The sequence below is a fragment of the Asparagus officinalis genome, chromosome 8 (genome assembly GCF_001876935.1).
Source record: "Asparagus officinalis chromosome 8, Aspof.V1, whole genome shotgun sequence".
Lineage (NCBI taxonomy): Eukaryota > Viridiplantae > Streptophyta > Magnoliopsida > Asparagales > Asparagaceae > Asparagus > Asparagus officinalis.
In genome coordinates, this window is record NC_033801.1 from 56,906,666 (window position 1) to 56,978,754 (window position 72,089).

The following is a 72,089-nucleotide window of genomic DNA, read 5'->3' on the forward strand; positions in this document are numbered from 1 at the left end:
AGTAGTCTATTAATATCAGTACATCAAATTGATGCTGCCTGCACAATCAAGCTTTATGCTTCTAATCTTTCATGATGTTATAGCATAACTAACCCCAGTCTCTGCCGTCAGTACAATACAAATACTCACAGTTCAGTTAAATATCATACACGAACCTTGTTTTATTGAACGAACAAAACGTGCACATCTTAATGAGTAAATAAGAAACGACGTTAAACTACTTAAGACAGGTAACCATTTATGACTCTTCTTTATTCGCATCAAGTATACATGTCTTGGTCAACAGGCTTTTTCTTAAAGATTTAAGGAATCAATAGACTTTCTCAGATTCTGTTTCTAAGTTTAGAACAACAAAACAAAAACAGACATGAACAACACATAACATGAAAAAAAATTCTTAAACACTAGCAAAAGTCCATTAACTTGCAGCAAAGCTAACGTACACATACATAAAAGCCTAAAAGATATGTAGATTAACTAACCACTTATTATAATAATATGCATGCCCAACCTCCTGAGAAAGTGTTATGACAACCTGACAGCCCATAAGTCATCTCGAGGATTCCAAATGATATTATTCTGATAATCAAGTATATTGCCTTTAATAGGATTTCATACCACACATTCTCCATAATTAGTCATAATCATTTGGGTAAATTTCACTAAATCTTTCTGAAGCAGAGTTATTATCCACAGGCTACAACCTACTACAAGGGAAAGAAATTGAAAACAAATTTCCCATTTTCAGTCCATCCACAGACAAGAGATGAGCTCATTACTTCATTGATATGTTTAAGCATCCCACTTATGGATTAAAAAAGAACTAAATTACCACATTTCTAATGGCAAAATTGGAAACTAAATCAAATTAACTAAACTTCTAACCTCGTCCCGCAACAGGTAGCAAGAGAAGAAACCCTAGATTGTACATTTTCCAAGTATGCAGTACGTATGCCCTCTCTGTCACTATCGAAAACCTGGCATATTAAGAACAAGCGTCCCAGGTACTAAGTGTCAGATTATGGGGCAAAAGAATTCAGTTGTACACAGTTAGTTTAGTAAATAAAATGAATAGAAAAGAAAATGTCACTATAAGACTTTTACTGCAAAAGAGAGAGGTCAACTAGAACTAAGCATTATAATAAGCCAAAGACTATCCGTTGCCTGTTTGTGAGAGAAAGCATGACAAATGACATCAAAATGTCTCTAAAATTAGGCATGTGATTGATCTCAGAATCAAATAGTGAATAAATAAAAAAAATGCATATTCAAGATGCTCAATAAATACTAAGCAAATGAATTTCAACCATGAGACCACAACAATACTCAAAGTAGCTCTTGCTGTTAGAGGTAGCATTACCTACATCAGCAAGAGTATATGCATAAGCAATGAGTATCAGTTCTATTTTCGGGATCCCTTGCAACAAGTAAAGAGCATCTTGGATTACCCAGCAGATTCTGCTCAAGACAAAAAAAAAACTCCCAATTAGCTAATAATGTGAATTGTTCCAAAGAGAATGTATAAAAAGAAGAAAGAAGTGAGACTGTACTATATTTCAAATAACATTTGTATTCTTCAACAAGATTAAAACATAAAGAAGACCTCAGATAGTACTATATGTATTACATATTCCCTAAGCAAAATTAAATTAACAACATTTTATGCATAAACTCAATACATCTATATAAACCAATATATCCAGGTTTCATATATTAAATTAACAAAATTTTCATATGCTATATGCATTACATATTCCCTAAGCAAAAGAATCACAATGTATGCAAAGATATCCTGGAAAGTAAATCTGAAGGGGTAATTATTTTGAAAGGCACCCCAATTATGATAAGATTTATTAAAAGGAAGAAATTTTCTCACTATCATAAAAATAAAAAAAATTCCCCCGGTATCTTAGAGAAGTAATTATTTAGAGAGGCACCTTAATTATGATGAGGTTTATGTAAAGAAAGAAAATTTCTCACTATCCTAAATTAACCTTCCCTCCATATCTTATAACTATGTTATTCCATCTACTCAAGCAAAATACTAAACCCGCATAAATACAACCAATTTGCTAATCTTGTTTTTTATATGGTGCAATTATCACTCACCCATCCAACATGCAAGAGAAAGGATTTCTTCAAATATTCTTTAAGAAAAAAGAGTTATTTAAGGAATATCAGCTATGAAAAACCACAAACATCCTGGGAGGCCATACATAACTAACGTAGAGGAGATGACAGTGATGATGGCCCGAATGCCATAGTACTAAGCACCAAATTAGGCAGCTTGTACGGAAACTACAATTGCAACATTATCAATCAAGCTGGAATCTCAAGAACTCACATCACCTTTAAATATTTGCTACGACTGAATGCAAAACTTTTTAGTAGAAAAGCATCATCAACACGAGTACCTGAGAAAACGTGGAGAGCACTCCTCGAACACTCTGATTAAGCAAAGTTCGGACCTCATCAACCAGTGAAAGTCGAGCTGCTGCCGCCTTAAAAAAAACAAATCATGTCAGCAATTCATCCTAAATCAAGCGAATTCATCATCGATTTACTCCAAATTCGCACCTGATGTGCCTGAATCAACTCGAAAGCGTCTGATTTGCCCTTAACCTCGCCTGCAGCAGTCTGCAAACCCTAGATCGAACCCAACGAGGCTAAGTGAAACTAAAATTGGATGATTGAAAGGGCAAACCCCAGGGTTTTACCTGAGAGTTGGCGAGAGGAGCGGAGGAGGAGAAGTTTCATAGGAGAAGACAGAACATGCAGCGGTCTCCTCCCTGAGACAATCACGAGAATGAGAACCCCGGAACTGTATATATCGGTCTTCTCCGTTAGCCGCCCGCATCCCCCGTGCTTGGGCGCGACGTAGCAGACCGTCTCTCTCACGCTAGTCGCGGTGCTGCTCAGCTCTCTGCTAAAGAGACCGTTGCTGAACGGAGCAGAGCTCAGCTCGAAATCAGCTTGGGGGCTCACGGAGCACAGCTCCTGGCTGCGTAGAAGCGAGGTCCTGGCTGAACTCATCATCGGCGGCCCCTTGCGGCGGCTGGCCGCTGGAAGGGGGTCCGTTCTGATTTGAATTTGCCTCGCAAACCCGGAAATCACGATGTTCGCCCTACCTGTTGAGATGATAAACGAGAGGCATATTAGGGAACAGAAAAGTGGGGGCCAAATATGAAGCCGCAAAAAGTAAATTTAATTTTTATTTTCCGTCTAGGAAGCTATTCTAGGCAGGCGGAAATATCCATCTAGAATAGCGAGACCATAAATGAATAAAAAATAGTTTTAAAATCCGTCTAGGATACTATCCTAGACGGAAATTCCGTCTAGGATTGTTCGCGGGAAAAATTGTATCTTTCTTCATTGATTCTATTGCACACTCTTGTAATAGTTTATCGATTACAAAGATCCGGTCTTTCTATAAGATCCGGTTACAACGAAAATCAAATAAAAAGAAATAAAAATTACAACTCTTCTCTTTCTTGTCGAACAAATCACGAGCTCCTGTTTTGCGGTCGCTCGCTTGCGTGGGTTGTTTGCCTGCGCGGGGTTTATCCGTTGACCACCGCGTGATCTAGATCCGGTCGGATCTACGCAGTACGACGGGTATTATTTCACGAAGGAAATAATAGCCGGGGGGGATTAGTTCACCAAGGAAATAATCGCCCAAATCTCGGGATCAAAGACCAAGATTTGATCTGGAGTACGCCTGCGTAGATCTGAGATCCGATCCTCTAGAACTCTTGCCTTTTTTGGCGTTGACGATCGCCGAGCACCAGATCTGGATGAGCGAGTCCTCGAAGTCCTAAAGCTTCAATCTTTTTTAGATCTGAGTCTTCAATCCAGCAGAGCTTCGCCTCTCCAAATTTTCCAACCCCTGAACAAATGAACCTGAAGGCCCCCCTCTCCTATTTATAGCCAAGCGTCACTGTGCCCGTGTGCACGTGTGGCCACCTCATAGATGGCCAGCCACCTTGAGGTGGCTCGGTTTCGGCCGAGCCCCTCTAGGTGCCGTTTTCCGTCTTTCTGTCCGTGATTCGGTTGTTTGGTTGACTTGTTTGGACTCGATTTGTTGACCTGATTTGGCAGTAAATCTGATTCCTGATTTGGCAGTAAATCTACTTCTGAGTTCGAGCCCGAAACTGATCTTGATTCGATCGTGATTGTCCGAGTCCGCCCTTGGTTGGATGACTCGTTGATTCCTCAACCCGTTAGCTAAATTCCACACGCGAGTGGATTTATTCTGTTGTTTGCGTGCGGTTCGTTATCCTCGTAGCCTCGTTAATCCGTTTCGTCGCGTATCACTTGGCTTCGGTGTTGTGGACTAACAGTCGTGTTTGGATACGTTGTCCGATGGTCGGTTTGTCGAATCGGCGTCGTCGAGATGTGTTAAGGGACCTATAGGCAGTTTTATACGCCTACAGATACCCCCTCCAAAGTATTTCAGCCTCGTTCTTTTATAGAAGAGTCTGGAATACTTTGGATATGATTGTCCCATCCTTCGATTGGTTATGACGGGATATTTGGAGTGGCTTCCATTCTTGATTCCTTCAGTCCTCCAAGTTGTTCGGTGCTTTGTCGAAATGTATGTAAGGTTCCGGTGCTGCATTTATTGTCTGACCGTCTGTCGGAATTTTGAATTTGAAGTCGATTCTCGATTTCCTGACTTTTTAGCTCGAGTTGGTTGCTTCAACATAGAACTGGCCATCGATTGATATTTGCGATGCGTTGTCCGGTGTTTGAGCTTCCTGGTAACGTGTTGTCCGGCGTCCAGGCTTCATTATAATGCGTTGTTTGGCGTTTGACGCAGTTTATACTCGTATGTTTGCTGGAGTAGTAAGAAGCAGTTTATACTCGTATACTTTTCGGAGTATTGATTCTTTCATTGCAACGCATTGATTGGCGTTGACCTAGGGTTACGCGTTGACCGGCGTTGACCTTAGGGTTTTGAACGTCGTACGTTGACTTTTTGATCGCAACGCGTTGACTGGCGTTGACCTAAGGTTACGCGTTGACCGGCGCCGACCTTAGGGTTTTGAACGTTGTACGCTGAATGGCGTTGACCTAGGGTTACGCGTTGACCGGCATTGACCCTAGGGTTTCGAATGTCGTAGGATGTTCAAGTCACGAGACCAACTAATGAAGTTGATGCGTCAGTGACTCTCGCATTTATAGGATTTTTGGCAAACCCCCAGCCATCAACGGGTTTGATGAGCCTTTACCGACTACCGTTTGAGTCGGGCTAGCATGCGGATTATTTTAAGTCCGTTCCGCATGTGACGTTATGCTAAAAGAGTTAACTCTTTTAGTGCTACGATATTGAATACGTAGACTTCGTCTTTCTCCTGTGAAAAGACTAAACAGCAACGTGTGTTAGACGTTGACTTTAGGATTTTTGGCTAACCCCCAGCCCTAAACGGATTTGATTAGCCTTTACCGACTACCGTTTGAGCCGGGCTAGCATGTAGATTGTCTAAATCCGTTCCGCATGTAACGTTGTGCTAAGAGAGTGAATTCTCTTAGACTTTGCTGCTACGACTTCGAATACGTAGACTTTGCCATTGTTATGGGAATAGGCTACCCAGCAACGTGTATTAGACGCTGACTTATCCCTACTTAGGCTTCGGGATAAAATGCCCCAGAATCGAACTCTGGTGTCTTTTTCTTCGGAGAGAGACTAAACCAACGACGCATGTTAGGCGTCGGCATATCCTTTCTTAGGATTCGGGATGAAATTCCCCATGCGTGTAAGGCATGGATTTTGGTGTTATTAATAACAACCTGCCACAATGTTGAATATGTAAACGGGTGTTCTATTTAACGGTTAAGAACTAACCGGCAGCGCGAGTTAAGTGCAGACTTATCCTTGCTTAGGTTTCAGGACAGAATACCCCAGAATCGAACTCTGGTGTCTTTTTCTGCGGAAAAGGACTAAATCGGCAGCGCGTGTTAGGCGCAGACTTATCCCTGCTTAGGATTCGGGATAAACTTCCTAGGATGAATCCTAAATTTCTTCTTCAATCGGTGAAAGACTAAACCGGCAACGCGTGTTAGGCGTTGACTTGGTGTGGGAAGGAAGAATTTTATATTTTGTTCCCCAAACAAGGAAGGAAGAATTTTATATTCTATTCCTTGATTCTGGAAAGGAAGAATTTTATATTCTATTTCCAGTGCGAAAAAGAAACTAGAAGTGGGATCTCCACTCCGAGAATCCGGAAGATCTAGATAAGCTTACCTTTTATAGGATTGGTTATCTAGATGAGTTTTTTGTTTATCGAAATGAAATTTCAGCTTTGGTTATAACCATGAGAAGGCTTAACCAAAGAGAAAAATAAGGGAGTTCTTTCGTTTATCGAAAGGAGACTCTAGACTGAAAGTGGACCTCTTGTTCGTGAAAAGAATCAAGAGGGGAAATTGCTGGCGGTTTGGGCCAAAAGGATATTTTTGGTGGACTCACTGTCAATTGAAATTGATCAGTGAGGGATTTTGGTGGTAGGAAACAATTTCGGGTTATCCTCTAGAATATTAAGTGGGATATTCTTCGAGGAACTTCCCGATAAATGGGTTATCCTGAATGTACTAGGGATAGTACTTTTTCAGGAACTTCCCATTTATTGGCATTAATTGCCTGACGCCCTCTATAGAAATGAGGCGATATGCGCCGCTTGAGTAGACTGTGTCTATTACAAACGGACCTTCCCATTTGGGTTCGAATTTACATTTCTTCTTAGAATTGAGGATTATCGGTCGGCGAGCAGCGAGGACCAGATCTCCTTTCTTGAAGCTTCTCTGTCGGACTCTTTTGTTAAAGGCCCTAGATATTCTAGCTTGATAAAACTCAATTTGTTGTTGAGCTTCCAAGCGCTTTTCATCCAACTTTTCAAGTTCTTCGAGACGTTTTTGATGTTGTTCTTCTGTCGTCATCTCAGTTGCGAGAGCGATCCGAAGTGATGGGATTTGAATCTCCAATGGTAGCACGGCTTCACATCCGTATACCAACGAATATGGGGTAGCTCCCGTAGGTGTGCGTATGGTGGTGCGATAAGCCCAGAGCGCCTCACCGAGTTTATCGTCCCAGTCTCGTTTATTGGTCTTCACGAGCTTTGACAGGATTTTAATGATCGTCTTGTTAAACGCCTCAGCTAATCCATTCGCAGCGGGATAATAAGCTGTTGACGAAACATCTTCAATCTTGAATTTGTCACAAAACCTGATGAAGGCGTTGCTTATGAACTGTGGCCCGTTGTCATGAATGATCCGTCTTGGCACGCCGTGTCGGTATATGACATGATGTTTGATGAAATTGATGACGTTGTTCGTCTTCACTTCTTTAAGCGGGATCGCTTCAGCCCACTTTGAAAAGTAATCCGTGATTGCGAGGATAAATCGATCACCTTTGACTGAAGGGGGGAAAATAGGACCAACAATGTCCATGCCCCATGTCTCAAAAGGCCACGACGTGGTTGACGTGTGTAACTGCTCCGGTGGTTGGTGCATATAATTTGCATGTATCTGACAGGCATGACACTCTCGGGCGTATTCGATTGCATCACGAACCATCGTTGGCCAGAAATATCACATTCTCCTGATGCGATCATACAGTTTGGGACCGGGCTGATGCGCACCACATTCTCCTTCGTGTGCTTCTTTAAGAACTTCTTCTGCTTCTTTGTTCGAAAGGCATCGGAGTAACAACCCATCGTACCCTCGACGGTATAATGTATGGGTCTCGGTATTATAGAAGAATCTTGGCGCTCTTCGGCGGATTGATTCTCTTTCTTTTACATCCTCTGGCAAAATACCATATTGGACGTAGTCAATGATAGGAAAACGCCAATCTCGGGACTCAGACCCAATTTGAGTTGAATTCACCTCCTTGGCGTTTACTTTTCCATCATCTTCCTCTTCATTATCCATGTCGTATATGGGTACGCAAAGTTGATGCGTTCTTACTGTGACTAAAAGTTCAGTTTCGGGAGGCTGTGCCAGTGATACCGCTAGTGCTGCCAGTGCATCTGCATAAGCGTTCTGGAGGCGAGGAATGTATTCAATAAAGAATTCTTCAAAAGAATCTGTCATTCTGATGGCCTCCTGGTGGTACGGGATCAGGTCTTGGTTTCTGACTTCATACTCTCCACGGACTTGGTTGACTATCAATTGAGAATCCCCAAAGGCTTCGAGATATTCGACCCCCAGCTCTTTGGCGAAACTGAGTCCAATGAGAAGCGCGTTGTACTCGGCTACGTTATTAGAACAAGGACTAGTCAATGAATAAGCCCGAGGCATCACATGCTTCCCCAGGGAAATAAGGACTACTCCAACTCCGAAGGAGACTGTAGAACATCCCGGGGTGATTACCCTATTAACTGCTCTCGAAGCACCATCGAAATATAATTGCCATACTTGTTGGTGCGACGTAGTGTTAACCTCGTGGGTTTCATCCGGCAAGTCATCATATACTTCGGCTGTATCCGTTGTCGAGTTTGCCGCCAAAAGATCACAAATCGCCTGTCCTTTGATCGACTTCTGCTGTTTGAAGTGCAAATCGTACTGGGACAAGAGAAGGGCCCACTTCGCTAACCGCCAATTCATAGAGGCTGGTTGCGTCATAAATACCCGTACTGGATTAACGTTGGAAATGACGTAAATCGTCTGTCCAACCAAGTAATGCCGCATCTTTTGCATTGCGAATACTAATACGAGGCATTCCTTCTCAATCATAGGATATCGAGACTCGGCGCCTATCAAGGTCCGACTTAGGTAATAGACTGCATGTTCGTGACCATTATCATTGTCTTGTGCTAGCAAAGCACTTATCGAATGGTTCATCGCCTTGAGATAAATCAAGAACGGTCTACCTGATTTTGGTGCAACCAGAACGGACGGATTCGTCAGATATGTTTTGATATCTTCGAATGCTTTTTGGCAGGCGTCGTCCTAGATAAATGACACCCCTTTCTTGTTTAGTTTAGAGAATGGTTGGCACTTCCCAGAAAGATTCGAGATGAACCGTCGGATGTAAGCTAACCGTCCTTGCAATCCTCTGAGCTCTCTTAGATTTCTAGGGGGTTGCAATTCATGTATCGCCTTCACCTTATCGGGATCGATATGTATGCCTTTAGTGGTGACGACAAACCCAAGGAATTTTCCACTGGACATTCCAAGGAAGGATTTAGTGGGATTCATCTTCAATTGATGACTCCGCATGAGATCGAACATCGTCTTCAAGTCCTTGATGTGATCCTCTTTGTTGCGGCTTTTTACAACCAAATCATCAACGTAGCACTCGACCGTTTTCCTGAGGTGTTTTTGGAAAATCTTCGTCATTGCTCGTTGGTATGTGGCGCCTGCATTCTTTAGACCGAAAGGCATCACCGTGTAGCAGAAGACACCGAGGGGCGTTCTGAACGCTGTATGCTTCTCATCCTCCGGGTGCATCTTAATTTGGTTATACCCTGAAAAGCCGTCCATGAAGGACATCCTCTCAAATCCGCACGTATTGTCGATGATGACGTCCGTGATTGGGAGGGGAAAATCGTCTTTCGGACATGCCGCATTCAAGTCCCTGAAGTCGATGCATATCCTGATCTTGCCATTTTTCTTCATGACTGGGACAATATTAGCTAGCCAGTCTGGATGTTGTTCCTCTCGGATAAATCCTGAGTCGATCAATTTCTTAACCTCTGCCTCAATGGCTTCCATAATCTGCGGACGAAACCGTCTCTGCTGTTGTTTGACAGGTTTGGCATCCGACTTGATATCGAGGCGATGCATTGCCACATTGGGGTCGAGTCCTGGCATATCTTCGTAGTTCCAAGCGAAGACGTCAATATATTCCCTGATAAGGGCAATTAATTCCTCATTCTCATCTGGGGGAAGACTATCACTGATGAATATGGGTTTTGGGTTGGCTTCATCGCCCATATTAATTTGGACTATTTTGTCCTCAGTGGGGGGTTCTCTCTGTTCAAACCTATCTCCGTACTGCAGGTTCAGATGATGAACCCATGGGTCTTCCCACGTTGGTATTTGATCGTCGTCCTCCATCGTAGATGGATCAGCAGTAGTCATGTTCGACATTAGGGTCTTAAACATTTCCCTCAAACTTGTATCAGAATCCCATTCCGAGGAATCTGACGAGTACCCCTCCTTGTATTGCTTAGACGGTTGATCATTGATTAACCAGCAACATTCGTCTTCTGAAGAAGAAACATAACCCAGTCCTCGTCTGAATCTATAAAAATCGTCATGTTTCCCTGTAGGCGTATAAAATTGCCTATAGGTCCCTTAGCACAGCTCGACGCTGATTTAACAAACGGACCACCGGGCGACGTATCCAAACAAGACCGCCAACGCTGAAGCCAAGCTATACGCAACGGAGCAGGTTAACGAGGCGACAAATCGCACCCAAGCATTGGAATGCATCCACTCGCACGCGGAATCAAACCAATGTTTAGGTGAATCACCGAGTCATCTAAACAAGAGCGAACTCGGATGAATCACGATCAAATCAACATCAATTCCGGACTCAAATTCAGAAGTTGGTTTACTGCCATATCAGGAACCCGACTCACTGCCAAATCTGGAATCAAGTCAAAGAGTCGTTGCCAAGTCAATCAACCACACAAGAGAACCAGAACCGGAAACAAAGGACGAAACGGACAAACACCCGGGGACTCGGCCGAAACCGAACCACCCCAGGGTGGCTCGGCCCAAGCCGAGCCACCCTGAGGTGGCTCGGTGAAGGCCGAGCCACCAGCTTCTTCTCCGCTGTCCGCGCCCTGGCCCGATGGTTCAGTATCGGATTCGTTACCATAAAGGAGAGAATCAGTGAAATAATTCTCGAACCCTTTTAATGGTTGCTTATCCGCGACCATCGTCCTGACCCTTCCATCAGTGTCGACGTATTTCAGACACTGATGTAAGGTGGAGGGAACTATAACATTACTATGGATCCAAGGCACCTAGTAGTAAGTTATATGATGTCTCAGCCTCAATCACGTAACACGTGACCTCCGTCTTCAGATCACCCATTTGGCACTTTATCCGGATCTTTCCCAAAGGCCTTGACCCGCTGGTGTTGAATCCGTAAATGACCGTGCCGCGGAACCCGGATCCACTTGGATTCGGTTGACTTCGCTGGAGCCAATGTGCCCGACGAAGTATAGGGGTCGATCATGGTTCGAATTCTTCGTCTGCATATCCTTTTTGGTGAAGGTGATGCAGGGAAGGTTCTTAGCCGCTACATTGCATTGTTGAACTGACAGTTCTGGCTCTTCCGGTACCGGCTTGATCCGAGTGAGGAATGCTTCTGAATCAGCCAAGGCTTCTCGTAATGCCTCCCTGGTCTCTTTAGACAACCGCAGTAACTCATACAGTGTTATCCGTGCTGGAATGTTGGCTAGTTGGGCCATTATATCGAAGATTTGCGGAGTTTTCGAGCTTTCCGGTTTATCTCTTCCAATCGGACGATTGAAACGAGTTTGCTTTGGATTCTGAACCTCCTGGGGATTCTTCTCTTTCGGTTTATTCACCGGCTGTCTCCCGAACCATCCCGAGGAAGGAGGTCAATCTTGGAGCGCCTCGGTCCAATTCCCGACGAGCGCAACGAAGTCCATGAACGCTCGGGCCCGATGAAGAGGCTCCGAACTAATCAACATGCTGGGGGTCGACACAACCCTCAACATGACAAAGAGTTTACGGCACCCAAGCGCACTACCTTGCGCATCGAAGTTCGGGAGCCCGCTGAGAATTCATGTCTACAAAGGCGTGTTTCGAGGCGAGTGACTCTCGGAAGTCCAAATAAGGCAGTTTGCTCTCAGAAGGAAACGTTGTCATCCGAGGATGATAACGTTATACCTGGGAAATCATGCCAACACGCGATAGGTTACTCCGATCAAATGGACGAGTTGTACTATCGTGCTGGGGGTACGAACAAAACAAGAAAAAGAAGCCCTCAAGGGCTCGAAACTCAGTGCCCATGTGCCAAGCTCATTCGGGTAGTACTGTCTCAATGCAACTGCATCAAGGGAGTCCCCGAGAGAATTTCAGTGTTCGAAAGGCTCGGCACCGAAACGCCAAAACCAAGGCATAGGCGCTTCCGGCAAAGAAGAACAGTGGTTAAGGATGGAGAATTTCCGAAGGTCACCGCCAACATGACCAGCAAAGAGACATCGACACAGATTGATCTCAAATCGTTTCTGGAAGCGTCCCGGCGTGTAACCCGTCTGCAGTCCGGAGCCATCGCACGAGGAACTTATGGTAGGGTTCGGATAAGATTGCCTTCGGAAGATGAAGAATCGGATTCCTGCTCTGCTGTCGCATCGGACAATACAGTGTCCAGCGAAGGACAACCCCGCGAGTCATTCATGATAGGCGCGGAAGAAATGGCCAAAATGCTTGAAGACGCTTTGGCTAAGCAGAAAGAAAGTTTTAAATTCGAGATGGAGACGGCCATGCAGCAGATGAGAGAGATGCATGAACAGCAAATCCAAGCATTCAGGAACCAACAAGGTGAACCAAGCCACCGTAACCAGGTTGCTCAGGAAAAGGAGCACGCGGATGGGGATGAAGCTCACAATGCCAATAACCCTCCCATCAATGCAGGGGGTGGTAGTGAGGATGCCAACGGGGATACAAGTGAAGACTTGAAGATCAAAAGCCTCGAGAGTAAAATCAATACGTTGCTGTCTGCTCAAGAGGTAAAGAAAACGGGCATTCCTTGTCCATACCCGAGGGAATGGGAATCAATCCCCTATCCGGCGAAGTTTAGTCTAATCAACTTCACGCCGTTCGATGGAAGGGGTTCCCCCACCCAGCATTTGATTTATTTCAAATCGCACCTGGGTGCTATCTCTGGGAACGAGCCTCTGATGGTGCGGTCATTCGTCGGCACTCTTCGCGGAGCTGCCTTCGATTGGTATCGTCGCCTCAAGCCAGGAAGCGTGAACAGCTGGGATGACATGGAGACGAAGTTCCTTGCAAATTTCTTCGACGACGACACCGAGATCTCTATCGGATCGTTGCTCGACGAGAAACAAAAAGACGGGGAGTTAGTCGACACCTTCGTCAAAAGGTTCCGGAACAAGGCGATGAATTGCCGGGACCCGATCACCGAGGAATTCATTCTCCAGACTTGCCACAACAACCTCGCATTGGACGTATTGGAGGCAATGGGGACAGCACCGTCTGACACTTGGAAGGATCTGAAGGTGCGCGGTGAACAAGCCGAACGCTTCCTTAAAAGGAAGAAGGCCGAAAGGAACCAACCGACGGTTAATCTGCTGGACTCAAACTTCGCTTCCCGTGGTAAGGGCAAAGCACCTGCAGCTGCTGGTGGTGCTAATCAAGCGTCACAACAGCAATCCCGAAGGCAGCAGAAGACTTCGGGTCCGAGACTCCAGAGAGAGTATTCCTTCAAGGACGAAGACGTTCCAACCATCTTCGAATCGCTCCTCGAAGGCAACAAGATCAAGCTACCACCTATCACGAATCAGGAGGAAGCTGATAACACTACGGACCCAAAGTACTGTGCATACCACAGAAGGGTTGTTCATCCCACCAAGGATTGCTTTGCTCTCAGGAATAGCATTCAGACCTTGGTCGAAGCCGGCGTTATAACGCTAAGGTAAGCCAAATAAAAACGGCAAAACTCCGACCGGTATAAGAGTATAAACTGCTTCCTGACACTCCAAAGAGTATACGAGTATAAACTGTTTCTCAATCCTCCGACCGGTATAAGAGGTTAAACTACTCCCTGATACTCCAATAGGTATATGAGTCTAAACTGTTTCCCCACTTTTGACGGGAAGTTCCTGGAGAATATTAAGCTAATATTCTTAAGGATAACCCGGTTAGTTAACTGATAATAATGTCCGAACCAGTTCCGCAGAGGAAACTGGGGGTGGACGATTTATGTAACGGGAAGTTCCCAAAACCACAGCAATGTAATGAATAAGGACTCCCATTCAAGTTCTCACTGTGTCTGTGCACTCAACACTCTCTCTGTTAGAGTCTGGACGTAAAGTTCCTGATTGGTCAAACCTTCTTACAGTTAGGACCACAGTCAAAATCCCCTCTCGATTCTCCCAATGAACGAGAGGTCCACAAATCAAGCGATCAAACCTTCCTACAGTTAGGATCGTCTTAAACCTTCCATTCGGTCAAACCTTTCTACAGTTAGGACCAAAACCAAAAACCCCTCTCGATTCCTCCAATGAACGAGAGGTCCACTTTCAAATCGAGTGATCAAACCTTCCTACAGTTAGGGTCACCTCAAACCTCCCACTTGGTCAAACCTTCCTACAGTTAGGACCAAAACCACGATTCATTCTCGATAAACGAGAAATTCATCTTTAGTTCGATAATCAAACCTTCCGACAGTTAGGGTTATCCGAATCTTTTTGATTCTCGGAGTGGAGATCCCACTCTTAGTTTCACCTTTCCGGATTCTGGGGGTGGAGATCCCACCTCGAGTCTCCTTTCCTTCTTTGTTCGGGGAATAGAATATAAAATTCTTCCTTCCCCATACCAATCCTTTTCGAAGAATTCAGGATTCATCCTAGGAAGTTTATCCCGAATCCTAAGCAGGGATAAGTCTGCGCCTAACACGCGCTGCCGGTTTAGTCTTTTTTCTGCACAAAAAGACACCAGAGTTCGATTCTGGGGTATTCTATCCTGAAACCTAAGCAAGGATAAGTCTGCGCCTGACACGCGCTGCCGGTCAGTTCTTAACCGTTTAAAAAGAACACCCGTTCACATATTCAACATTGTGACAGGTTGTTATTAATAACACCAAAATCCATGCCTTACACGCATGGGGAATTTCATCCTGAATCCTAAGAAAGGATATGCCGACGCCTAACACGCGTCGCCGGTTTAGTCTTTCCCCGTAGAAAAAGACACCAGAGTTCGATTCTGGGGTATTTTATCCCGAAGCCTAAGGAGGGATAAGTCAACGTTTAATACACGTTGCTGGGTAGCCTATTCCCATGACAACGGCGAAGTCTATGTATTCAAAGTCATAGCAACAAGTCTTAGAGGATTCAGTCTCTAAGCACAACGTTACATGCGGAACGGATTTAGACAATTCGCATGCTAGCCCGACTCAAACGGTAGTCGGTAAAGGTTAATCAAATCCGTTAAAGGCTTGGGGTTAGCCAAAAATCCTAAAGTCAGCGCCTAACACGCGTCGCCGGGTAGTCTATTCCCGTGAGAAAGACGAAGTCTACGTATTCGAAGTCGTAGCATCAAGTCTAAGGGAGTTCATTCCTTTAGCACAACGTCACATGCGGAACGGACTTAAGACAATCCGCATGTAAGCCCGATTCAAACGGTAATCGGTAAAAGCATGACAAATCCGTTGAGGGCTGAGGATTTGCCAAAAATCCTAAGTCAACGTCTGATACACGTTGCTGTTTAGTCTTTTCACAGGAGAAAGACGAAGTCTACGTATTCAATATCGTAGCACTAAAAGAGTTAACTCTTTTAGCATAACGTCACATGCGGAACGGACTTAAAACAATCCGCATGCTAGCCCGACTCAAACGGTAGTCGGTAAAGGCGCATCAAACCCGTTGATGGCTGAGGATTTGCCAAAAATCCTATAAATATGCGAGTCATTGACGCATCAACTTTATGAGTTGGTCTCGTGACTCGAGCATCCAACGACCTTGGGATAAGATCCATGCTCCAATTCCTTAAGAGCTTAAACCGTGTGTACTCCAGCAGACGTACGAGTATAAACTGTGTCAAATGCCGAACAGTGCATCATAATGAAGCCTGGACGCCGGACAACGCGTCGCAATGAAGCTCAAACGCCAGACAACGCGTTATAGATGAAGATTCAACGCAGTCAATCGATGATAAGTTCTGTGTTGAAGCAGCAAACTCGAGCCAAAAAGTCAAGAAATCAAGAATCGACTTCAAGTTCAAATTCCAACAACGGTCAGACAATAAATGCAGCACCGGAACCCCTACAGGCATTCTACAAAGCACTGAATAGCCTGAAGGAATTGAAGGAATCCAGAACAGAAGTCATTCCAGAGTCCCGTTACACCGACTGAAGGTTGGGACAATCACATCCAAAGTATTCCAGACTCTTCTATAAAAGAATGAGACTGAAATACTTTGGAGGGGGTATCTGTAGGCGTATAAAATTGCCTATAGGTCCCTTAGCACAGCTCGACGCCGATTTAACAAACGGACCACCGGGCGACGTATCCAAACAAGACCGTTAGCTCGCCAACGCTGAAGCCAAGCTATACGCAACGGAGCAGGTTAACGAGGCGACAAATCGCACCCAAGCATTGGAATGCATCCACTCGCACGCGGAATCAAACCAATGTTTAGGTGAATCACCGAGTCATCTAAACAAGAGCGAACTCGGATGAATCACGATCAAATCAACATCAATTCCGGACTCAAATTCAGAAGTTGGTTTACTGCCATATCAGGAACCCGACTCACTGCCATATCTGGAATCAAGTCAACAAGTCGTTGCCAAGTCAATCAACCACACAAGAGAACCAGAACCGGAAACAAAGGACGAAACGGACAAACACCCGGGGACTCGGCCGAAACCGAACCACCCCAGGGTGGCTCGGCCAAGGCCGAGCCACCCATGGGGGGCTCGGCCAAAGCCGAGCCACCCCAGGGTGGCTCGGCCAAGGCCGAGCCACCCTAGGGTGGCTCGGCCAAAGCCGAGCCACCCCAGGGTGGCTCGGCCAAGGCCGAGCCACCCTGAGGTGGCTCGGCCAAAGCCGAGCCACCCCAGGGTGGCTCGGCCAAGGCCGAGCCACCCTGAGGTGGCTCGGCCAAGGCCGAGCCACCCATGGGTGGCTAGGCTCAGAACTGTGCGCGGGCACAGTTCTGAGTGCCTATAAATAGGCCTTGTGCTCATTTGTTTCAGAGGTTGGAAATTTTGGAGAGAGGCGAAGCCCTGCTGGATTGAAGACTCAGATCTAAAAAAGATCACAACTTTGAAGGCTTTGAGACTTGGACTTTCAGATCCGGTGCTCGGCGATCACCACCGCCAAATAAGGCAGGAGTTCGAGAGGATTGGATTTGAGATCTACACGATCACACTCCGGATCTAAGCTTGGTTCTTAGATCCCGAGATTCGAGCGGTTGTTTCCTTGGTGAAACAATCCCTCCCGGCTATTATTCCCTTGGTGGAATATTACCCGTCATATCGTGTAGATCCGACCGGATCGAGATCACGCGGTGGTCCACGGCAAATAACCCCGGCGCAGGCAAAGAACCCACCAAAGCGAGCGACCGCAAAACAGGAGCTCGCGATTAGTTCGACAAATAAGGAAAATTGTAATCTTTACTTTGTTTTCTTTGATTTTTCATTGTAACCGGATCTTATAAAAAGACCGGATCTTTGTAACGCATAAAGTTGTTAACTGAGATAGCAATGATATCAACAATGAAGAAAGCTACAATTTTTCCCGCGAACATTCCCTTTTGGCACATACGCTGCTTTGGCTGGGATTCGGGAACCTCGATCGAAGTATAAACCTCCTCCGAGTGTGAAGTCATATCCCTGTTTTTCCATGAGCTTGCGCGCTTCCAGACTATACTTGGATAAATGACGACCAGGTTTGTCTTCATCCTCATCTTCCCTTAGGAAATGATCTGGTAGTGGAAAATTCTCTCCCTTACCATAAATCACTTCTTTTTGCCCTCCTATTTTGGCAGGAACAATCAGGGTTGTTCCGAAAGAATGCTGGAGGCGTTTCTTCATTACATAAGATGATCGGAGTGGCATATATAAATTAGGATTATCGTGTAATCCCTTTATCGCATCATCAAGAGATAACGAGTACTCTAAATCATCTTTTATTTCAATATCGGTAAGTTGCCAGTTACAACTGCCATCTGACGATTGTTCATCGTCAAGATTGATTACAAAGGGTACAATGTCATTTAAAACAAAACCACCATTGTAATCGAATCCGGCTTCGGAATCAGCTTCTTCTCCGCTGTCCGTACATTGGGCCGATGGTTCAGTATCGGATTCGTTACCATAAAGGAGAGAATCAGTGAAATAATTCTCAAACCCTTTAAATGGTTGCTTATCCGCGACCACCGTCCTGACCCTTCCATCAGTGTCGACGTATTTCAGACACTGATGTAAGGTGGAGGGAACTATAACGTTACTATGGATCCAAGGTCGACCCAGTAGTAAGTTATATGATGTCTCGGCATCAATCACGTAACACGTGACCTCCGTCTTCATATCACCCATTTGGCACTTTATCCGGATCTTTTCCAAAGGCCTTGACCCGCTGGTGTTGAATCCGTAAATGACCGTGCCCGTAGACGCCAATTTGCTGACTGGAATGCCAAGGCTATGCATTAGGCGAAGCGGCATAATGCTCACAGCGGAACCCGGATCCACTTGGATTCGGTTGACTTCGCTGGAGCCAATGTGCCCGACGAAGTATAGGGGTCGATCATGGTTCGAATTCTTCGTCTGCATATCCTCTTTGGTGAAGGTGATGCAGGGAAGGTTCTTAGCCGCTACATTGCATTGTTGAACTGACGGTTCTGGCTCTTCCGGTACCGGCTTGATCCGAGTGAGGAATGCTTCTGAATCGGCCAAGGCTTCTCGTAAGGCCTCCCTGGTCTCTTTAGACAACCGCAGCAACTCATACAGCGTTATCCGTGCTGGAATGTTAGCTAGTTGAGCCATTATATCGACAACCGCAGCAACTCATACAGCGTTATCCGTGCTGGAATGTTAGCTAGTTGAGCCATTATATCGAAGAATTGTGGAGTCTTCGAGCTTTCTGGTTTGTCTCTTCCAATCGGGCGACTGAAACGAGATTGCTTCGGATTCTGAACCTCCTGGGGATTCTTCTCTTTTGGTTTATTCACCGGCTGTCTTCGAGCCTCTTCGCCCAGTGTAGGACTCGTAATCACCCCCATCTCCGTGAGAGTTTTGGCTGGTCCCCGTTTATTCACCCCCTGCTCACTAGGTGGTGGATAATTATAGTGATACTCATTTCCACTCCGGGTCGCAAAAACTTCTTGTTCTTCTTCGGAGAGCGGGAAAGCTAGGATTCTTTCGTCATCTTCTCCTGGGATAGCAGAGACTCCGCAGCAAGACTTTCCTTTCCCTTTTGATTTCTTCTTGGATGATGATCTGGCCCATTGTTCGTCTTCAATCAGATCGGGATGAACCCAGAGGATTTCGCCGTTCGGGGCTGTGTGTGGCACAAGTCCCTTTTGACGCTGTCCATATGGGTCATCATTCACCGTCTTCATTCCCACTGTGGTGACGTGTTTCGGCTCGAACCATGTTGTGGGCACCGATCCAAAGCTGATTGACACCGCATTTGCTCCCACATTCTTGGCAGGCTTCGGGGTTATGACGCCCACGTCAATTAGTGCCTGGATCTTGTCCTTGAGGTGGTAGCATGACCTCGTAGGGTGATGGACCGCTCTATGGTACGCGCAGTACTTCGGATCTGTCACTTTGCTGGCCCCTTCTTGATCTACGATCGCTGGTAGCTAGATTTTGTTGTTCTCCAACAGGTACTTGAAGATGTCGGGCACTTCGTCATCTTTGAAGGAGTACACCTTAGAAAATCTTGGCTCCGCTCTTTGCTTCTGAGACCGTTGTTGCCATTGTGGCTGCGATTGTTGTGGCGCTCTTTGCTGCTGCTGTTGCTGAGGTTACAATTGGAAAGTTTGATTAGCATCAACTGCATTAGCATGTGCCTTACCTTTCCCCCTTGGGTTGAAATTCTGTGCTGGAGCATTTGTCGCTTGTTGGCCTCTCTCCGTCTTCTTTCTCCTAAGGAATCGCTCAGCCTGCTCCCCTCGGACCTTCAGATCCTTCCACGTTTTGGATGGTGTTGTCCCCATCGCTTCCAACACGTCCAAGGATAGATTATTATGGCAGGTCTGGAGAATGAATTCCTCGGTGATCGGGTCCCGGCAGTTCATCGCCTTGTTCCGGAACCTTTTGACGAAGGTGTCGACTAACTCCCCGTCCTTCTGCTTCTCATCGAGCAATGATCCGATAGATATCTTGGTGTCGTCGTCGAAGAAATTGGTGAGGAACATGGTCTCCATATCGTCCTAGCTGTTCACGCTACCTGGCTTGAGGCGACGATACCAATCGAAGGCGGCTCCGCGAAGAGTGCCGACGAATGACCGCACCATCAGAGGCTCATTGCCAGAGATTACCCCCAAGTGTGATTTGAAATAAATCACATGCTGAGTGGGCGAACCCATCCCATTAAACGGCGTGAAGTTAATGAGATTGAACTTCGCCGGATATGGGATTGATTCCCATTCTCTGGGGTACGGGCACGGAATGCCTGTCTTCTTTATCCCTTGAGCGGAAATCAACGTATTGATTTTGCTCTCGAGGTTTTTAAGCTTCAAGCTTTCACCTGTATTTTCGCTAGCATTCTCGTTACCACCCCCTGCATTGACTGGAGGATTAGTGGCATTGTGAACTTCATTCGCATTCGTGTCCTCATCTTCCTGAATGACCTGGTTACGGTGGCTCGGCTCGCCTTGCTGGTTCGTCAGTGCCTGAATTTGTTGCTCATGCATTTCTCTCATGTTCTGCATGGCCATCTGCATCTCGAACCTGAAGCTCTCCTGTTGTTTAGTCATGGCCTCTTCAAGCATCTTGGCCACCTGTTCCGCACTTATCATAAGTGCCTCGCGAGGTTGCCCCTCGCTGGATACCATATTATCTGATGCAACCGCAGAGCCGGCATCAGATTCTTCATCTTCTGAAGGCATTCTTGTCCGAACCCTACCATAAGTTGCTCGTTTGATGGCTCCAGATTGCAGACGGGTTAGACGCCGGGGTGCGTTCCGAATTGACTCTAGATTGTCCCGTGCCGATGTCCCTTTGCTGGTCATATTGGTGGTGACCCTCGGAAATTCTCCGTCTTCAACCACTGTTCTTCTTTGCCGGAAACGCCTATGCCTTGGTTTTGACGTTTCGGTGCTAAGTCTTTCGAACACCGAAACTCTCTCGGGGGCTGCCTTGATGTAGTTGCACTCAGACAGTACCGCCCGAATGAGCTTTGAACAAGGGCACTGAGTTTCTAGCCTTCGAGGACTTCTCTTTCTGGCTTTGCTCGCACCCCCAGCACGATAGTACAGCTCGTCCGTTTAAAAGTCGGAGCAACCTATCGTATGTTGGCACGATTTTTTAGGTATAACGTAATCATCATCAGACGATAACGTTTCCTTCTGAGAACGATTTACCTTCTTCGGACTTTCGAGAGTCACGCGCCTCGAAACGCGCCTTTGTGGGCGTGAATTCTCAACGGGCTCCTGGACTTCAATGCGCAAGGTAGTGCGCTTGGGTGCCATGATTTCTTTGTCATGTTGATGGTTGCGGCGACCCCCAGCATGTTGATTCGTTCGGGGCTTTCTTAGTGGGCCCAAATGTCCTTGGATTGGAGCTTTGCTTCGCTCCTCGGGAAGTGGACCGAGGCGCTCCAAGACTGACTTCCTTTTCTGGGATGGTCCTGCGGGATCTCCCGGAGCAGTTGTGGAAATCATCGGCGGTCTGGATTGATTCGCCGGAGGTTGAACTTTCGGAGGCTACAGTTGTTGCTCCTTAGTCTGAATCGCCGCTTCAGACTTTGGCCTCCAAACTTTGCTGGTTGATAGTGGCTTCTTGGCCACCTCTTTCTGCAACTTCCTACGGGCTTCTTCAGCTTGAGCCCGTGCTTGCGCTGATAGTGCGCGGCGCTTGCGAATGCGCTCCTCCAGCGTTAATCGGTTCCGTTTGACACGGACCCATTCCATTGTTAGCGGCTTGGAGGAACCACCATTCATTGATTGTTGAGGCTGCTTGCCTCTTTTGTTCTTCAGATCCGCGTTGTAGCGGATCCCGTCAACGGACTCCATGGCCTTTGCGAACTGTTTCGCAAGGCGTTGACGTTGCCTTTGGCGGGCTCTCTTCGAGAGAGTCACCACACCCTCTGCCGCAGAAGGGTTGGCCAGAGCAGCTCACGACCTGGTTGGGAATTTGCGAAGGAATCTCACCGATGCCAGGCATTTTGGCATCCAGCGGACTTGGCTAGATCTTTCGTTGGTGTTTCAACGTCTTCAAACCAGCCGAGTTTTTCTCCTGGAGCGAGAGTTTCTTGGACATTGCGGGGGGAGGTTTGATCCGGACGAGGACGACAAGTACATCCTCGAACTTCTGGCTGGTCGACTCGTATTCGACTCCTCCACGACCGGGATTGAGATCCGCGGCTGCGACGCTCCGATCGGCGGCTGCGAATCGGTGGCTCCCACTGTGGTCGCCAGATGTCGCCGTCTGGAAAAATTGCTATCTTTCTTCATTGTTGATTCCATTGTCATCTTAAATAACAGCTTTTTGAGTTACAAAGATCCGGTCTTTTTATAAGATCCGGTTACAACGAAAATCAAATAAAAAGAAATGAAAATTACAACTCTTCTCTTTCTTGTCGAACAAATCACGAGCTCCTGTTTTGCGGTCGCTCGCTTGCGTGGGTTGTTTGCCTGCGCCGGGGTTTATCCGTTGACCACCGCGTGATCTAGATCCGGTCGGATCTACGCAGTACGACGGGTATTATTTCACGAAGGAAATATAGTCGGGGGGATTAGTTCACCAAGGAAATAATTGCCCAAATCTCGGGATCAAAGACCAAGCTTTGATCCGGAGTACGCCTGCGTAGATCTGAGATCCGGTCCTCTCGAACTCTTGCCTTTTTTGGCGTTGACGATCGCCGAGCACCAGATCTGGATGAGCGAGTCCTCGAAGTCCCAAAGCTTGGATCTTTTTAAGTTTTGAGTCTTGAATCCAGCAGAGCTTCGCCTCTCCAAATTTTCCAACCCCTGAACAAATGAACCTGAAGGCCTATTTATAGGCACTCAGATCGGTTTCGACCGAGCCCCTCTAGGTGCCGTTTTCCGTCTTTCTGTCCGTGATTCGGTTGTGTGGTTGACTTGTTTGGACTCGATTTGTTGACCTGATTTGGCAGTAAATCCGATTCCTGATTTGGCAGTAAATCCACTTCTGAGTTCGAGTCCGAAACTGATCTTGATTCGATCGTGATTGTCCGAGTCCGCCCTTGGTTGGATGACTCGTTGATTCCTCAACCCGTTAGCTAAATTCCGCACGCGAGTGGATTTATTCCGTTGTTTGCGTGCGGTTCGTTATCCTCGTAGCCTCGTTAATCCGTTTCGTCGCGTATCACTTGGCTTCGGTGTTGTGGACTAACAGTCGTGTTTGGATACGTTGTCCGATGGTCGGTTTGTCGAATCAGCGTCGTCGAGCTGTGTTAAGGGACCTATAGGCAGTTTTATACGCCTACAAGGATATTACATCATAGACGGAATTTTCTAGACGAAAATTTTTCCATCTAGAATGATACATCCTAGACGGAAAAAAATCCGTCTAGGATATTCCGTCTAGAATACATGGATTTCTACTAGTGTACATTGACTCATAGATCAGTTTTTCAAGCCAATTCGCTTGATCTCTTTGGTTACTCTGATGCTGATTTCGGAGGTGATAAAGATGATGGAAAGTCTGTTTTGGGACACTTGTTCATCTTTGGAGGAGGAGCTATTTTTTGGGGTAGCAAGAAATAAGGGTGTGTTGCTAGATATACACAAGAAGCTAAATATATAGCTTGCAGTATGACAACTACACATGCTGTCTGGATAAGACGATTTTTGATTGATCTAAATCTCAATTTGTTAGAAGGACCTATTGATATTTATTGTGATAATCAAGCAACAATTAACTTAATCAATAGTGACACGAATAGCTCTAAAGGAAAACACATTGAGATCTAGTATCACTATATTTGAGATATTATAGAAAAGCGAGAAGTTAAAGTGACTTATATCCCTACTATAGATATGATTGCTGATCCTTTGACAAAAAAAATGTCAGCATAATCTTTTATCAAACATGTAAGTTTGATAGGACTTAGGAATAAATAAGGCCAAGTAAAATTTTATGAATAATAAAATAAGAGTTACTCTCTATGAATAATAGGAGTAATGGTAAGAAGAAACATCTGATCTCACGTATAGTGGGAGACATGTCACTTGGTTAATTCGGTCAAGTGGGAGATGTTATCTTGACTCGGTCTTATGTGACCAAATCAACGTTTCTCAGTTGAGAAAATCGTGGTAAATGAGGTTGTTGAGAGAAAATCTCTCAAAGGTAGTTTTGAGGGGGTGGAGATGATGAGTTTGACTTCTGTATATAGTTAAGTGTTGTCTTTGAGAAGAATATAACAAAAGAAACAAACCCCCTACCTGTTACCGCAGCCCCGTCAAAGAAACCCATCAAGTCACTTCCCTAATATTTTACACGGGAAAAGTTGATAAAGATTACAAACATTTGTATTTTCTAAAAGAAGCCGGGAGTGGGAGAGATTTCCAAGATTTTGCAGGAAAAACCCCATTCACGCAGCTTTTTTGTCCCAAAATGTTGTTAGAGAAGGGTTTTTGTAGAGGTTAGTCCCTCAAATATTTGAAATTACTCATGAGTTCCTCAAAGCCTACTTATGTTTGCCCCCTAAAAATTTTCCTTTTTCACAATGGGTAATCTTCACTTAAACGCCTAAACTTTGGAGTTCTGCACATGACCCCTTAAATTTTGTTTATTGCACTTTAGACCAACTTGTCCACCTTAATCCCTCCAAAGTGAAACTGTAAAGTTCGGGAGGTGGCCCATCCATCTATTAGAGTACCCCTTTATTCTTTTCTATTTCTGGGAGTTATGTTAAGAAGGGGAATCTTGGTCATTCACTATTAATAGGTATTGATGTTGTAAAAATTTCGAAGTACAAGGGATTATAAGTGAGACACCCAAAAGTTTAGGGTTAAGTGGAATAAACAAAGTTGAGGCATGTTATGTGCAAAATCCTCCAAAGTTTAGGGGTGTTAAATGTATTTTACCCTTTCAAAACGAGTTCAAAACAGCTAAACAAGGTAAGCTTAGGGGTATTTTGATCATTGAGGGAACACTTTGCGTGACCTCTAAGGGTTTGAGGGATTTGTGAGCAATTTCAAAGATGGGAAGGCCGAATATGAAATTATTCAAGAGTGAGTGACTGACATATAAAAATCCTTATTAGGAGGAAGGAGTGGATATTTGCAAACAAACCCGACCCGATTTACGGATTTTGACCCGATGACCCGTTCAGAAAAGTTTGTCCCTTTCTTCTAGCCTTCGCTTTTTCCTCCTATCACCAGCTCCTCTAGCCTCGATTAAAAGCAGTCGAAGAAAAAAGAGGGAAAAAAGAACCAAAAAAAAGTCATGGCAGCGAAATCTACATCATCGTTCAAGGTCAGTGCTTGCTAAAATATTCACGTTTATTCTTTAATTTTTTATAAATATGTAGTTTTTTCATGTACAAATAAAGATGAAGATCAGTCATTTATGTTGATCGTTATGAAGTACTAAGAATTAGTAATTTGATGGCAGATTATCTTGGGATCTCAATCTATAGCCCGCCGACATATTTTATCTGAGATGGGATATGAGTTTGAAATCATGGTTTGCTTACATTAATGCACTGTAAATTACAGTCTATTGTTTGGTGTAGAGGCCAACTGTAGTGATGATTTAGGCTGCAGATATCGACGAGAGGAGTATTCGGAGGGAAAATCCGGAGGAATTGGTTAGGGTTCTAGCTGAGGCGAAGGTCAGCGGTTTTCTTGCATTCTGAGATTTGGTATTTTAATTGCATTATCTGCGTAAATATTTTATTCTTGGCATTTAGATAGTACAATAATCTAGCGTTTGATATTTTGTTATGTTGATCGTGTGTTTAGTAGTCAGTAAATTGAGGGACTTTTTAATGTAGCTGTATGTGCTTCAAAGTTGAATGCAATTCGTTATAGAAATTGACTTTTATATTTACATAATTATGTTATCTTGACTTGGTGTTGTGTGACCAATGGGGGAAGTGCGGTTTGTTGAGAGAAAATCTCTCAGAGGCAGTTTTGAGGGGATGAAGATGATGAGTTTGGGCTCTATATATAGTTGAGTGTTCTCTTTTGGGTTTGGGCTCTATATATAGTTGAGTGTTCTCTTTGAGCAAACCAACATAGAAACAAACCTCCTATCCATTACCAGAGTCCCCTCAACGAAACCTATCGTTCTTTCTCTTCCTCTCTGTTCACATTCACTAGTTTCAGAGCTGAAGGTTCTCCACCATCTTCAAATCCCACTGCTATTTTCCCAACAAAGAAGAAGCACTCTCTCTTCAACCACTTGAGGTCTTCCCTGGCTCGTGGCTCAAGAAAACCTAGCTAATACCTAAGCTATAGCTGCAACAATTTTTTTAACCACTCGTTTATTACTACTTTTCTTCCCATGTCTATGCTAGGTTATAGCTGCAACAAGGCTATAGTTATAGCTTTGCTAGGTTGAGGTTTGCCAAGCACATCTAGCTATTAAGCATTTTTTATTTTTTTATTTCCTAGCAAAGCAAGTACATCTTGCTAGCCTTTGTTTTTCTTTTCTTCTCAAGCCTCCAACAGAGAACGTGACTCTGTTGTCCTCTTGCTTTTTTTATTCAAAATTTTAAAAGCCCCCTCGTTAAAAGTTTTTTTTTAAAAGGAACCTTCTGTTTCTTCCTTGAGTACTTTCACAATCAATCTTTTGATTCGCGCTAACCAGCGGCTGCCACCTTCAACCTAGCAATTCAGATCAATTCGACGCCGACCACAACACTTCCGAAATCAGTGACAATCTGATCAAATTATCTTTGGCTCTATCATTGGACTCTTTTGAAATACAAGCTACACTAACTCGGATCAGAGAGTTACTTGTTCAATCAACACCGCTAATTGACAATCTCGCTCAAATTGGAGCCTCTTTCATCAACTTGGAAAATTCAAGTTTTTCTTAAACTTATTTATTCTATTTTTTCATTAAAAAATTTAACCTTATTTTTGTTATTAGTATATCTGTATATACATCAACCTTATATTAGAACTTCAGTTTTAGTTCTCTACCAAATGGCTAGTAAACTTGTTCTATCAGAATTAAAAAAAATTAACAAATTTAATGACAGTAATTATGATATGTGACATAGAAAAATAGGATATGCTCTTATTCATGACAATATCGATGATGTAATCAAAACCACTGCTCTAACCCTAACCGATAAATCTACACCTGAATAAAAAAAGGGTTTGAAGAGTGAAAGTAGAAAGATAAAATAACAAAAAGCCTAATGTTCATGTTCATGGAAGATAACTTAATCAAAGTTTTTTAAACTTATAAGACTTTCATGGACATATGGAATGTTATAAAAAAAATACGACATTGCCTCTGAAGTTAACATTCAACTCCTCTTGCATATGTATAATTCTTGTCGTATGCAAGAGGGAGATAATATCGTAGAGCATATTAACAAGATGATTGTCATGACTAAGGACTTATTTACTGCTGGGATCGAAATCCTGAAAAGAATGCAAGTGACAACCATTTTGAATAGTCTACCTTCTTTCCTTGCTGCAGCTACCATCATATTAAGAATGAACCCTGTCATTAAATCTGTCACTGATCTTCTTATGCACCTAGCTATAGAATAAGACTTAATAGCCAATAGGAAAGAAACTGAACTGAATATGATACAGTAAGAGCTGAATTATGTCTGCCAGAGGCATAATGTTGGAAGCTATAAAAACCTTGGTCCTAGTAAATCATAACCGCGAGGACCCAAATCGCAACAGTTTAAGAGAGAAAGAAAATATCCCGTGGAGCCTGCTACAATTGTAAAAAGTTCGGGTATTGTAAGCCCACTTGCCCACAAGGTGAAAATAGGAGAATGAAAGAGGCTATAAGAATCCAGAACAAGGGGGTACTAGCAAAAGAGAATTCATCGGTGATGGAATGCAATGTTGTGATGACGGATATCAGCGGTTGGTGGATCGACTCCTGTGCGATCAGACATATCGCAAAGGACAAGAATGAAGTCACAAAATTCACCGAGTTGAAGAAAGAAGAACAGAGAATCTATATGAGAAATAATACATATCTCAATGTAGAAGATATTAGTTCGTATAGATTGGATATTGGGGACAATATTCTTGTCCTCAAAGATGATTATATGCACCAGGAATTCGGCGCAATCTGATCCCTATTCCCAGCTTGATGATAAAAAGAACTGGAAGTTAGGTTCTATAATAACCGGGTTTCTATAAGGAAAAAATAATAAAATGTATGCTATGGAAAAATATGTGCCCGAGCATGAATTATGCATTCTTCCAGTAGTTTGTAATAATTCTGATAATAAAATTTTAAATTTGAACTACTTATCCTGTTATATTTCTGAGTCTGAATTGTGACATTCTAGACTAGGACATGCTAGTATTTTAAAAATAAAAAAAATTATCAGAATGAACTTACTTTCTGCACTATCTAATGTTCAATTGCCATCATGTGAACATTATTTAACTGGTAAAATAACTAGAAAACCTTTTATTGGCGGACAAAGAGCCAATGAACTTTTAGGGTTGATACACTTGAATATTTGTGGTCCTCTAAGTGTCAAAACTCATAGTAATAAAAATTATTTTATTACTTTTATATATGATTATTCTAAGTTTGCACACGTCTATCTTATATCTAAAAAATTAGAAGCTCTTGACTGCTTTAAGAGATATAAGACAAAAGTTAAAAACCAATTCGGAATGAAAATTAAAATCTTGAGAACTGATAGAGGTGAGGAATATAACTCTAAAGAATTTAAGAGTTATTGTATTCAGCATAGAATTAAAAGGCATACAACAATGTCGTATACGCCACAGCAGAATGGTGTTGTTGAAAGAAAGAACAGAACATTACTGAATGTAGTTAGATGCATGTTGTCTCACTCTGGTCTCTCCAAAAACTTTTGGGGAAAAGCATTGTTAACTGCAAACTATATTTTAAATAAAATTCTCACCAAATCAGTTATATCTACACCTTATGAATTATGGAATGGAAAAAAATCTAATCGGAGTTATCTCAGGAAGTGAGGATCTATAGCCTATGTTCTCATTCCATATCAACTTAGAGATAAGTTAGATTTTAAAATAGTAAAGTGTAGATTCATAGGATATTCAAAAAGACAAAAGGTCATAAGTTCTACAATAAAGAAAAAGAGGTTATTGAAAGCAAATATACTACGTTTCTGGAGAACCTAGAGGAAGAGGAACAAGTTTTAGAGGAAACAAAACCTCTAACTGTAATAGATGATGATTATTACGGTGTTGTTCCCATTAATGACTCTAATATTGTGAAAGAACCTAACCTTAAAAATGATGAAATACCCATGGAAAAAATGTACCTCATCAATCGGTTCTAGGCAACAAAAGGCCAAGAACACAACCTTCATGGATGGATGATTACTATTTATATTCATGTGAGCCATCCTGTTTCTCGGTAGATCGGTAAATGCAAATATAGAAGAACAAGATCCCTTAATCTTCTCTGATGCGATGAAATCGCATGAATCTGCTTTATGACTAGAATCCATGAGAGAAGAACTTGATTCCGTAGAAAAGAATAAGGTACGTGAGTTATGTGATCTATCGGAAAATAGATAAGCCATAGAATGCAAATGAGTGCTTAGAAAAAATATCGTGTTGATAGATCTATTGATAAATCAAAAGCACGGTTAGTTGCCAATGGAATATATTTTAGGGAATAATTATAATTTTAGGGAATATATGGTGTACTTTTTCTTTTTTTTTTTGTTTTTGCTTTTGTTTTTTTATAGTGCGTCTGCTTATATAATATAATAAGTTAATTTTTACTTATTCAATTGACATTTGTGATTCTGGATTAATGCATTTTATCTTTAGAAAAAGTTTAGCATCCATTCTGGAAAGATGCATATCTAGTATTTACGAAGGATTGTTGTTCCCTAATGTGTTTCTTAGTCATAATAATTATAGTCATCTTGCTATGTATCTCAATAGAAAGTGCTTTTCCAGCTGTAAGGATCACCTGGTAATGTAACCACTGTATATGGGCTGACAGGGAAGCAAAACAAGACTCTGGAAAGTTATCTCGATTAAGTTTGATGTTTTATCTATAAATTTGTTATGGCAGTCGTTCCTGTTTAGCTAATCTTTTGTTGATCCTTTTCCTTCTCTACGTCACTGTTAGAGGTGAATACTTCTCCAGTTCCTGCTCCACCTTTTCTTATCACATGTTTTCTTAGTCATATGTTGCATTCTATAGTAGCGATTTGCATACTGTCTAAGATGTTATAAGAGCCAATCAAGGCACTACTCCAATTCGTAGATACAGTTAGCAATGTTCATGATATGTTTGTTGTTTGCTGCGTGACATGCACACTTAGCATTACAAATTTCATTAATATTGAACTTGGGACCACATAAACCCTAACTAATAGATTGCAAGACACTTGCAATTAGCTGTTTTTTTTTATAAGGAAAAGATGAAAGAAAATATTGTTATAAGAGGACTATAACCTGTTTTTTTCAGCCTGAAGGGTAAGGTTCTCCTGTTAAGACTATAAGCTAATAGCATTTTCTTATTTTACTTTTTTCTGTAAAATGGTACGAGGAATGAAACTTTCATATTGAAGAACATTATATGGAACTCACAATTAGCCTAATTTACAGAGCGATATTTAGCATAGTGTTCTTAAACACCTGAATGAGAATGCTCTGAGAAGAGAAGCTGCTGTGCTGTGGCACAATTGTACGCCGGACTTTATGAATATTAATATGTAGTGAGCAAATTTTTTGAGATTATTGTCTATGGTCAAAGCTGGTAATTTTATATTATATTGATTGGTAAGAACCATCCAGAACAGTGAATAAATCAGATGCATATGCACTGGTAATTCACCTTGGGACAATATTTCTCTGCTGATAATAATAGATGGACATGCTAACGGTCTTTCTAGAAGTTTACAGTTCAAACTCTATCTCATACTGTTTCTTCAACACCTAAAAGATAATATTAATGGAAAGGATACTGAAGTCATTGTAAACTTTAAAGCATTAACTTGGAATTGAAAGTTTTCCTGCAATATAAGTCAAGCATCTACACTTTCAAGTTTTAGCTGATGGGAGATATTTGGATTAAGTTGTGCTTCTATATTCTTGAGAGGAAAGTTGATTGATTTAGTTTCCACTTCCAATCCTTATGTTATCATAAATTATAGCTAATGTTCAGTGTTTATACATTCTTTTTTTGACAACACAATTGATTTGTCATCCATCTATAGTTTGATTCCGCTGCTTATCTTCAAGATATTTCGTCTCAGGCTGATGCTATCATATCAAGGCTGATGATCGAAGATTATGAAAAAGAGGATGCTGAACCAATGCTATTAATTACTTCTGATGTAGTATGTCTCACTTCCTAAAATTATGCAATCTCAAGTATATTTTATATCCTTTCATCAGTTGTGCTAAGCATGTGTTGTGTTGTTTTTGTGTGTGTGTTTGTTCGGTGTATAGGATTTCATAAATTTGAGCATGTACGGAACACTGTCCTGTATTGATTATGGAATTTAGATATGCATGCATTCGGTTTAAAACTTCAGGCACAATGAATACAGATGTACAGTGCTAACTGGATTATCCAAATGGGCAATAAACGAATAAATACTCTTGAACTTGATATAACATCTAACCATGTCTAAAATATATAAATATATGTGGCCTTTCCTCTTACAGATACAACAGCTAACTTGAATGCATGAAACTGCTCTTGTTGCAGAAGCTATTCATTACCTTCCTCTTGATGCATTATTGAGTTCCCAGCTATCTTTTTGGGTTTTAACTTTTTATTTTGTCACTTCTAGTAATAGACCTGTAAGGTTTAATCATGTTGGATCTTGTAATCTGCTTTTTCTTTTAAGCTTGTATCTACCCTGTGGATTAAAATTCTGTATATGTCAGATCACATGGTTTGTTTTGTATAAGGTTATGACCTAGATGATACTTATATCCCATCGATATATCAATAAGGCCATCAGAGTGTAAAATTATAACCCTCAACCCTCGCTACAACTTCGAAATTTTGGTGTAATCATGTAGTGGAAGGATCCTTTGACATGGTAACTGATGCGGCATAAACATGTACCAAAAAAATGTTGCAAGTGCACAACCGTGTCAAGTTATAGTATAAAGATATCGATCCCACGAGGAAGGTGTTTTGTAGGAGAAAATATAAAATCGATTCTTATGTTGTGTATGTGATAAATAGGAGTGATGAGTGAATGTGATTGTGAAGAGATTAAGAAGGTGATAGTGTGTAAATAGGCACAAAATGTAAGTGAGAGTGGATGTGACAATGAATGAATGATTTCCACAATGAGAGATGAATAAAATCAAGAATCAAAAAGAAAAATCAAGAATAAAAATAAAATTCAAGAAAGTAAAGATGGCAGATTCAATTAAAGATATGGGTAATCTAGAATTGAATCTACTTCTTAGAAAATGGTGATTCCCTAGAGGGTTCTAACCTAAAGGCGAATCAAAGAAAATAAAAATAAACAAAAAGAAAAACTAAACCCAAGAGGGTTCTAACCTCAAGGTGAATAGTACAAGAAATTAAAATCTAACTACAAAATAAATTATAAAATCTAAACTATAAAATAAATTATAAGAATTAAATGTAAGAAAATAAATCTACTCTATAAGCATGAAATAAATCTAAGGCAAGAGGGTTCTAGCCTCTTGGCTATTTAAACAAGAAAATAAAATCTAATTACAAGCATGAAAATAAATCTAAACTAATAAGCAATAAAAGAGAAATAAAAAAAACAAACCTTCAAATTAATCTCTATCTTCATGTTCATCTTCATCTTCCAACAAAGAGAAGAAAAGAAAAATTTAAAGTGGTGAAAAAATTCTTTTATTAATTGTAAAAAAAAGTTACAAATTTGGAAAACATTCTTAATTAAGAGTAGCCCTCCTCTCCAAAAAGAGTTATAAAAATTTTTACACCATTAACCCCTCACTCTCTATCCCTATTTATAGTAAACAATAATGAATGAGAGCCCTTGGATGAAGACTTAAGCCCTAAGGAATCATTTTTAGCCTTTGAGCTTTTGGGCTTGGATTCTTGGGCCTTTTGCTTGTTGATTTTCCATTGGGCTTCTTGATTTTCCTTTGAACTTTGCTTCATTTCTTCATGCTTCATTGTTTTGGTTCTGGGCTTTTGCTTCATGGGCTTCTGGCTTGATTTTTGGATTGTTCACAATACATACAAGAGGTAAGGCTTTGCTTCATGGGCTTTGGCGTTTTGGGCTTCATTAATTCATGGCTTGATTCTTTTGCTTTGGGCTTTTGGATAAATTAGCAATTTGATTTTCCAATGAGCTTCTTGATTTCTCTTTTGCTTCATTTCTTCATTAAATCAAGGGCTTTTGGTGAGAGATGAGATTTTTTGAAATTTATTCTTCATTAACCTGCAATTAAAGATAAAAATAATTATTAGTGGTATATTTATTTTAAAAAATAGATAATAAAAATATAAAATTGTAATAAAATGTGATTATCAAATACCCCCACACCTAAACTTTTGCTAGTCCTCTGGCAAAGAAAGAAAAATGAAAGAAAAACTAACTCACTTTCGCAGGAATCGTGGTTGTATTTAGCGCATACAACAAGTCTTTAAACCTCTAGGTTACCCTAGTGGACGAGTTGTAGTCTCGTGAGGGTTTGCTGTGAATATACCCAAAAAATTCGGTCAACTTGCCAAATTAAAGAAATCAGTAAATAACTAAATTTACTTGATAACTTTAGATAATCTAATTGAAGCCAGTTATGACTCAAGAAAATGTTTTTATATATAACTCTAAGGTAAACTTCCAAGAAAATCTTCTCATTATAATAATACAAAACCAAGCCAAACTTAGAAATTTAATTTAAAATTTTTAAAAAGAACATGCTAACTCTTTGTTTAAAATAATATTCAAGTTGCTTGATCTAAAATATTTTCCAAGACCATATATATAAATATAACTATATATATAAAATATTTATTAGTATTTTTATTTTTTATTTTTTATATTATTATTATTTTTAACTCTTTCTTCCTTGGTAATTTTTTTCTACTTTAACGGGCTTTCTAAGCGACCATTTAACGAGTTTTGGGCCAATGGATCCCAATCCAATTGGGCTTAGGTCATTAAGTATGGAAATACTCCTTGGGATTAATTACTCGATCAACTTAGGCTTTATAAGATAGAATCACCTTTTTAGAGTTATCATAAAAGATAAACTTGAGTAAATAACAAACTAGGGATTAGAAAATTTAAAATTTATCAAATAAAATAATTATTACATAACTCTATCAATTTGGCAAGTGACGATATTTTTATAATTTTTTTAAGGAAAAGGAAAAAATGACAAAATTACAACTAAAAAGGTAAAATAAAGAGAAAAATAACTAATTCCCACCCATATACCTAAATTTTGCATTGTCCTCAATGCAAACTCTATGATGCACAAAGTAAAGCAGATAAGAAGTGAATGCATTGTCCTCAATGCAAACTCTATGATGCACAAAGTAAAGCAGATAAGAAGTGAAGTACTTATATTTGGTCGGTTGATAAAATCTGCAATTATTGATGCACAAAGTAAAGCAGATAAGAAGTGAAGTACTTATATTTGGTCGGTTGATAAAATCTGCAATTATCTTTGATCTGAGGAGGATGGAAAATTTTATTCTTTTTTTTCTTGTTTTTTTCTTCTTTCTTTTTTTTTCTTCTTTCTTTTTTTTTCTTTTTTTTTTACAACTGAACAAGAAACTCTCAAATGAGAGAAGAATAAATTCTTTTTGTTATTCTGAAATAAACAAAACAAATAATGTAGCATGAAGTGTTCAACATGAAGAGCTCGTATTCTACATTGAATCCTACCTTATTGTTAAAAATTCTTCCCTTGATTTTAAATAAATTCAGAATGATATAATCAATAATGTGAAATTCTAAGCATTTCGGGGTGTTCAATAATTCTTGCAACAAAGTAAGGTAGGTATTATTGGTGTCATGCATTTTGTATTTCTTAATGAACTTAGACTCTTGTACTGTGAAGTTTTGTTTTCTAATAACCAATTCTTCTGTAGAGTTCTGAAAATTTGGTTGTTAATTATTCTCTAAGAATCTAAGTTCATCAAGAAAGAGTTTTTCAAAATTTAATTCAAAGCAGCAAATGTTTAACACAGTTTTATTATTCTCAAGGACCTGATCTGCTTCTTCTAAAAACTAACTCTTCATCAAAAATTTCCTCAAAACTCAAATCAGATTCTTCTTCTTCTTCTTCTTCTTCTTCTGATCTTTCCTGAATGTAATTTATTTCTAGAGGCTGATTATTTGGTTGGTCCCCTGAATTAAAAATGTTGAGATCTGCAGTCAAATTCCCAAAGGACAGCTTTATTTGACCAGTTCTACAGTTGATAAAAGCATTAGAAGTGGCTAAGAAAGGTCGTCCTAAGATGACAGGTGTCTGTCCTTTGGGATTGGAAACATGCTGTGTTTCCAAGACTACAAAATCTACTGAAAAAATAAAATCGCCAACCTTAATCAGAACATCCTCTAACTCACCCATATGGACCTTAACAGATCTATCAGCTAACTGTAAAGTGCATCTGGTTGGGTTCAGTACACCTAGACCCAATTGCTGATAGACTGAATATGGAAGCAAATTGACACTGGCCCCTAAGTCTAAAAGCGTCTTATCAATGTGAGTATTACCAATGATACATGAAATGATGGGGGAACCTGGATCTTTACGTTTTAAAGGTATGAGATTTGATAGCATTTCACTGATATTGACGGCTAAAAAGACTTTTTTTGGAACATTTATTCTCCTCTTCTTAGTGCATAATTCTTTTAGAAATTTAGTATAAGATGGAATTTGTTCAATTACATCTAAGAAAGGAATAATGACTTTAACCTGCTTGAATTTTTCTAGGATCTTCTCTTCCTGAGGAGAGTGTTTCCTAGGCCTGAGTCTATCTGGAAAGAGAGCAACTGGTCTAAATCTATAAAAAACAGGCTCAGGTTCGGGTTCGGGTTCTTGGTCATCTGAGGGGGGTGATTGAATAGATTCATCAGAAGGAGAATGAGAAGGAATTTGTATTGGATCAAAAGTTTGACTTGAAGGAGTTCTCACTTGATTATTGACCTGTCTACCCGACTGAAGTGAATGGATTGCATTCACTTGAGCTTCATAGGATGAACTGCATCCTGTGTCTTTAGGGTTGATCACGGGTTGACTCGGAAATTTTTCTTTCTCTCTTTCACTTACGGCACTAGCTAGTTGATCAAGTTGGGATTCTAATCTAGCTATATCTTGAGTGTTAGAGTTGAGCATTTGTCCAGTTGATTGCATGAAAGAATTCAGAGTGTTAGACGTTTGAGTCAACATATTCGTGGTTTGAGTGGAGGCCTTAATTATGGTTTCCAAACCTCTTTCCAAGACATTGAGACGTTTATCCTGATCTGGATTGTGATGAGTCTGAATTACAGCTTGATGAAGAGGAGACTGATTTTGATACGGCAGATTGGGTTGCTGAAATGGTGAATGAGAATTGAAAGGAAGTGTGTTTCTCCTAGGAAAATGTTAGGTCGAAGCGGGAGTGAAGTTTTGAGTTCCGAGAGAATTTCTTTAATTCCATGCAAAGTTGGCATGATTTCGCCAACCTGGATTGTAGGTTGGAAAAAATGGATCATTTCTAGGATGTTGGAATGCAGCGTTCATCTGTTCTAATGCATTATTGTTTCCTAGGAGAGGGCATTCCTCTGAAACGTGGGTATGAGACTGACAATTATGACATCCTGAGGCAGAAACATGATTGATTTGAGCTGGAGCTCGTTCCTTAATTTCTAAGGCTTCTAACCTCCGCAGAATTATCACCATCTTTGCTTCAGAAACAATGTTTGACTCCAAGGAAAGACCACTAGACTTAGAATAGGGAACTGATGAAACCCTGTCATCACAGTGTTCCCATTGCATTGTTTTCTCGGATAGACTCTCTAAAAATTCCCAAGCTTCGTCGGTATTTTTCCTCATAAAATCCTCGTGACACATTGATTCTAAGGAAGTTTTTGCAGAATAATCTAATCCCTCATAATTATTTGGCACAATCGCCATTTCACATTGATTCTAAGGAAGTTTTTGCAGAATAATCTAATCCCTCATAATTATTTGGCACAATCGCCATTTTTCTAAACCGTGATGAGGACATTGGATGAATCGCCATTTTTCTAAACCGTGATGAGGACATTGGATTAGAAGATCTTTAAATCGGTCAAAATACTTCTAAAAAGGTTCTCCCGAGATAATTTTAAAATTCATGATGCTGTTTCTTAGCTTCACTATTTTATGGATAGGAAAAAATTTCTTAAGAAAAACGGTGATAAATTCTTCCCAAGTAGTGATGGAATTTACGAGTAAGCTATACAGCCATTTTTTTGCTTTGTCTTTGAGAGCAAATGGAATAAATCTGAGTTTGATCGCATCTTCTGTTAATTCTCTCATTTTAATCATAATACACACTTCCTCAAATTCCGAGATAAAAATATATGCATCTTCTGTTTCATTTCCAATGAATTTGGGTTCCATTTGTTTCGGGGAGCCTAATACAAGAGGGGATTACATTCCTAATGGGATAGCACATATCTTGAAGAACGGGTGGGTTAGGATACGCCATTTCTATGATTGGTTCAAAGCGAATTAATCGATGTGTATTATCCCTAATCCACGGTTGCATACACCAAAACTATTTCTTTTTATACTTTTTTTATTATTATAAAAGTTAGTTTTTTTTTAATGAGGAGTGAATGGAAAAAGAGGAAAATTCTAACTAAAACAAATCAAAATCAATCACTTTTCAATTACTCTAACTTTAGGGTTAAGCCTAACTCAACTAGAATAGCTTCTAACCAAAAACTCCTAAAGTGAAAAGATTAAAGTTTTACCCGGGTAGTTAGCCAGGTAAGGATAGTACTAGAGGGTGATCAGAGATTAATTAAGTACCCCGTTCCTTGCGGAGCGCTTTACGCAACCCCTAAACCTTGCCTTAGATACCAACTAATCCAAAAAAACTTAAACCGGTTCACTTAATGATTCTTTGTTCCTTATTGAGCTCGAATCCTTAGGGCCAACGTCTAATAAGTTTTATTAGGTTTGGATGGTGTAGTGAGGAATTAGTGATTTTTGGGCGAAGGGAATGGTGATGAAATCCCTCACCTTATTTTGAATATGGGGTTTTGCCCTTAAAAATATTTTTAAGTGTGTGCCAAATCAAGATGCTCAAATCACTTGGTGAATTCCTACTAACAATATGAAATGCAACCCTATGAATTAAAAGCAACTAAAAAGGATGGAAAAGAATTTTTTTTTAATTAGGGTTAACAATCAAACAAATGAGAAAGGGGAAATTATTTGAATTTATTATATTGTTAGTAAATGTTAAAGTGGAGGGTGAATTTTATTATGATCAACAAAAATAAAATCTTTTTTTTAAGTACTAATTGTCTCAAATTGTGAAGAAGTAGCTAAAGGGTGGAATTAAAAATTCTAGAAAGAAGAATTACCTACAAGCAAATATTCAAATCCTAGTTCTCCAATCCGCGATCTTCAAGCTCCAAGCGTTTCCTTCATAATAAACACACAAGTTAAAGAACCAAAATAATTAAAACCTACTTAAGCACCTTCCCCGGCAACGACGCCAAAAACTTGATGTGGCATAAACATGTACCAAAAAAATATTACAAGTGCACAACTGTGTCAAGTTATAGTATAAAGATATCGATCCCACGAGGAAATTGTTTTGTAGGAGAAAATATAAAATCGGTTCTTATGTTGTGTATGTGACAAATAGGAGTGATGAGTGAATGTGATTGTGAAGAGATTAAGAAGGTGATAATGTGTAAATAGGCACAAAATGTAAGTGATAGTGGATGTGACAATGAATAAATGATTTCCACAAGGAGAGATGAATAAAATCAAGAATCAAAAAGAAAAATCAAGAATGAAAATAAAATTCAAGAAAATAAAGATGGAGGATTCAATTAAAGATATGGGTAATCTAGAATTGAATCCACTTCTTAGAAAATGGTGATTCCCTAGAGGGTTCTAGCCTAAAGACGAATCAAAGAAAATAAAAAAAAACAAAAAGAAAAACTGAACCCTCTAATAAAAGTAAACAAAAAGAAAAACTAAACCCAAGAGGGTTCTAGCCTCAAGGTGAATAGTATAAGAAATTAAAATCTAACTACAAAATAAATTATAAAATCTAAACTATAAAATAAATTGCAAGAATTAAATACAAGAAAATAAATCTACTCTATAAGCTTGAAATAAATCTAAGACAAGAGGGTTCTAGCCTCTTGGCTATTTAAACAAGAAAATAAAATCTAATTACAAGCATGAAAATAAATCTAAACTAATAAGCAATAAAAGAGAAATAAGAAAAACAAACCTTCAAATTAATCTCCATCTTCATGTTCATCTTCATCGTCCAACAAAGAGAAGAAAAGAAAAATTTAAAGTGGTAAAAAAATTCTTTTATTAATTGTAACAAAAAGTTATAAATTTGGAAGACCTTCTCAATTAAGAGTAGCCCTCCTCTCCAAAATGAGTTATAAAAATTTTCACACCCTTAACCCCTCACTCTCTACCCTTATTTATAGTAAACAACAATGAATGAGAGCCCTTGGATGAAGACTTAAGCCCTAAGGAATCATTTTTAGTCTTTGAGCTTTTGGGCTTGGATTCTTGGACCTTTTGCTTGTTGATTTTCCATTGGGCTTCTTGATTTTCCTTTGAACTTTGCTTCATTTCTTCATGATTCATGCTTCATTGTTTTGGTTCTGGGCTTTTGCTTCATGGGCTTCTGGCTTGATTTTTGGATTGTTCATAATACATACAAGAGGTAAGGTTCTGGGCTTTTGCTTCATGGGCTTCTGGCTTGATTTTTGGATTGTTCATAATACATACAAGAGGTAAGGTTTTGCTTCATGGGCTTTGGCGTTTTGGGCTTCATTAATTCATGGCTTGATCCTTTTGCTTTGGGCTTTTGGATAAATTGGCAATTTGATTTTCCAATGGACTTCTTGATTTCTCTTTTGCTTCATTTCTTCATTAAATCAAGGGCTTTTGATGAGAGATGAGATTTTTTGGAATTTATTCTTCATTAACCTGCAATTAAAGATAAACATAATTATTAGTGGTATATTTATTCATAAAAAATAGATAATGAAGATATAAAATTATAATAAAATATGATTATCAGTAACCTGGGGTCAATTACCAGTGGCCACGAATCTAAAATGGATTAAAGTATAAATATACCACTGCATGTGTCCAATGTTAGTATAAAATTATAAACCTCGGTACAACTTCAAAGGTGGTGTAGCAGAAGGGTACTTCATCAAGGATCATGGTTTTTCTCTATTGTGAGCAGTGATGTCTGTTCATTATATTTGATATCACAAGCTCTACACCGTTACACTTACAACTCATTCCTTAGAGGATCCATGATGACGTAACTTTAATATGGATCATAGGCTAGTTATTACGTTCATTTGTTCACATATAAGTAGATATAAAGCGCCAAATCCTTTTTTGTGGAAAACTTTTGACTTTGTATTGTTAGCTCCCAGTAGATCAGAGATTGTTTTTAAATTAAGACAAGACCATCAACATCATTTCCTCTTAAGTATTTGAGTGGAGAGGTTGGACTTATTGTATTATTATCTGTACTAAATTATAGTCAATTTTGAGGTGGTGGTTCATGAAGGGATAATCAGAGAAAAACCAACTAGTAGAGAAGAAGCACGGCAGTTCCTCAAAGGTTTGAGGAGTCTCACTTGATTCTCAAATATCCTTTATGTGTCATAGTTTGTTTTGAAATCAATTTTACAGTGAATGACTATGCTACATTTTTCTCAGGATATTCTGGAGGTCATGTATCAACTGTAAATTCTGTACTGGTTACTAATCTTAAAACTGGCAAACGAAGTGGAGGGCTGGACAAAGCTGAGGTAGTACACACCTTGTCATTTGACTCGTAATTTTCTTTTTCTATATTTGCCTAAAATAAAAAAGAATTTAGATTAATAATTTTTTATCTTCGTTAATGGTATGTAGGTGTTGCATTCCAAGACAGGTTAGAAGCTTGGCTTAGATATGAACATAACAATCTAGAAAATTCATAAATATGCAGTTTAAGTTTGAATCTTTCATAAAGCTTTTCTCTGTGGTGTATATACTCCAGGGCAAAGATTAATTCTGATGCCGACCTTTTAATACACACTGGGCTACTATGGATTTACTAGAAGTATTATTATGTTTCTGAGCCACTCTGATCAAATCAGGAAGAGATTGACACATTGTGATTGAGGTCAAGACTCATTTATCTGCCAATGTTTTCCAGGTCTATTTCCATGATATACCAGATGAAATCATCGAAAACCTGGTAAATTCCCTTATTTTGTACTCATGTTAATCAAATTCATTTAATTGAAATTTGTTGACTCTTGTTGGTCCTGATAGGGATTTTTCTTCTTCTTTTGGGTTGATCTAGATTGACGAGGGAGTAGTATTTCGAGTTGCAGGAGGCTTACTTCTAGAGCATCCACTTACTTTGCCCTTAGTTGAAGCAGTTGTTTGTTATCATCTGATCGCATATCTTGTTCAATACTTGCTTCTATGTTTTTAAAGAAAAAATGGAAATATGTTAATAAATCAAGATTCAATTTTGTGCAGATTGGTGCTTCTGACAGTGTGATGGGACTTCCAATGGCTCTCACGGAAACGCTTATCCATGAGGCTCTGTCATCGTTGGAACCCTAGTTTATGATTTTCACCCTTCTTTTGGGTGTTTACTACTTTTAGGCACGAGTTGAGCTTCATATTCATATTCAAGATCTGTAACATGTTGATATTGGAGCAGGACTTCATAACAATTATGTACTAAACAGTTGAAATAGCCATTGATATGCTCTGACTAGTTCTCTTAAAAGTGTGTTTTGTTGCTTTTTCATTTTTCAAGTAACAGGAGAATAAGGGTTTGTAGGTATTAAAATTTGCCTATGGGTCCTAAACTTAGCCTAAGTCAGAGAGAATACGAAGAATGTCATCATCTAAGTCAGAAGAGACCAACCAACACGAAGGAAAGCAAAGGAAGATACAAAACGCCAAGCTAAAGGAGACTTAGAGCTGTCTCACTGTTTGTGAGACAGTTTCCACTGTCTCGCATATGCGAGACAATGCGAGACGGTGATGACTGTGTCAAACTGTGCGACAGTCTCCTAAGTTCACATGGTGCTTTTGTGGGATTTTGTGTAGTCTACTTGGCTCCATAACTGTTTGAGGAAGTTCATTAATTGTCATGGGCAGCTTCACCCTAGAAAATACGCCTACTATCCATGAAAAGTGTGCCATTTAACGCACTTCAAGGTTGTGGGGGTGACAGTTACAAAACCCCTTGGCACTGTCTCCTTTGGGCGAGACAGTAAACACTGTCTCACAAGCATGGGAGAGTGGCCATGGGGGGTGTTTGCTTTCTCTTCGATGGTTATAGCTCCATACCACTATAAATACTCCCCTACATACTTGTGCAGGGTACCAAGCTGACATTTGGCAAACTTTGAGAGCAAGAGAGAGTTTTTCATTCACTCCCGAGCATTCTCATAGTATTTTGGTGTTTCCTTAAGTTCGAGCTTAGACTTGATCTTGAGAAGAGTATTTGTCTTACCTTGCTAAGACACTTACTTCGGTTCTTATTTTCCTTGCTGAAACATTAACCTTAAGCCTTCTTCGTCTCCGACTTGGAAACGTTACTCGGTGGTCCACGGATAACGCATTCTCGACACAGACAAAGAATCACACATAAGCAGAGGCTACTACGTAGGAGTTTTTGTACGTGTTACTAGGGATTAATTTTTTGTTTTCTTTGTAAAGAAGAGAGTTACACTTGTAAAGCTTGTTCTTTTATTTCCTTTTAAAAGTTTTAATGGAAGCTACAAAGGAAATTGTTCCCGAGGCAAACACGTTGGCGACCACAGTGGAAGCCAACAGTTCCATTATCGAGACTGTCGTGTTGCAGCCTAGCAATGTTCATGTCGGTTCAATGGTCGATTGCTTAGAATACGAGTTCGACCAAGTCAAGTTCGAGGAGTATCTCTCATTGTCTTCATCAAGATCCTTTTCTCCCTGCAAGTGTAGGAGGGTCTCGTCTTCGAAGAAGGCTTTCCAGTCTCCCGCACAAATAGAGACGCAGGGTGATGACTCTCACCTAACAGTTGTCGAGGCTCCTCCTCTTAATGTTATTCCGACAATCTACAAGGCTGGAGATTCTGCTCACAGTGGCTCCTCCTTAGTTAAGGAGTCAATCAATAAGAATGAAAGTTCACCAACTCTGACGAAGAGGTCTCATCAGAGACAATGCTAGCGAAAGACCAGTCAGTTTGCAAGGGCCATGGAACAGATGGATGGAGTTCGCTACTACGCGGACTTAGAATCACGGAAGCGTCGAGCAAATGAATCACTTCAACAACAAGTTGCTAATACTTCCTCCAAACCATCGAAAGAGGAATGGGTTCTCATCAAGAGGACTCATTCGACCAAGAAAGAGCGCATCCAAAAGCTCCGTGCACATACCGCGCACGCTCGTGCTCTTGTGCGAAAGGCGCAAGAGTTGAAGAAGAGAGAGATGGCTAAAGAACCATCAAGATCCCGCAAAATTTGGATTCCAAAGTCCAGACTTGCGCAAAATCGAGGCCCAGAGGTAGCCAAAGACGGCCCCTTTGGGCGAGACAGTGTTCACTGTCCCGCCCAAAGAGCCTTTGGGCGGGACAGTAAACACTGTCCCGCCCAAAGGCCACCTTATGCGACCACTTCTACTCTTGCTTCGGCTTCCGTTTCAGGTTCATCTTCTTCTCCTTCCACTAAGCCACTAGTGAAGTCTTGGGTCCGCCCTAAGCTATCAAGATTTAGAATTCCAATAGCAGGTCACCTTGGTCGTTGGCATGAGGATATAGGCAAGGTGTGACGCTCCTGGTTTTACACAAGGCTACAGTCCGAGGTGAATCTAAGGATGTTAAACCTGCCATGCACCTATACTGTGTAATGATATGTTTCACCATCACAGTAATATCTCTCTAGTGGAATCAAATAAGACAGTACATGTACAAGCAGATATAAAATAGATAAATATAGGAAATAGAACATAGACATAAATGATAATTTTTTAGATAATCAGGTCTCAACAGATATAAAAGAAAATATGTCCAACAATCTGATACAAATGATCCAAAAATCTTAACTACAAGAGTCAACTGAAAAATATACATAAGTTTTGAATTCTCAAAATAAAATGCAAATCTAATAATCAACTAGAATCAAAACTAAACATCTGTGGAGAAGAAACTGCTATAAATAAGTGACGATGACTATGCTGAAAGTCCGTTAACCTACGGCTCTCCGAAACTCTGCTCTGCTGCCTGAAAAGACGTGAAAACCACAGCGTCAGAGTGTTAGCAAGATCATCTCCATCTACCCCTAAAGAAAGGGCTAAGTATGATGGAGGCTCTATCTATAAGTGCATAGTCTACCTAAATCATTTTACCCTGTACTACATGAAATTTATATTTAGAAATCCACAACACGAGATTGGTATGTTGAGCGAAATAATTTAAACAAGGAAACCCTCATGTATACACTATGTGTCTTAAGTTATAAATTTCTAAATATAAATCCCAACTAGGAAATAAAATAATAAGGAGACAATATAGGAAAAATCATATCAACCATTCCCGAAACTGTCATTCAACTCCACATACTACCCTTAGTAGGCAAATCAGATACTGATTCACTATCCCATGTAACCAAGTGGTGAAATACCTTCACAATATATCATATCAATCGAGTGTCAATAATCACCTACACTTAGGTTATCATCAAATTATCAGATCGTCCTTCTCTGGAATTCTTCAACTCATCGCACCCCGTACGGGCCAATAAATAGGTATATCAACTTATTGCACACCCGTGCGGATTGATAAATAAGTATATCAACTCATCGCACCCCCGTACAGACCGATAAATAGGTATATCAACCTCTGCCCATAACCATGCGGACCCAAATCATAGGTTCAACAATCTCTACGTACAATCGTGCAGACCAAAAATACATAAAGGAGTGAAGTCCATCGCGATCTCATTGCGGTCCTGACTAACGCACTCAGAGTGTAGTCCATCCGCGGTCTCATTGTAGGCCCCAACTAACCCCATTCAACATCTTCAATAAAGGCTAACTACACAAATCGTTACTCGTAACGAATACAAACTATTTGGTTATCTCAAACAATGGATTTTTACGTACTTAATCTCCGTACGTGTACTCCTTAAAATATGTGTATAGAACATCGAACGACATTCACTACACACTCGTACGTCGAACCCACATGTAAAAGGGTCAAACTCACAAAATTGAGCTTCATCAGTCAACCAGCGAAAGCTTCGGTCGACTGATAAGTTGAGGTCACAAAAATCACACGCACAGTCGAGCCCGCCAGTCGACTGATGACAAAATCAGTCGACTGAACAGACCAAAATTTCACAGATTTGGGTTTTTACTTGATTTTTTTTCAAAGCTCGGGTTTTTTATTAACTTATATGAATAAAACTTGATTCAATGCTCATGAATACTTAACCAGGGGTTTTTTAAACGAGATGAAATCAATATGAACTCATGGGTCTAAGGTTTTGTTTGCGGAAAAAGTTGCTGTATTCATTGCTGCATTCATTACAACTTTAATCGTTACAATGAAACAAAAAGATAGCCTTTTTATAAGACCGGTACATAATGAAAACAAAAGAAATACAACTCCTTTCAAACAAACGCAAGATCTGTTTGTCATCTCTTGCTTGCGTGGGTCTTTTGCCTGTGACGGGGATGTTGATATCCGTGGACCACCGGGGCACTCAGATCTGGTCCGAGAAAATCGGGCAGAGTTTCGTCTATCCGCGAGGGGATTTAGAAGCAGAACTTCGTCGATCCGCGTGAGATCTAGAAGCTATAAGCGTATACCTCGGCTAAAGCGAGGTAATAGCTCTTCTTAGTATCAACGCTAAGGCCGATACTAAGGATCTGGCCTGGCCGAGACACCCCTGGGGGTGTCTAGGCTTTTCCTAGACACCCCCCGGGTGTTTCGACCTCCCGAGACTCTATTAAAGGTGTTTGAGTTGTTTTCCCCGTAGATTCTTCGTCCGGACTCGGATTTGAGTGATTCCGGGTGCGTTGGATGCTTGACGAAGAATTCGATCCGCTCTGGTGATTGGATTATCTGTAGAGTGGTCGAGGCGCGAAGGGCGTTGTCCTTTTTGTGAACAGTGCTGGGTTCCCGATTGGTCCGGGTCTTCGTTGTTCCGAGATCCTATCAGCTTACGTAGCTCGTCGATTCACTTCGGTCGTTCATCGACGTCGTTTGGACTCCTGTGGATCAGATAGTGACGTTCATCGTCGCTCTTTAACACTGAACCGTTCGTGGAGACCTATAGGCAATTTTTGATGCCTACAGATACCCCCTCCAAAGTGTTCCGGACTCGTTTCTTTTATAGAAGAGGCTGGAATACTTTGGATGTGATTGGTCTGGCCTTCAGTCGGCGTAAGGTCCTGTGGTTAGCTTCAACTCTTGGCTCCTTCGATTTTCGGTCTATTCGATGCTTTGACGAATAGCCGAAGTTCTTCCGGCGCTGCGTTTATCGCTTGGCCGTCGTCGGAGTCTCGAGTCTGCAGCTGATGAATTGAGTTTGGCTCGTGTCATTGAGTTGACTTTGAACTACCTCCACCACATCGTGCTGGCTTAGGGTTTCGGATCGCCGGGTGTTGACTTTTTGTCGCAACACGTTGACCGGCGTTGACCTAGGGTTACGCGTTGACCGGCATTGACCCTAGGATTTTGAATCGTCGAACGTTGACTTTTGTCGCAACGCATTGACTGGCGTTGACCTAGGGTTACTCGTTGACTGGCGTTGACCCTTAGGGTTTTGAATCGTCGAACGTTGACTCTCGTTGCAACGCGTTGACTGGCGTTGACCTAGGGTTACGCGTTGACCGGCGTTGACCCTAGGGTTTACGGATCGCCATTAACATAGTTTATACTCGTACGTTTGCTGGAGTATACACAGTTTAAGTTCTTAAGGTATTGGAGCATTGCGGTCCCGAATGTTGGGGCTGCAAGACCAACTGTTAAAGCTGATTCATCTGCATGTGAGGATTTTATCCTGAATTTGTTGGGTGCTCGAGTCACGAGACCAACCAGTGGAGTTGATGCGTCAATGACTCGCATTTATAGAATTTTTGGCAAATCCTCAGCCATCAACGGGTTTGACAAGCCTTTACCGACTACCGTTTGAGTCGGGCTAGTATGCGGATTATCTAAATCCGTTCCGCATATGACGTCGTGCTAAGAGAGTTAACGCTCTTAGTGCTACGATATTGAATACGTAGACTTCGTCTTTCTCACGGGAATAGACTACCCGGCGACGCGTGTTAGGCGTTGACTTTAGGATTTTTGGCTAATCCCCAGCCTTCAACGGATTTGATTAGCCTTTACCGACTACCGTTTGAGTCGGGCTAGCATGCGGATTGTTTAAGTCCGCTCCTATGTGACGTTTAAGCTAAAAGAGTTAACCCTTTTAGTGCTACGATATTGAATACGTAGACTTCGTCTTTCTCACGGGAATAGACTACCCGGCAACGCGTGTTAGGCGCTGACTTATCCTTACTTAGTACCGTTTGAGTCGGGCTAGCATGCAGATTGTCTTAATCCGTTCCGCATGTAACGTTGTGCTGAGAGAGTAAAACTCTCTGAGGCTTTGTGCTATGATTTTGAATACATAGGCTTCGTCTTTCTCGCGGGAATAGACTACCCGGCAACGCGTGTTAGGCGCTGACTTATCCTTACTTAGGATTCAGGATAAAATTCCCCGTGCGTGTGAGGCACGGATTATGGTGTTATTAATAACAACCTGCCACAATGTTGAATATGTGGTCTTTTGTCCTTTTTACGGTCAAGGACTAACCGGCAATGCGTGTTAGACATAGGCTTTGGGATTTTTGGCAAACCCCCAGCCATCAACGGGTTTGATGTGCCTTTACCGATTACCGTTTGAATCGGGCTAGCATGTGAATTATTAAAACCCGTTTCACATGTAACGTTGTGCTAAGAGAATTGCTTCTCTTAGACTTAATGCTATGATTTTGAATACATAGACTTCGTCTTTCTCACGGGAATAGACTACCCGGCAACGCGTGTTAGGCGTTGACTTATCCCTACTCAGGCTTCGGGATAAAATTCCCCGTGCATCGAGTGCCCGGATTTGACAATCGTGTCTTTTCTAAAAGCAAAGACAGATTGAGAAACGGGAGAGGAAGAATTTTATATTCTATCTCCCGGTGCTGAAGAGGAAGAATTTTATATTCTATCTTCGGCCGGAAAGGGAACTTGAGGTGGGATCCCCCACCCCCAGAATCCGGAATGATGAACTGGGAGTGGGTTCTCCACTCCGAGCATCGGAAAGGTCCGAGGAGAGGAAGAATTTTATATTCTATCTCCCGGTGCTGAAGAGGAAGAATTTTATATTCTATCTACAGCTGGAAAGGAAACTCGAGGTGGGATCTCCACCCCCAGAATCCGGAAGGATGAAACTAAGAGTGGGATCTCCACTCCGAGAATCGTAACAATTCGGATAACCCTAACTGTCGGAAGGTTTGATTACCCGATTTGGAAGTGGACCTCTCGTTCATTGGGGGAATCGAGAGGAGATTTTGGCTGTGGCCCTAACTGTATGAATGTTTGACCAAGCAGGAGTTTGAGACGACCTAACTGTCGGAAGGTTTGATCGCTCGATTTGAAGGTGGACCTCTCGTTCATTGGAGGAATCGAGAGGGGATTTTGGCTTTGGCCCTAACTTTTATAGGTTTGACCAGAACGCAAAGAGAGTGGAATACGGGTAGCAAAGAAAGTGCCAACCCATATTACCACTCAAAGGGAGACTTTAATGTTAGGCGTTTAGGACCTAGCACGTTGAGTCTGAGAAACGCCAATGACTGGCAGATGGGAATGTTGGTGGGTCCACTGTCGTTTGATTTGATCAGCGGATGGTTTGGTGAGGAAAGATTAACCGATCAGAAGATTGGATCTCTTCTCACAAAAATAACTCATAAGAGTTAGAGAATAAGAAGAGACATTCTGACCTTCAGAGTTCGAACGTGAATTTCTTATTCACCAATTCCACAATGATTGGGTTATCCCTAAGAATACCCATGTGGTATTCTTTCGGGAACTTCCCGATGCATTGGATTATCCACCCCCAGCTTCTCTCTTGGAACTGGGTTTGATTTTGTTGTCCGACCGGGTTATCCTTAAGAATATTAGCGTAATATCCTCCAGGAACTTCCCGTCAATGGTAGGAAATAGTTTAGACTCATATACCTATTGGAGTATCAGGGAGCAGTTTAACCTCTTATACCGGTAGGAGGAATGAGAAACAGTTTATACTCGTATACTCTTTGGAGTCGTAAGAAGCAGTTTATACTCTTATACTTATCGGAGTGTTGAGAAGCAGTTTATACTCGTATACTCGTCGGAGTTACTACCGTTTTCAATTGGCTTACCCTAGCGTTATAACGCCGGCTTCAACCAAGGTCTGGATGCTATTCTTGAGAGCAAAGCAATCCTTGGTGGGATGGAGGATCCTCCTATGGTACTCGCAGTACGTTGGATCCGCGGAATCGCCATTTTCCTCCTGATCCGTGATGGGCGGGAGTTTGATTTTGTTGTTTTCGAGAAGGGTCTCGAAGATAGCTGGAACGTCTTCGTCTTTGAACGAGTACTCGTTTTGGAGCTCCTCGTCCGAATTCTCCTGTTGTTCCCAGGACTGCTGTTGTGACGTTTGATCATCGTCAATAACCGTTGCAGGTACGTCCTCTTCATCATGAGGTACGAGATCCGAATCCAGAGGATTAACCATCGGTTGGTTTCTCTCGACCTTCCGCCTTCTGATGAAGCGTTCAGCCTGTTCTCCTCGAGCCTTCAACTCTTTCCAGGTATTGAGCGGCTCTATTCCCATCACGTCCAAGATGTTAATGGACAAGTTGTTCTGACAAGTCTGCAAGAGGAATTCCTCCGTGACGGGATCCCTGCAGTTCATTGCCTGATTGCGGAAGCGTTTGATGAAGGTATCCACCGACTCTCCGCCTTTTTGTTTCTCGTCGAAGAGTGTCCTGATCGACACCTCGGTGTCATCATCGAAGAAATGGGCGAGAAACATGCCTTCCAAGTCCTCCCAGCTGTTGATGCTTCCGGGCTTGAGACGGCGGTACCAATCGAAGGCAGGCCCGCGAAGGGTGCCAACGAATGACCGAACCATCAAAGGCTCGTTGCCCGAGATTACTCCCAAGTGAGACTTGAAGTAGATCAGATGTTGAGTGGGCGAGCCCTTTCCGTTGAACGGCGTGAAGTTGATCAGGTTGAACTTCGCCGGATACGGGATCGAATCCCACTTTCTCGGGTAAGGACACGGAATGCCGGTCCTCTTCACCTCCCGAACAGACATCAGGGCTTCGATTTTTCTTTCGAGCTCCTTTATCTTTTCGGCCTCACCCATATCCTGTTTTGGATAAGTTTCGAGAGGAATCATACGGCCACCCCCAGTGTTGTCACTACTGGTGGGTCCACCCCCAGCGCTATCATCACTGGTGGGTCCACCCCCAGCGCTGTTAATTTTAGTGGGGCCACCCCCAGTATTCTTGGGTGGTGCGTTGGCCATGACGATTTCGACCACCTCCGGCTCGCTGTTGACTGCAGCGTTCTGGGTGCGACGGTCGGACTCAACTAGCTGGTTCGACAAAGCTCGGATTCGTTGATCGTGCATTTGTCTCATCTCTTGCATAGCCACTTCCATTTCAAACTTGAAGATTTCCTTCTGCTTAGTCAGGGCCTCTTCAATGATTTTGGCTATCTGATCTGTATTGACCATGAGCACCTCTCGAGCTTGTCCTATGCTAGACGTTGTCTCGTCAGAAGCGAGAGCGGAATAGGAATCCGAGAGTTCATCATCGGAATGGACTCCTTCATGGACTCCATTGTCGTTGTTATATCCGACGGCTTCTGGCTGAAGCTGAGCTATTCCCGAATTGACCCTGCTTCCCAAAGAGAAATTAGAGTCGGAATCACCTGAGATGATTGGGGATTTTCCCTTGTTGACCATGTTGATAGTCACTTCTAGGGGTTCATCATCTCGAGCAATCGATCCTCTTTGGTGGGAACGCCTTGACTTGGGCTTTGTCGGTCCATCGGAGATTCCCTCGAATATCGAGACCCTCTGTGGAGCGGTCTTGGGGCAGCTACAGGCTGATAATACTGCCCTGATAAGTTTGGTACACGGACAGTGAGAATCCGCTTCCCGGGTGTTTCTCTTTCGAGATTCATCCGCACCCCCAGCCCGATAGTACAACTCATCGACGTTGCCGTCGGAGTAACCTATCGGCTGCTCACATGGGTTCTCAGGTATAACGCGTTCGTTTGTCGGACGCGTCTTCTTCTGAGTAATCATTGCCTTGTTGGCCTCCGCAAGAGTCGCACGTTTGGAATCACTCCTTTGTGAGGGTGAAACCTTAACGGGCTCTTGGTCCTTTGCACGCACCGCCGAGCTGGTTGTTGCAGAGATCGATTTGTTAGGAGATCGTGTACGACCCCCAGTCCGGATGTTGGCTCGAAGCTCCTTCAGCGATCCCCAGCTTTCCTTGACAAGCGCTTTTCCTCGATTCTCGGGTAGAGCGTCGATACGGTTGTTCAGAGGATTCTTGAACTTGGGGAAATCCACGCTGCGGTGGGGCTTTACCGAAGGTTCGGGACCTGAAATGGACGAAGGTTGGAGAGCAATATTACCTGCTTTTACCTTAGGCGTTGATTCCCACCCCCAGTGTTGTCGTCACTGGTGGGTCCACCCCCAGCGCTGTTATTTTTAGTGGGGCCACTCCCAGTATTCTTGGGCGGTGCGTCGGCCATGACGATTTCAACCACCTCCGGATTGCTGCCAACTGCGGCGTTCTGGATGCGATGGCTGGATTCCACTAGCTGTTTTGACAAAGCTCGTATTCGTTGATCGTGCATTTGTCTCATCTCTTGCATAGCCACTTCCATTTCAAACTTGAAGATTTCCTTCTGCTTAGTCAGGGCCTCTTCAATGATTTTGGCTATCTGATCTGTATTGACCATGAGCACCTCTCGAGCTTGTCCTATGCTAGACGTTGTCTCGTCAGAAGCGAGAGCGGAATAGGAATCCGAGAGTTCATCATCGGAATGTACTCCCTCATGGATCCCACAGTAATTGTCATATCTGACGGCTTCTAGCTGAAGCTGAGCTGTTCCCGAATTGACCCTGCTTCCTGGAGAGGAATTAGGGTCGGAACCACCTGAAATGATTGGGGATTTTCCCTTGTTGACCATGTTGATGGTAACTTCTAGGGGTTCATCCTCTCGAGCAATCGATCCTCTTTGGTAGGAACGCCTTGATTTGGGCTTTGTCGTTCCATCGGAGATTCCCTCGAATATCGAGACCCTCTGTGGAGCGGTCTTGGGGCAGCTACAGGCTGATAATACTGCCCTGATAAATTTGGTACACGGACAGTGAGAATCCGCTTCCCGGGTGTTTCTCTTTCGAGATTCATCCGCACCCCCAGCCTGATAGTACAACTCATCGACGTTGCCGTCGGAGTAACCTATCGGCTGCTCACATGGGTTCTCAGGTATAACGCGTTCGTCTGTTCGACGCGTCTTCTTCTGAGTAAGCGTTGCCTTGTTGGCCTCTGCAAGAGTCGCACGTTTGGAATCACTCCTTTGTGAGGGTGAAACCTTAACGGGCTCTTGGTCCTTTGCACGTACCGCCGAGCTGGTTGTTGCAAAGATCGATTTGTTAGGAGATTGCGCACGACCCCCAGTCTGGATGTTGGCTTGAAGCTCCTTCAGCGATCCCCAGCTTCCCTTGACAAGCGTTTTTCCTCGATTCTCGGGTAGAGCATCGATACGGTTGTTCAGAGGATTCCTAGACTTGGGGAAATCCACGCTGCGGTGGGGCTTTTCCAGAGGTTCGGGATCTGAAATTGATGAAGGTTGGAGAGCAATATTACCTGCTTTTACCTTAGGCGTTGATTTGGCCTTCGGCATCCAAACTCGTTCGGATCTCGGCGATCTCTTAACGGCCTCTCCCTTTAGCATTTCTCGTGCTTTTTGGACCAGGGCTCGGGCATGCGCACGCAAGGCGCGGCGCTTCTGGATTCGCTCCTCGAGAGTAGAACGGGTTCTTTTGACATGAACCCACTTGTTTGTTTCTGCTTCGGAGGAGGGGCTGGTTGTTTGCCGTGGTTGCTCCTGGCGTTGCCTGGATTTTAGATCCACGTTATAGCGGATCCCATCCATCTCGGCCAGCTGACGAGCAAGGCTTTGACGCCGTCTTTGTCGCGCTCTCTTTGACAATGTTGGAGCATCTTCAGAAGCCATCTCTTCGGCGGAAGAGGAGTTCGGATCTGCGATCTTGACCACGCTGGACGACGCGGGGACGTCGCGTGGTGCAAGTGCAGAGGAGGAGTCCGGATCTGCGATCTCGACCACGTTGGACGACGCGGGGACGTCACGTGGTGCAAGTGCAGCGGCGGCAACGGGGTCTTGGATTTTTGAGCCGAAGGACCTGCAAACATTTATGAAAGAGGTTACCTTTCTGTACCCGTTTGGAGAGGCGGATCTGGAGGAGGAGGAAGAGAGGCCTTCTTTGAACTGTTGTTGATCGAGCTCGTGTTCTTCATTCACCCGGATCTTGAATGCCGGCTGCGTCACGACGGCGTCGGTAGCGATGCCGTTGGCTCCCACTGTGGTCGCCAGCTTGTTTGCGGAAAAAGTTGCTGTATTCATTGCTGCATTCATTACAACTTCAATCGTTACAATGAAATAAAAAGATAGCCTTTTTATAAGACCGATACACAATGAAAACAAAATAAATGCAACTCCTTTCAAACAAACGCAAGAGCTGTTTGTCATCTCTTGCTTGCGTGGGTCTTTGGCCTGTGACGGGGATGTTGATATCCGTGGACCACCGGGGCACTCAGATCTGGTCCGAGAAAATCGGGCAGAGCTTCGTCTATCCGCGAAGGGATATAGAAGCAGAACTTCGTCGATCCGCGTGAGATCTAGAAGCTATAAGCGTATACCTCGGCTAAAGCGAGGTATTAGCTCTTCTTAGTATTAACGCTAAAGGCTAATACTAAGGATCGGATGATGAAGGCGCTGATGTAGACCTCTCCTCCTCTCGTTGAAGCTCACGGCCACTCTTCATTGCAGCAGGGCTTCGCCAAGGCTCTCCAAAAACCCTCCTCCAAAACAAAGGCCAAGGGGGGGTATTTATAGGTGTTTGAGAGGCTCTAGGGGGCCTCTAGGGGGTGTGGACACCCCTGGTGTCTCGGCCATGGCCGAGACACCCTTGGGGTGTCTCGGCGGCTTGGCCGAGACACCCCTGGGGGTGTCTAGGCTTTTCCTAGACACCCCCCGGGTGTTTTGCTTGGCCGAGACACCCCTGGGGTGTCTAGGCTTTTCCTAGACACCCCCGGGGTATTTCGACATGCCGGGACTCCGTTTAGGTGTATTTCGTTGGTTTCCCTGTAGATTCTTCGTCCGAACTCGGATTTGAGTGATTCCGGGTGCGTTGGATGCTTGACGAAGAATTCGATCCGCTCTGGTGATTGGATTATCTGTAGAGTGGTCGAGGCGCGAGGGGCGTTGTTCTTTTTGTGAACAGTGCCGGGTTCCCGATTGGTCCGGGTCTTCGTTGTTCCGAGATCCTATCAGCTTACGTAGCTCGTTGATTCACTTCGGTCGTTCATCGACGTCGTTTGGACTCCTGTGGATCGGATAGTGACGTTCATCGTCGCTCTTTAACACTGAACCGTTCGTGGAGACCTATAGGCAATTTTTGATGCCTACAGGTTTAACATGCAAATTAACTAAATTCTTGTTTATCTCGACAAATTAGTGCATATAAACCAAATTAAACTAAAATTAACATGTTAAAATTAACTCTAATAATCATGATCACGTATGCTAATCAATTAAAGGTTCGTTCAACTGTTCTAGGCATATGTTCAAAGCATAAACATCATATATTACATGTTTAACATTAGATTTAACCCTAAACATGAAGTTAAACACAATTATCACATAAAAACTCAATTTTTAATTAAGGGAAAGGTTTAGACAGAGGTGATCTTGCCTTTTACCATGTGCAAATCCCTCTGAAACAAGTAGGGCTCGATCCCTCATCGTCAAACGTCGTAAATCTCGACTTTCCCTCGGTGTTCGCCTCACAAAACTCTGACAAAAATACAATTTAGATTTAGGATTTGAGAGGGAAGAAGTGGGACTGCTGGGGTTTTGAAAAACTAATGAAAAGATGAGATTTTCAAGTGTAAACAAATTTATATAGAGCTGCAAACCCGAACCAAACAATCTGACCTGAAACAGGAAACCCAGTCAGACTGGGAAAAATATTATTCGGCATTTTGGCTATAACTTTCTCGTCCGATCTCAGAATGAGGTGATTTATAATGAGTTAGAAAGCTATTGAAGAGACCTACAACTTTTATCTTTTAAGTTTTACATATTCGAACTGTATCGGTGTGTAATGCATATATACTCTTAACTGGTCGTTTTTCCAGATTTCTTCTTTGTGCATGTTCTACTCGTTTCGTGCATGTTTAACCTTTGTATACTCTCATATATACTCTTAATTGATCTCAAATCAATTATTAGCATAATCATACATTCAAACTTAATATTTATCATGATTAAAACTCATTTATCAAAATAATTTAAGATATTTTTAAAATTTACGGCGTTTTACACAAGGCACCAATGAAAGAGCGCTTGGGTCCGGTGATCAATGCCCAAGGAGTTCCTTAGACTGGGGGTCGTGCATAGACTCTTATTAAGCTAATCATTGCGCAAAGGTGTCCTGCCGCCTCCAAACAAACCAGGACACCTCAATGTACTTGTTTGTGCGATGTGCACAGAAGAGGCTAGGAGGCCTCCCTTTCTGGGAGAATTCTTGTTGCCTTCCGCTTGCCCAAGACGAGCATCCCTTAGGGGGTCCGTTTTTGTAAAACCCTGATAATTTTTGAATGATATATTAATATGAGTTTAATTATGATATACGGATATTTAGTATGATAAATATCATTAAATGGTATATGAGTATAATACCATGTATTTTGAGTATGAACGAGTTCATACATGAGAGAGAGAAGAGTTGAAACATGCACAAATGGCCAAACACATGAGAAACTAGGAAATCCTAGTCCGGTCGACCGCCGCGGTCGACCGCAGATATTTAGTATGATAAATATCATTAAATGGTATATGAGTATAATACCATGTATTTTGAGTATGAACGAGTTCATACATGAGAGAGAGAAGAGTTGAAACATGCACAAATGGCCAAACACATGAGAAACTAGGAAATCCTAGTCCGGTCGACCGCCGCGGTCGACCGCAATACCTGCAGATGGTTTTTCTCCTGTTTTGAGTTGGTTTCGGATTTCTAAACCCATATTCGTTTTCCTTGATATATATATGAGTTTTTCACGTTTTTCTCAGTTTTTCTAAGAACCCTAACAGTCACCAAAACCCCACAAACCCTAGTTTGATTTCTTGAAGAAGATTGAAGGCTTTCAAGTGGATTTTCGGGTGATTCTTGGCTTTTGGAGTGAAGATCTTTTTCAACCTTGCTTCTAACACGTTTTCCTACAACCCCAGGCGAGTATCATCTCTGCTAACCCCCCTCCTAGTTTTCAAAATGTTTTTAAAGGGTTTTAAACATGTTTTGTAGAGCCTAAATTGATACGGGTGTATCTTTTCTTCGGGAGCTTAGCGATCCTCATAGGAGCTTGAGGATAGGTGATTCTCATGGTATCTTGAGAATAGTGTAAAGGAGTCGTGGACAAAGTTGTTGGAAGTAACGAAGTCGAAGGATTCGTCGGAACATGAGAAAAACAGTTTTACTGTTTTACGGTCGACCGCGAGTGTCACGGCGGTCGACCACGAACGTACAGGGTGCGACGGTCGCCCGCAAAAACCCTGTAACCCAGACTGCTCTCTGTCGTTGGTCACGCTGGCCGGGGGGGGGGCCGGCCCCCCCCCGCCAAAACCCTGTAACTTATTTAAGTCTCGGGTGTTGGCCGCGGTCGACCGGGCCTGGCTCTACCGTCGACCGCGAGTCGGGTTTTGGGCTTGGGCTGGTTTTCCTGCACTGTTTAGGATTTCTATTTTGTATAAATAGAAACACGATTTTTCTAGGTTAGACTACTCAGATTGTAATTAGAAAAGAGATCAGGGAGGTTGTTCTTTGATCTAGAGAGATTGTGAGAGAGAGAATTGTAATCCAATTGATTCTCATAATCTAGAGAAGGTATTTTCCTTCGCCTAAATTATTTTATTGTGTTTTTCTGTCGTTTTCTTCTCAACCTACTCTTGATAATTTCGCGATTAAGAGTACTCGCTCGGTGACTCGTACCAAGTTGGTATCAGAGCCACCTAGATCCTATGGAGGGGAAACTTATGTGTGGTCCTTACTCGCTCACAGTACAAGAAGCTTGGTGAGATCCTTATTTCATTGGAAGGAGTCCAGAAATTAAGGAAGGAGAAGATGACTGAAGCAGATAATTCAGCAAGACTTGATGCCATGGAGAAGCAGATCGAGACGATCGGGACGACTCTCACTCAACTTGTGGGTCTCATCAACGGAGTAGGCAAAAAGGAGGAATCTTCTTCGAAGGGTAAGAAGAAACTCATCAAATCCGACGAAGGGAGTGAGAAATCTGATTCAGATGGGGAGACTGAGATTGTCAAGACTGTTGGACATCAAGGGGGTAAGAATAATTATCAGAATCTGAAGATTGACTTCAAGGTTGAGATTCCTGTTTATGATGGGAGTATCAATGTGGAGAAGCTTGATGATTGGATCGAACATATGGAGATGTATTTCACTCTCTACGGATATTCGTCCAAGGAGAAGATAGTGTTGGCGACGTTGAAGCTTTTGGGAACGCGTTGACGTGGTGGAAATCCTATTGCAAACAGGAGAAGAAGGCGGTGTCGTGGAACAAGTTCAAGGAGCTACTTCGGAAACAATTCTATCCAGTGGGGTTCCTTGAGGAGCATTGGTACAAGTGGTATGGCTTGCGCCAAAAGTTTAATCAGACCGTTCAGGAGTACACGACGGAGTTCCAACAGCAGGCGATGGTTCTAAACATCGCAACAGAGGAATACTCCATCTTCATGAAGTACATGGCGGGTCTGAATGACTACATCCGGAAAGAGATGAAGCTGTTTTCGGTTGAGACGATCGCAGAGGCGAGCGTGAAGGCCATTGCTAATGAGGGCAGGCAAAAGAAGGGCAACGAGACAATGGGGGATTCTAAACCATCGGGGAGCAAGATGAGTGGCTCTCAATCTAAGGATGAGAAGAAGAAGGGTGACTCGGGGAAGGTAGGATTGACATGCAATCACTGCAAACAGACAGGGCACGTGGCTGATCGTTGCTGGGATTAGTATCCTCATCTGAAGCCTAAAGGGTTGAAGAAGAAGGAGGAGAAGAAGGCTTACGTGATAGCACAGGGTCTGAAGGAGGTTCCCGAGATGACTGAACCTAACAGCAGTCTCAACCTTATGACGGGAAGCAGGCCACTAAAGAAGATGACGACCCAAGGGAGCAGCTCTTTGTTCTGAAGTTGTAGGTCAAGACCAGTTTGGTGGATGCTATTGTAGATACAAGGAGTCAAAAAAATCTGATATCTGAGACATTAGTGCAGAAGCTGGGATTGAAGACGGTGAAGCATCCGAAGCCCTATCCGTTAGGGTGGATTCAGAAGGAGGCGAGATTGAGTGTGGTGAATCAGTGTTCATTCAGATTTGCACTTCATGAGTCGTATATTAACGAGGTCACATGCGACGTGGTTCCGTTGGATGTTTGCCAAGTTATTTTGGGCAATCCTTATTTGTGGGATAGATACGCAGTATATGATCGGCGGGCCCAAAAGTATACGTCACTAGTAGAAAATGATATTTTACCTAAGGAATAATAGCGACGGAAATTTCCGTTGCTATTACTCCGTCGGTAAATAATTTTTAACGACGGGAAAGCTTATTTTAGCGACGGATATCATCCGTCACTAAAAATATTAAGCAACCGATTCTTTAGCGACAGAATTTCCGTCGATAATAACTTCTTTAGCGACGGAAATTTCCGTCGCTAAAGAATTCCTGAGGGAAATTTTTTGGGCGCGGGCGCCCAAATATTTTGGGCTGCCTGCGCCCGAAAAAAAATCCTCTTTCCCCCCCTTCCCGAATTCCTCCCGAATTCCCCCACTCTCTCCTCCTTTCCCCCTCCCCCACCCTCTGTCCGAAATTCCGCCCCCTCTCCTCAATTATCCGGCGATCTCTGGCTCCCTCCGCTGCCGCCCGCACCCGTTCCCTCCGCCGCCGCAGCCGTCCCTCTCTCTCGTCGAGGTTACCCCTCTCTCTCCCCCCTCATCTCTCTCTCTCTCTCTTCTCTCTCTCTTCGTCTCTTTCTCTCTCTCTCTCTCTCCCTCCCTCCTCAATCTCTCATTCTCCCCCCCTCAATCTCTCCCTTCTCTCCCTCGTCTCTCGTCGGCGGACGCGGCTCGGCCGCCACGAGAGAGAGGCCGAGAGAGGAGGAGAGAATTGAGGGCCGGGGGTCATGGTAGAGTGATTTGGTTTATTTGTTTTAATTGGTTTAATTTAATTGTTTTACATTAGAGTTTACATTTTGGCTATTAAAACAATAAAAATCAGTTATCAAAAAAAACCGCTAAACCCTAATAAATAAATGTTAACTCTTGATGAAATTATATTATAAAAATTTTAAATTTAATTGAGTGTTATGGTTAGGGTTAGTGCGAGGGTTAGGGGTTAGGGTTATGTGTTAGGGCTTCGGTCTGAGGTGAGCGGGTTAGGGTATAGGTTTAGGGTTAGGGTTAGGCGAGGGTTAGGTGAGGGTGGGGCGGTTAGGGTTAGCGGTTTAGGTGAAGGGGGGGTGAATTGTAGGTGGTTGAGGTTGTGCGCGTTAGGGCTTAGGCGTTAGCGGTTTAGTGAGGGGTGGGGTGAATGTGAGTTGAGTTTGGGGGTTGGGGTTAGGGTTAGGGGTAGGTGAGGGTGGGGGTGATGGTGAGGTTGAGGTTGAGGGTTAGGGTTAGGCGAGGGTTAGGGTTAGGATTAGGGTTAGGTGAGGGGTTAGGGTTAGGGTTAGGTTAGGGTGAGGGGTGGGGGTGAGGGTGAGAGTGAGTTTGATGATTAAGGTTATGGTTAGAGTTAGTGGAGGGTGAAGGTTGTTCGCTGGAAAAATCGTTGCTTTCTTTGTAATTGATTCCATTGCTATCTCGAATAATAGTTTTTCGGTTACAGAAGATCTGGTTTTTTTTAGATCCGGTTACAATGAAAATCAAAAATAAAGAGAATTAAAAATTACAACTTTTTATCCTTCGTCGAACAAATCGTGAGCTCCTGTTATTCGGTCACTCGCTTGCGTGGGTTGTTTGCCTGCGCCGGGGTTGTTTGCCGTGGACCACCGCGTGATCTAGATCCGGACAGATCTACGTAGTATAACGGGTATTATTTCACCAAGGAAATAATAGCCGGAGGGATTATTTCACCAAGGAAACAATCGCTCGAATCTCGGGATCAAAGACCAAGCTTTGATCCGGAGTGTAACAACGTAGATCTGAGATCTTGATCCCCTCGAACTCCTGCCTTTTTTGTGATGCGGGTGCTCGCCGAGAATCAGATCCGAACGTCCAAGTCTTCAAGCCTTCAAAAACTCCAAGATGAGGTCTCAATCCGGCAGAGTTTCGGCTCTCCAAAAGTTCTTCCAAAAGTCCTCCAAAATGATGAATGACCTCGCCTATTTATAGGCAACCAGATCTGTGCATTTGGCACAGATCTGGGCGGCCACCTCAGGGTGGCTCGGCTCATGCCGAGCCACCCTGGGGTGGCTCGGCCTTGGCCGAGCCGGGTGTAGGCATCGAAAATTGCCTATAGGTCTCCACGAACGGTTCAGTGTTAAAGAGCGACGATGAACGTCACTATCCGATCCACAGGAGTCCAATTGACGTCGATGAACGATTCAAGTGCATCGACGAACTATGTTAGCTGATAGGATTTCGGAACAACGAAGACTCGGGCTAATCGGAAACCCGGCGATGTTCACAAAAAGGACAACGCCCTTCATGCCTTGACCACTCTAAAGACAATCCAACCACCAGAGCGGATCGAACTCTTCGTCAAGCATCCAGCGCACCTGGAATCACTCAAATCCGAGTTCGGATGAAGAATCTACAGGGAAAACAATAATACACCTCAAACGGAGTCCTGGGAAGTCGAAACACCCCGAGGGTGTCTAGGAAAAGCCTAGACACCCCAGGGGTGTCTCGGCCAAACCGAGACACCCCAAGGGTGTCTCGGCTTGGGGTGTCTCGGCCAAGCCGAGACACCCTAGGGTGTCTCGGTTCTAGGGCCGAGCCCAAGGGTGTCTTGGCCAAGCCAAGACACCCCAAGGGTGTCTCGGTTTAGGTGAGACACCCCAGGGGTGTCTCGGCCAAACCGAGACACCCCAAGGGTGTCTCGGCCTGGCCGAGACACCAGGGGGTGTCTAGGCCCCCTAGACCCCTCCATACACCTATAAATAGCCCCCTTGGGCCTTTGTTTAGGAGGAGGATTTTTGGAGAAGATTGGCGAAGCCCTGCTGGAGTGAAGAGTGGTCGAGCGCTTCAACAAGGAGAGGAGAGGTCTTCATCAGAGCCTTCATCACCCGTTCCCCCTTTTCCTTAGTATTACCCTTCGCCGGTAATCACTAAGAAGAGCTGATATCTCGTTTTAGCCGAGATAGACGCTTCAGGCTTCTAGATCTCACGCGGATCGACGAAGCTCCGTCCGATTTTTCGGAACAGATCTGAGTGCCAGGTGGTCCACGGATATTGACGTCCCCGTCACAGGCAAAAGACCCACGCAAGCAAGAGACCGCAAAACAGGATCTTGCGTTTGTTTTGAAGAGGGTTGTACTTTTTATTGTTTTCAATGTGTAAAGGTCTTATAAAAAAGCAATCTTTTTTTCATTGTAACGACTGAAGTTGTAATGAATACAGCAATGAATACAACAACTTTCTCCGCAAACAACTATCATATAGCTTTGGCGCAGTCTGAGCCTTTAGCAAAGAGGACTAAGACATTCGTGAGTCTGAAGCAGTTTGCCAATTATTTGTTCAAGAATCTGGAGAGTAATTCTGGCGAGGCTATTTGTGAGTTGGCCCCACTTACTCCCTCAGGGGTGAACATTCTGATGAAGAAGATTGACGCTCATTCTTATACCACTAGCAGTTCTGAGGGTGGTTTTCCTGCAGGGACCAAGTTCAAATCATTCTTGTGGCATGCTACCGCACCGATTCGACCCATGACCCTTCTTGCTGGTTTCCTCCTATTTGGTTAAAGAAATGCGTGGTCTCATACCAGTCTTGTGACGCCCTGCCCTTGGAAGTACTCTATCCAGCAGTTCAGCTTGCCTACAAGAAAGAACTCTCACTTCTTCCGGTGATGGTGGCTAACATTCACCGAGATCTAAAATCCAGACAACGCCAAGAGCAACAACGGCGAACAACCAACCCCTCCTCCAAGGCAGAAACGAACAAATGGGTTCGTGTCAAAAGAACCCGTTCTACTCTCGAGTAGCGAATCCAGAAGCGCCGCGCCTTGCGTGCGCATGCCCGGACCCTTATGCGAAAAGCACAAGAAACGCAAAGGGAAAAGGCAGTTAAGGGATCGCCGAAATCCAAACGAGTTTGGGTGCCAAAGGCCAAATCACCGCCTAAGGCAAAAGTAGGCGACGTTGCTCTCCGGCCGTTGTCAACTTCAGATCCCGAATCTCCAGTAAAGCCCCACCGCAGCGTGGATTTCCTCAAGTTTAGGAATCCTCTGAAGGATCGTATCGGCGCTCTACCTGAGAATCGAAGAAAAGCGCTTGATAAGGAAAGCTGGAGATCATTGAAGGAGCTGCAAGCCAACATCCGGACTGGGGGTCGTACGCGACCTCCTAACAAACGGATTCCTGCAACGGCCAGCTTGGCGGTGCGTGCAAAAGACCAAGAGCCCGTTAAGGTTTCACCCTCACAAAGGTGTGATTCCGAACGTGCAACTCTTGCAGGGGCCAACAAGGCAATGTTTACTCAGAAGAAAACGCGTCGGACAGACGAACGCGTTATACCTGAGAACCCATGTGAGCAGCCGATAGGTTACTCCGACCGCAACGTCAGTGAGTTGGCTGGGGGTGCGGATGAATCTCGAAAGAGAAACACCCGGGAAGCGGATTCTCACTGTCCGTGTACCAAAATCATCAGGGCAGTATTATCAGCTTGTAGCTGCCCCAAGACCGCTCCGCAGAGGGTCTCGATATTCGAGGGAATTTCCGATGGGATAACGAAGCCCAAATCAAACTCCCACCAAAGAGGATCGGTTGATCGAGATGACGAACTCCCAGAAGTTACCATCAACACGGTCAACAAAGGAAAATCCCCAATCATTTCAAGTGATTCCGACCCTAATTCCTCTCCAGGAAGCAGGGTCAATTCGGGAACAGCTCAGCTTCAGCTAGAAGCCGTCAGATATGACAATTACTGTGGGATCCATGAGGGAGTACATTCCGATGATGAACTCTCGGATTCCTATTCCGCTCTCGCTTCGGATGATACAACGTCTAGTGTAGGGCAAGCTCGAGAGGTGCTCATGGTCAATACAGATCAGATAGCCAAAATCATTGAAGAGGCCCTGGCTAGGCAAAAGGAAATCTTCAAGATCGAAATGGAAATGGCTATGCAGGAGATTAGACAAATGCACGACCAACAAATCCGAGCTTTGTCAAATCAGCTAGTTGAATCCAGTCGTCGCACCCAGAACGCCGCAGTTGACAGCGATCCGGAAGTGGACGAAATCATCATGGCCGACGCACCGCCCAAAAATACTAGGGGTGGCCCCACTAAAAATAACGACACTGGGGGTGGACCCACCAGTGATGATAACACTGGGGGTGGCCGTATTATTCCTCTCGAAAATTATCCAAAACAGGATATGGATGAGGCCGAAAAGATGAGGGATCTCGAAAGAAAAATTGACGCCTTGATGTCTGCCCGAGAGGTGAAGAAGACCGGCATTCCGTGTCCTTACCCGAAAGAGTGGGATTCAATCCCATATCCGGCGAAATTCAACTTGATCAACTTCACGCCATTCGGCGGGAAGGGTTCCCCCACTCAACATCTGATTTATTTCAAGTCCCACTTGGGGGTGATCTCTGGCAACGAGCCTTTGATGGTTCGGTCATTCGTCGGCACCCTTCGCGGGCCTGCTTTCGATTGGTACCGCCGTCTCAAGCCCGGAAGCATCAACAGCTGGGAGGACTTGGAAAGCATGTTTCTCGCCCATTTCTTCGATGATGACACCGAGGTGTCGATCAGGACACTCTTCGACGAGAAACAAAAAGGCGGAGAGTCGGTGGATACCTTCATCAAACGCTTCCGCAATCAGGCAATGAACTGCAAGGATCCCGTCACGGAGGAGTTCATCTTGCAGACTTGTCATAACAATTTATCCATTAACATCTTGGATGTTATGGGAGTAGAGCCGCTCAATACCTGGAAAGAGTTGAAGGTACGCGGAGAACAGGCCGAACGCTTCCTCAGAAGGAGGAAGGTCGAGAGAAACCAACTTATGGCTAACCCTCTGAATTCGAGTCTCGTACCTCATGATGAAGGGGACGCACCTGTAACAGTTATTGACATTAATCAAACGTCACAACAGCAGTTCCGAAGACAACAGAAAAATTCGGGTCCAAGGCTCCAAAATGAATATTCCTTCAAGGACGAAGACGTTCCAGCCATCTTCGAAACCCTCCTTGGAAGCAACAAGATCAAGCTACCACCTATCACGAATCAGGAGGAAGCTGACAACACTACAGATCCGAAGTACTGCGCGTACCACAGGAGGATCCTTCATCCCACCAAGGCTTGCTTTACTTTAAAGAATAGCATCCAGACCTTGGTTGAAGCCGACGTTATAACGCTAGGGTAAGCCATTTGAGAACGGCAACACTCCGAAGAGTATATGAGTATAAACTGCTTCTCAAAACTCCTACGAGTATACGAGTATAAACTGCTTCTCAACACTCCGAAGAGTATATGAGTATAAATTGCTTCTCAAGACTCCGAAAAGTATATGAGTATAAACTGCTTCTCAATCCTCTAATCGGTATATGAGGTTAAACTGTTCCCTGATACTCCAATAGGTGTATGAGTCTAAACTATTTCCTACCATTGACGGGAAGTTCCCGGAGGATATTACGCTAATATTCTTAAGGATAACCCGGTCAGATAACAAAGTCAAACCCAGTTCCAAGAGAGAAGCTGGGGGTGGATAATCCAATGCATCGGGAAGTTCCCGGAAGAATACCACATGGGTATTCTTAGGGATAACCCAATCATCGAAGAATTGATGAATAAGAAATTCACGTTCGAACTCTGAAGGTCAGAACGTCTCTTCTTATTCTTATCAAAATTCTCTAACTCTTATGAGTTTTCGTGAGATGAGATCCAATCCTCTGATAGGTTAATCTTTCCTCACCAAAACCATCCGCTGATCAAATTAAACGATAGTGGATCCACCAACATTTCCATCTGCCAGTCATTGGCATTTCTCAGACTCAACATGTTAGGTCTCCTCCAATGAACGAGAGGTCCACTTTCAAATCGAGTTAGGGTCATCTCAAACTCTTGCTGGGTCAAACCTATAAAAGTTAGGGCCAAAGCCAAAATCTCTTCTCGATTCCTCCAATGAACGAGAGGTCCACCTTCAAATCGAGTGATCAAACCTTCCGACAATTAGGGGTATCCGAATCTTTCCGATTCTCGGAGTGGAGATCCCACTCTTAGTTTCATCCTTCCGGATTCTGGGGGTGGAGATCCCACCTCGAGTTTCCTTTCCAGCTGAAGATAGAATATAAAATTCTTCCTCTTCAGCACCGGGAGATAGAATATAAAATTCTTCCTCTCCCGTTTCCTTTCCAGCTGTAGATAGAATATAAAATTCTTCCTCTTCAGCACCGGGAGATAGAATATAAAATTCTTCCTCTCCCGTTTCTCAGTCTGTCTTTGCTTTTAGAAAAGACACAATTCTCAACTTCCAATCCGGGCACTTGGTGCACGGGGAATTTTATCTCGACTCCTAAATAGGGATAAGTCAACACCTAACACGTGTTGCCGGGTAGCCTATTCCCGTAACAAGGGCGGAGCCTATGTATTCAACATCATAGCACAAAGTCTAAGAGAATTCACTCTCTTAGCACAACGTTACATGCGGAACGGATTGAGACAATCCGCATGCTAGCCCGACTCAAACGGTAGTCGGTAAAGGCTAATCAAATCCGTTGAAGGCTGGGGATTAGCCAAAAATCTTAAAGTCAACGCCTAACACGCGTCGCCGGGTAGTCTATTCCCGTGAGAAAGACGAAGTCTACGTATTCAATATCGTAGCACTAAAAGGGTTAACTCTTTTAGCTTAAACGTCACATAGGAGCGGACTTAAACAATCCGCATGCTAGCCCGACTCAAACGGTAGTCGGTAAAGGCTCATCAAACCCGTTGATGGCTGAGAATTTGCCAAAAATTCTATAAATGCAAGTCATTGACGTACCAGCTCCATTAGTTGGTCTCGTGACTTGAGCATCCAACAACTTCAGGATAAGATCTTTGAGCATCCAACAACTTCAGTATAAGATCTATACATGCAGATGAATCAGCTTTAACAGTTGGTCCTGCAGCCCCGACATTTAAGACCGCTATGCTCCAATACCTTAAGAGCTTAAACTGTGCATACTCCAGCAAACGTACGAATATAAACTGTGTTAATGGCAATCCGAAACCCTAGGGTCAACGCCGGTCAACGCGTAACCCTAGGTCAACGCCAGTCAACGCGTTGCGACCAGAGTCAACGTTTGACGATCCGAAACCCTAAGGGTCAACGCCGGTCAACGCGTAGCCCTAGGTCAACGCCAGTCAACGCGTTGCGACAAAAGTCAACGTTCGACAATTCGAAACCCTAAGGGTCAACGCTGGTCAACGCATAGCCCTAGGTCAATGCCAGTCAACGCGTTGCAACACAAGTCAACGTTCGACGATTCAAAACCCTAAGGGTCAACGCCGGTCAACGCGTAACCCTAGGTCAACGCCAGTCAACGCGTTGCGACAAAAAGTCAACACAGACGATTCGAAACCCTAGGGTGGACGCCGGTCAACGCGTAACCCTAGGTCAACGCCAAGCAACGCGTTGCGACAAAAGTCAACATTCGACGATTCAAAACCCTAGGGTCAACGCCGGTCAACGCGCAACCCTAGGTCAATGCCAGTCAACGCGTTGCAATCAAAGTCAACGTTCGACGATGAAGCTAACTACAGGTCCTTACGCCGACTGAAGGCTAGACCAATCACATCCAAAGTATTCCAGCCTCTTCTATAAAAGAAACGAGTCCGGAACGCTTTGGAGGGGGTATCTGTAGGCATCGAAAATTGCCTATAGGTCTCCACGAACGGTTCAGTGTTAAAGAGCAACGATGAACGTCACTATCCGATCCATAGGAGTCCAATTGACATCGATGAACGATTGAAGTGAATCGACGAACTACGTGAGCTGATAGGATTTCGGAACAACGAAGACTCGGGCTAATCAGAAACCCGGCGATGTTCACAAAAAGGACAACGCCCTTCATGCCTTGACCACTCTAAAGACAATCCAACCACCAGAGCGGATCAAACTCTTCGTCAAGCATCCAGCGCACCTGGAATCACTCAAATCCGAGTTCGGACGAAGAATCTACAGGGAAAACAATAATACACCTCAAACGGAGTCCCGGGAAGTCGAAACACCCCGAGGGTGTCTAGGAAAAGCCTAGACACCCCAGGGGTGTCTCGGCCAAACCGAGACACCCCAAGGGGGGCCCGGCCATGCCAAGACACCCTAGGGTGTCTCGGCCTGGCCGAGACACCAGGGGGTGTCTAGGCCCCCTAGACCCCTCCATACACCTATAAATAGCCCCCTTGGGCCTTTGTTTAGGAGGGGGATTTTTGGAGAGCCTTGGCGAAGCCCTGCTGCAGTGAAGAGTGGTCGTGCGCTTCAACAAGGAGAGGAGAGGTCTTCATCAGAGCCTTCATCACCCGTTCCCCCTTTTCCTTAGTATTACCCTTCGCCGGTAATCACTAAGAAGAGCTAATATCTCGTTTTAGCCGAGATAGACGCTTCAGGCTTCTAGATCTCACGCGGATCAACGAAGCTCTGTCCGATTTTTCGGAACAGATATGAGTGCCAGGTGGTCCACGGATATTGACGTCCCCGTCACAAGCAAAAGACCCACGCAAGCAAGAGACCGCAAAACAGGATCTTGCGTTTGTTTTGAAGAGAGTTGTACTTTTTATTGTTTTCATTGTGTAAAGGTCTTATAAAAAAGCAATCTTTTTTTCATTGTAACGACTGAAGTTGTAATGAATACAACAATGAATACAACAACTTTCTCCGCAAACAGCGCTGCCGGTTAGTTCTTAACCGTTAAAAAGAACACCCGTTCACATATTCAATATTGTGACAGGTTGTTATTAATAACACCAGAATCCATGCCTTACACGCATGGGGAATTTCATCCTGAATCCTAAGAAAGGATATGCCGACGCCTAACACGCGTCGCCGGTTTAGTCTTTCTCCGAAGAAAAAGACACCAGAGTTCGATTCTGGGGAATTTTATCCCGAAGCCTAAGTAGGGATAAATCAGCGTCTAATACACGTTGTCCGGTAGCCTATTCCCATAACAATGGTATTCAAAATCATAGCACAAAGCCTCAGAGAATTTACTCTCTCAGCACAACGTTACATGTGGAACGGATCTAGACAATCCGCATGCTAGCCCGATTCAAACGGTGATCGGTAAAGGCACATCAAACCCGTTGAAGGCTGGGGGTTTGCCAAAAATCCCAAAGTCTACGCCTAACACGCGTTGTCGGTTTAGTCTTTTACCGATTGAAGAAGACACCAGAATTCCAGTCTGGGGAATTTCATCCCGAAGCCTAAGAAGGGATGAGTCAACGCCTAACACGCGTTGCCGGTTTAGTCTTTCACCGATTCCGATTGAAGAAGACACCAGAATTCCAGTCTGGGGAATTTCATCCCGAAGCCTAAGAAGGGATGAGTCTATGTCTAACACACATGGCCGGTTTAGTCTTTTACCGATTGAAGAAGATACCAGAATCCGAGTCTGGGGATTTTTATCCTGAATCCTAAGTAAGGATAAGTCAGCGCCTAACACGCGTTGCCGGGTAGTCTATTCCCGTGAGAAAGACGAAGTCTACGTATTCAAGATCGTAGCACTAACGTTATGTGCAGAACGGATCTAAACAATCTGCATGCTAGCCCGACTCAAACGGTAGTCGGTAAAGGCTCATCAAACCCGTTGATGGATGAAAATTTGCCAAAAATTCTATAAATACGAGTCATTGACGCATCAGCTCCGTCAGTTGGTCTCGTGACTCGAACATCCAATCACTTAGGGAAAAGATCCACACGTGCAGAGGAATCAACTTTCATAGTTGGTTCTGCAACTCTGACACTTGGGACTGCTCCAATACCTTAAGAGCTTAAACTGTGTATACTCCAGAAAACGTATGAGTATAAACTGTGTCAACGAACGATTCAAAACCCTAAGGGTCAACGCCGGTCAACGCGTAACCCTAGGTCAACGCCAGTCAACGCGTTGCAACCAAAGTCAACGTTCGAGGATCCAAAATCCACACCAATCAACGTTCGACGATTCAAAACCCTAAGGGTCAACGCCGGTCAACGCGTAACCCTAGGTCAACGCCAGTCAACGCGTTGCAACAAAAGTCAACGTTCGACGATTCGAAACCCTAAGGGTCAACGCCGGTCAACGCGTAACCCTAGGTCAACGCCAGTCAACGCGTTGCGACAAAAGTCAACGTTCGAGGATGAAAATCCACACCAATCAACGTTCGACGATTCAAAACCCTAAGGGTCAACGCCGGTCAACGCGTAACCCTAGGTCAACGCCAGTCAACGCGTTGCAACAAAAAGTCAACACACGGTGATCCGAAACCCTAAGTCAACACAATGTGACGGAGGTAGTTCAAAGTCAACTCAATGACACGAGCCAAACTCAATTCATCAGCTGCAGACTCGAGACTCCGACGACGGCCAAGCGATAAACGCAGCGCCGGAAGAACTTCGGCTATTCGTCAAAGCATCGAATAGACCAAAAATCGAAGGAGCCAAGAGTTGAAGCTAACTACAGGTCTTTACGCCGATTAAAGGCTAGACCAATCACATCCAAAGTATTCCAGCCTCTTCTATAAAAGAAACAAGTCCGGAACGCTTTGGAGGGGGTATCTGTAGGCATCGAAAATTGCCTATAGGTCTCCACGAACGGTTCAGTGTTAAAGAGCGACGATGAACGTCACTATCCGATCCACAGGAGTTCAATTGACGTTGATGAACGATTGAAGTGAATCGACGAACTACGTGAGCTGATAGGATTTCGGAACAACGAAGACCCGGGCCAACCAGGAACCCGGCGATGTTCACAAAAAGGACAACGCCCTTCGAGTCTCGTTCATTCTACAGATAATCCAACCATTGGAGCAGATAGAACTCTTCGTCAAGCTTCCAACGCACTTAGAATCACTCAAATCCGAGTTCGGACGAAGAATTTACGGCAAAAAACAATCGAATGCACCTACGGACGTCTCAGGAATTCCAAAACACCCCAAGGGGTGTCTCGGAAATTCTGAAACACCCTCTTTCACCTCCAATTTTGGTAGGAATGACCAGGGTTGTTCCGAAAGAATGCTGGAGGCGTTTCTTTGCTATATAGGACGATCGAAGCGGTGCATATAAATCGGGATTATCATACAATCCCTTTATTACATCATCAAAAGATAGTGAGTACTCTAAATCATCATTTATTTCATTATTGACAAGTTGCCGGTTACAACTGCCATCTGACGATTGTTCATCGTCAAGATTGATTACCAAGGGTACAATATCGTTTAAAACATAACCTCCATTGTAATCAAGTCTGGCTTCGGTATCAGCTTCTTCTCCGCTGTTCGTGCCATGGGCCGATTGTAGGCATCGAAAATTGCCTATAGGTCTCCACGAACGGTTCAGTGTTAAAGAGCGACGATGAACATCACTATCCGATCCACAGGAGTTCAATTGACGTCGATGAACGATTGAAGTGAATCGACGAACTACGTGAGCTGATAGGATTTCGGAACAACGAAGACCCGGGCCAATCGGGAACCCAGCAATGTTCACAAAAAGGACAACGCCCTTCGAGTCTCGTTCATTTTATAGATAATCCAACCACCGGAACAGATAGAAATCTTCGTCAAGCTTCCAACGCACTTGGAATCACTCAAATCCGAGTTCAGACGAAGAATTTATGACGAAAACAATCAAACATACGCAACGGAGCGTCTCAGGCTGAGTTGGGACACCCGGGGTGTCTCGGGAAAGTCGAAACACCCCAGGGGTGTCTAGGAAAAGCCTAGACACCCCAGGTGTGTCTCGGCCAAGCCATAATCCAACCACTGGAGCGGATCGAACTCTTCGTCAAGTTTCCAACGCACTTGGAATCACTCAAATCCGAGTTTGGACGAAGAATTTACAGGGAAAACAATCAAACATACGCAACGGAGCGTCTCAGGCTGAGTTGGGACACCCGGGGTGTCTCGGGAAAGTCGAAACACCCCAGGGGTGTCTAGGCACCCTAGGTGCTCCCATTTGCCTATAAATAGCCCCTAAGGCCTCATTTTTGGAGGATCTGGATTTTTGGAGAAGATTGACGAAGCCCTGCTGCAGTGAAGAGTGGTCGAGCGC

General features: G+C 43.2%; 2 protein-coding genes across 17 annotated transcripts in view; one reads left to right on the forward strand and one right to left on the reverse strand.

The window, feature by feature from the left end:
• The window catches only part of LOC109822440, a 3,819-nt gene extending 771 nt beyond the window's left edge, over positions 1-3,048 (reverse strand). For 3 of the 12 annotated variants that reach the window (XR_002242126.1, XM_020388638.1, XM_020388634.1), the window contains exons 1-5: positions 2,718-3,048; positions 2,578-2,646; positions 2,415-2,501; positions 1,365-1,458; positions 886-977 (exon numbers count right to left, since the gene is read on the reverse strand). Coding sequence is in view for 6 of the 12 variants with exons in the window: in XM_020388638.1 (XP_020244227.1) it covers positions 886-977; positions 1,365-1,458; positions 2,415-2,473 (245 nt within the window). In the remaining 6 variants the exon portion in view is untranslated. Of the gene's footprint in view, positions 1-885; positions 978-1,360; positions 1,459-2,349; positions 2,502-2,577; positions 2,647-2,717 lie in introns of all 12 variants that reach the window. The other 9 variants (XR_002242122.1, XR_002242125.1, XR_002242123.1 and 6 more) reach the window with 7 other exon arrangements.
• On the forward strand, positions 25,199-42,010 carry LOC109820648 (maf-like protein DDB_G0281937). Of its 5 annotated transcripts, none has more exons than XR_002241910.1 (9): positions 25,199-25,336; positions 25,475-25,546; positions 25,620-25,694; positions 31,290-31,373; positions 40,771-40,840; positions 40,939-41,030; positions 41,137-41,155; positions 41,264-41,464; positions 41,573-41,878. XR_002241910.1 is itself a non-coding variant. In XM_020386825.1 (9 exons), exons 1-9 carry the CDS (start codon positions 25,307-25,309, stop codon positions 41,839-41,841), a joined length of 633 nt encoding a protein of 210 aa, XP_020242414.1. In that variant the 5' UTR covers positions 25,199-25,306; the 3' UTR covers positions 41,842-42,010. The 5 variants fall into 5 exon arrangements, 3 of the variants coding, with proteins under 3 accessions (XP_020242414.1, XP_020242415.1, XP_020242416.1); XM_020386825.1 differs by lacking the exon at positions 41,137-41,155 and having other exon boundaries at positions 41,423-41,464; positions 41,573-41,653; positions 41,755-42,010; XM_020386826.1 differs by lacking the exon at positions 41,137-41,155 and having other exon boundaries at positions 41,423-41,464; positions 41,573-41,650; positions 41,755-42,010.

What these genes read in the sequence shown, in the direction of transcription:
- LOC109820648 (XM_020386825.1), top strand. Translation starts at nt 25,307, where the DNA reads ATGGCAGCGAAATCTACATCATCGTTCAAG. An exon ending in AATCTACATCATCGTTCAAG is followed by an intron (nt 25,337 to 25,474) that starts GTCAGTGCTTGC and finishes ATTTGATGGCAG; the next exon opens with ATTATCTTGGGATCTCAATC. An exon ending in ATGAAATCATCGAAAACCTG is followed by an intron (nt 41,465 to 41,572) that starts GTAAATTCCCTT and finishes GGGTTGATCTAG; the next exon opens with ATTGACGAGGGAGTAGTATT.